Here is a 72,089-nt window from a genome sequence, read left to right as displayed (position 1 = left end):
GAACATGTCCCATCCTCAAAAGGGCGAACGTGCCCCTTGTGCACATTTTTGTATTTTCTTCAGGGTATGCACAATACAAATCGAATAAGGAGTTTATAACTGTATTAAATCTTTGACAAATCCCATATGTTCCCAATACAGATTTCCAGTAAACCATCTGTATTTATGTATCAATGATAATACAACATTATTAATGCAAGAAAAAATTACGTTTTGGTGTAATTTTTGTCTTTTGGCTGCAGTTTGATGAACCCGTCCCTATATGTCCCGTAGCTAATATCAGAAGTCTATAATGACCTATGTCACCTAATTTTACCATCACCAAATTCCCCGATAGCCGTAGTGCTGAGAAACAATTAAGGGGTGGGCGAACCTGCCCCTATGGCGAACACTCCCCCGCTCTCCCCTAACGTTAAAACGTTCTGTTTTTATCACACACTTTTTATCGTTATCCAATTTTAATATTGTCCACGACGAGACGTTTGTTTGTTGTTTACCTTTATTTTAAAGATGTTTATTCTCTATAAAAGAAGTAAACAAATTTGTGGGCGGGGGTTTCAAATGTCGAAAGGAAATGCGTGCAAATTGAAGTGGAGTGAATTACAAAATATCCAGTATTAGCTGGACATTATTGGAAATAGAAAAACTGGATTTGGAATATGGTGAGGTATGTAGAAAGTTTGTTTGAATCAAAAAAGGGGTTGAAAGAACGCAAAGAACCTAGTTTGCATGTAAATATTGGTTATTTGCTATATTGTACTTTTTTATGACTAACCCTGTATCCAGGGACACCGCACAAGAGCAAAAAGAACTATATAAAAATATCTAAGGACAATTGTAATGACTTATCCTTCACTTAAGGCAATTATTACACATTTTTTGATTTTTTTTAACACTTTCACTGTTTTCACTGAATACCCGATAAGCTTTTAATGTTTCTAATGCTCTTTGGTGGCTTACCTTTTCCAATTGAAGTTCCATTAGGTTCTAGGATAGGGAATACAAAGCTGCTACCGGTAAAATATTACTTTCACCGGAAAATTTAAACCTTGCTCATTGGATTCCTTACAAAATTTTACCCCTAGGTCATCTGTCGCCAAAAAGTGGTTTCCCGTTGCGAAAAAAAAAAGTTATGGAGCCATGAAGTTTTATTTAAGGTGTACTTAGGCCACAACTTCTCTAATTATGTGACTTAAGCTGAATTTATACTCGATCGCTTTTGCAGAAAAGCAATTTTCACGCATGCTCAATGTTTACTTACATTTACAGAGCGTCAAGCCGATCAATCGATTCAAATCGCGGAGGCAAAAACGACGTCGCTTTTGCAAGTTGAAGAAATCTCAACTTCCCAGTGATATCGCTTGACACATGAATGCGTCAACCAATCATATACAACCAACTGGATCTATTATTTTGCTAATTAATTTACCTTTCTCGTTTTTTAACTTTTGGTGATGAATTAATTCAAATCAATAATTATTGACAGCAACTGATGTTTTAAACATGATGCAGTCATGTCTACAGTAGAATTCATCTCGACCTTTGCAGGACTTAACCCCATTAAAAGCTATTAAACCAAGATAACACTCATTGAAACAGCTCAACTGATTAAATCGGATCTTCTCTGGTTGTGCACAAGTGACTGTTTTCATGTGCGATATCGCAATAAAGCTGGTATTCATAGCTTCAGTTGGGTAACCGATTATAAAGGAAACGAAAGGAAACAATGTTATGTGTGGCTTTGTTCACGAAATCAGACAATGTCGTGCTTTTTGTAAACCAGCATTCTTGAAAATTAGCAACATAATGATTTTTGACTTAACACGGTTTAGAACTAATTTCTTCATATTTTTGGTGTTATCTGTCGTTTACATGTCCTTCCTAAAACACAAAAGTACGACCCTCTCCAAACACCTAAATTAGCTACAAATTTAGGACATGTTACAAAACTTTATTTTCTAGAACCTATTTAGAATAATTTAAATGTAGCTTTTACCGGGTTTTTTGTGGCATCCTTCAGAAGTGAGCGGTCCGATACCAATATTTTCGGTCAAATCTCCATTCAAATAACACGGGGAGTTGGCTAGGTATGCCTTGCCCTCACTCATATTTTACAAAAGTGCGACCATTTCTGAACATCTAACCTAGCTGTAATTTTAGGTCATGTTAGAGAAATATATTTGCTAGAAGTTTTGGAGAATAAATAAAATATTGGCTGGTTATTTTTCACACAGTGATGTTAACTAGGCAAGTGTCCATTCTCCCAACATACATCATTTGTAGGGTCACGCGTCAATGGTGAGAGCACTGTGTATTGTGTATAGGAAAACGGACAGTAACTGCAGTATGAAATGTATTTTGTGGCATTTAGAATATTTTAATTGTCGTCTGCAATCGCTAGCGCCGTGATAAGTATACATGCGAAAGCGACGGGCGATGTATCGCAAAATTCGGCGATTGCCCATCGCTTTTCAAAAGCGTTTAATCGCAATCGCTCGGCGATCAAGTATAAATTCAGCTTTAGGCCTATACCATAATTTTGTAAATTTAATTAAGTTTATGATCTGGGTATTTATTAAATTACTACACCATGAGTCCACAATCATCATTGTCACCAAAGATTAGCAATAATAACAACAACTACTAGCAGCGCTCGAAATAAGGCGCGTCCTTGCGTCAAATACCCGTGAAAGTAGGCGCGGACCCGTCAATTTCCTACGGTACGGGTCCGGGTGACCCGTAAAAGTTGAACCAAGCAAAGAGCAGAAAATCACAGTTTTGTTGTTCCACTGGAAAATCTGGTTCACATAATAGGTCCAGCTCCCTGAGTACACTTTCATTTTAGATTCCCATCAAGTTTTCAATTTTCTACAATCTACATACCGTGATCGCCGTAGCTAATTCTCTCTCTTGAAATTTCAAAAGCATGGGTCCGGGGTCGGACCCTTGGAAATTGGCGAGGACCCTTGAAATTTCAAAGGCAAGGGTCCAGAGGACCCTTGGATTTTTCTTCTTATTTCGAGGCCTGACTACTAGAAGTACTGCCGACGACAACCTATAAAAATGTCATTTTACGTGATTTTTTAGGTGATATCCAACTTCAAGGGTCCATAACTTTTTTCCACACGGGAAACCCCTTTTTTGACACGGATGACCTAGGGGTAAAATTTTGTAAGGAATCCAATGAGCAAGGTTAAAATTTTCCCGCGAAAGTTATATTTTTCCGGTAGCTGGTTTGTCATACCCTACCCTAAAAAGCCAAAAATGACCCACGTGTTTCAATGCTTATACACCCCATAAGACAGTGTATAATGCTATTCGGGGTGTACATAGCGCCATCGCCCGTTCGGGGTATACATCCCGAAATGCATCATTTGCCGCACTGACTGTACTACCCAAAGAGCTTTTAAATAGAAATAGAGTCGCAATATATTATATAATCTTTTGTTCGTTTGATGCCGATTAGAAGTTGCGACAGGCTATTCATAAAAGTGGTACCATTGTTTCGAATAAAGGGGTTCCGCCATTAAATTGGTCACTGATCCGGCATCATATTAACGCTCTACACCACAGGCGAGTATCAATAAGTGACCACACTACAGTCATGTGTAAGGGCAGTCATGTGTAAAGTGGTACCATTGTACTCAATGTATCCCAAATGTGTGCTTGTGTGGGTCTGAAGACTATAAGGAGGATTTAGCTGTCGATGCAATCATCTTTACCACCCACCTGACGATAGGTGTTTCATTTAAATAAATTGATTGCTCTTGGTGATCGATTACACATTAGAATGTATGAAGGCTGCCATTTCCAGTCCATATATCTATATTACACTATAATGGTAATCGCTATACGTATACATGTAAGTATAAGTATAGGCCTATAAAGGTTGTTTTTAAGAAATTTCCATTTAATTTTATTTTAAGAAGGAGATTGGTATAGAAATAGTGCCGTACCCAAAGAGGGGAGGGGGTTGGGGAGGGACAGATTCACCTCTGTGAGAAGTCTTGGGAGGGGGGAGGGAGGAGGGGGATATGGAGAATGAGAGAGGGCTGGAGGAAGGGATAATAAAGACAAGTAGATAAATAGAAATATAAGGAAAATGATGGGAATGAGAGAGGGAGGGTGAGAGGGGACAATGAGAGCGAGGGAGTGATAAAATGTACGCCTAGGAAAGAATAAGTACAGAGAAGGGAAAAGAAAGGAATTTAAATAAATTGAATGCTCTTGGTGATCGATTACACATTAGAATGTATGAAGGCTGCCATTTCCAGTCCATATATCTATATTACACTATAATGGTAATCGCTATACGTATACATGTAAGTATAAGTATAGGCCTATAAAGGTTGTTTTTAAGAAATTTCCATTTAATTTTATTTTAAGAAGGAGATTGGTATAGAAATAGTGCCGTACCCAAAGAGGGGAGGGGGTTGGGGAGGGACAGATTCACCTCTGTGAGAAGTCTTGGGAGGGGGGGAGGGAGGAGGAGGGGATATGGAGAATGAGAGAGGGCTGGAGGAAGGGATAATAAAGACAAGTAGATAAATAGAAATATAAGGCAAAATGATGGGAATGAGAGAGGGAGGGGAGAGGGGACAATGAGAGCGAGGGAGTGATAAAATGTAGGCCTAGGAAAGAATAAGTACAGAGAAGGGAAAAGAAAGGAATGATGAATACATTTAATAATAATTATTAGGCCTATATAATAACTAAACACATAACAGCACTGGGCAGCCATTCGACGATGTCAATGCCTTTATTCGTTACGTAATTAAAACGCCCAGTCAGATGTATTTCACACCTACCAAACACAACTCACCCAATTTCGCAAACTGGACGTTGAATGTACGCTCTCATGAATATTGATTGGCAACATTTTCCAATATGTCAGCGCTCTAATCAGAAACAATAGAACAATAGACCCTGCAGAGCGTTGGTACTACCTGAATTCACAGTCGGTACTCGGGCAATCACAACTTAATTCCCTTGTTTAAGTCTCGCTGTTTCTCATTTTCATTGTCATTATTCCCATTAAAAATTCCACATAAAGAGGGCTGGAAGTGCACTGTTCTACTTCAAGCCAATTTGATCTGATTTGAGCGTCGAATCTTGTAATATAGCTTGGCAGACAAACATACGGGCTGAACAAAACGGTGTTTTGTATCGCTGATGCCGTTAAGTTGTGGCAATTAACAAATAAACTTTTCTCACAAGTCTCAATTTACACTTTAATGATGTTAAATTTTAACAATCCAATAAAATAGCCAAATATAAGTTGATTCTACCCCGATCGTGGCAATCGTGAACAATATCTATTCTTTTGTGTAATTCAGATGTCAATGTCAAAAGTTAATTGACAGTTATCGATATCGTCCGTGATACCGTAGAATGCATATGTAAAGTGAACACGTTATATTGGTAAATATTCGCACTCATCTTTCACATTGTATTTCATTTTCCCAAAATAGTTCACAATAAAACTGTGTGTTATTTTACTTAACTCCCGTTTGCCGAAAATGTATACCGTGTCATCCGCAAAATTGATGGGTTGAGTTATTTATAAGGAAAATACGGACAACGCATTCTTTCAATTTAAGAGCAAGCAATGATTAGGTTTATGTTAATCTATTTGATATAAATATTAGAATGTTACAAATCATTAACGACTCAAGGCCAAAACCACCTTTTACCTAAATTCACTTCAGAATGCACAACAAAACACACTTTTTGATTAAGTTAAGTATGTGTTTTAATGAAAAGGACAAAGCAATTTGTAACGACCTGATGCATAAACATAAATAAATAAACAGTATACTTTATCAAGACCTTCTCCGTCATGACTGAATAGTAGTACATTGACTGCATAAAACTGCATGTCTGGTTTTATACCTTTGCTTGAAGGCATGTGGACTGTAAGCACATTAACTAGCCAACAACAACACTGTAATAATATCTCCCAATGATCAGGTTTACATTTTCTGATATACTAAACACCAAAATGTCCCATTATATTAATAGCGCATAACTTCATTCACTCTTTCACAACATAATGTATGATGTAATCTGAAAAATCCCAAGCCTAATAAAACATTAATCGTTTACATTAAAACACTTGCTGGGGATTTCCAAAATGATGTCATATCCACTTTACATTCTAGGGAATACCCAATCCATAACCAGGGAATACCCAATCCATAACCGGTACTGACTTATTTTACGGTGATTACATGGCAAAGGTTATTCCCAACTTTCTTGAAATAGCATTCAATGTCAACAAAGTTAAATGATCAAACTAAATCACACATGACACAATTATTGTGAGGATAAAATTGTTGATTTAAAGTTACACATTTATATTGCCCTTCCGCAGCTGTATTAACCACAGCCCTTTTACAATTGATTTTTTTACTCTCCTGCGTAACGTAACACGATTAATAAGTACAGATGTAGGTCACCAGAGGTAGAAGTCAATGCGAAGAAGCATCAAAGTGGCCTTTATTATTGGAACAAAATATTGCTTCGGCTTCTGCTGTCCATCAACGTGGCGACGCTGTTCGTCATTTGGTATAGTGTGACAAGCAAAGGCATTGGTCAGTCTCAATTTGTAAATGCGTTACTCCTGTTGTAGATTTCTCTCGCTGTCATGATAGTGCCCCTACAGATCCAGAGGCTAAATATCGTAATGGTAGTATCGTATTACCATACGAAAACTATATGTTGCACGTTGAAGATGTTAGGTATAATGGTAATTGTGATTTTTAGTCACACCCGCGGTCACATCTTGTCTGATGATCCAATTAACCAGAACCCTATTAGGATGAGGATGACCAATAGGGTCAGTCCATGTCGAAACAGATTGAGTGTACACCCACCCTCTTGGATTTTATTTAGGACCTATAAGTGCACTGTGACATTATCATGGGTCCTTCAAAATCAAGATAATTTGATTGAACAGTACGAAGTGCTGATTTTGACCCCCTCTGAAATCCCAACGAAATTCCGAAATCTATCTTTTTTGGCATTAGGTATTTCAGACACAGCCAGTGAGTGACCACATTCAAAAAGAGGATCACAACTGATTCAATTAAGAAGAAAGTGCCCCTCAAAGAGAGCACTTTGTCATTTGGACCCCTTAAATTCACCATTTTGGTCGAGGTCGCCAAACTTTGATTGCCCGCCATTCGCAAACGAAATGGAATTTGAATTTTTTTCTTGTGACCTCACCTAGGGATCTATGAAAGGTACCCCTGAGCCAAAGGAGAGCATAATCCAAGAGGGTGGGTGTACACTCAGTCTGTTTTGACATGGACTGACCCAATATTGGGCTCCCCCAAGTACCTCGTTTTGTCACAGGATATTTATTGTCATTTTCTTGACCCTGCGTATAACCTCTGAAGCCATAAAAATGTATTAGTAATACTACGAGTAAAGCTACATATCGACTTACATTATGAGTGACAAGTGATGAGAGAATAACGTTTTCTTCTGACCATCCAACTTCTATGCAAAATGCGGAATGCGGGCAAAAGTACATGTTAATGTCGAAACGCATATATGTAAACAATATGCATTTGCATCTTGAATCTGATTTGATATCACCATACATATTAGTTGAATTAGGCTACAGCAAACAAAAACAAAACAAAAGCATAGGAGTGCTAAATTTTTACCAAATTTTATTTATACCAGAATTTAGATGACAGCCTACACTAAAGAATATCACCAGATTAAACTGCTCAAATAAAGAAAGTCCGCAGTCATGTAACCCGTCCTACACCAAAACCTGATCTTGTTATGAAAATTTGATTGATACGTTTGTGTGCAGAATCTTGTTAGCTCTAATTTGATACCAAATTTGATACCAAACACTCAAAAGTGACAAAGACTGATACCAGTTTATGGCATTTGGTGCATTTTCAAAAGTTGCAAATCAAAACGATAACGCGGTCGAAATTGCTTAGCGTGGCAATGTGGTCAAGCTTGCTTGCCCACGATGAACCCATGTCGACTATCCCAAGTGCGCGCTTTATTCAATTGTTAATTTAAAACGCATGGATTGCTACAGTGCTTTACTGATGAATACTAGGGCACGATGCGATCGATATGACCTAGCGGTTGTTTCAGGCTATGTCAATGGTCGCGCTGTGCCATTCACCTCTACAGCTCCGCGTTGTCCATTTTTAATTTGCAACTTTTGAAAATGCACCAAATTTCATATACTGGTCTCAATCTCTCTGAATTTAGAGTTTGTGGTGGCAAATTTGGTATCAAGTTGGAGCTAACAAGATTCTGCACACGACTTTATCAATTAAATGTTCATAACACGATCAGGATTTGGTGTAGGACGGGTTACATGACTGCGGACTTTCTTTATTTGAGCAGTTTATTAGTAAAAACCCTTCTCAACCGTTATAGTTCAATGGGTAATTCGACTAGACATATAGGCTATATCATATTTATAATATGTGACGTGTCATGTCAAAATCAGACACTTTTGGGCAGGTTGTAAATTTTGAGGTATTTACATAATTATCTTAAATATAGAGATATTTTGCTCCATAACGCCATTTTCCCCAATGAAATCGGACATTCCTAAGCAAAGATAATGAGTTCGTTATGGTATTAAAAACTTGAAAATTGAGATATCGGCCTTGAAAATGTTGAGAGTAGGAATTACCTTGAAAAATGTCTCAAAAAATGCAAGATGCCAGTTATATTCCGGTCTGAAACTATCAGACAATATTTTTAACATTAATAACATCACAAATTCGCAACAAACCCAAATTGTGAAAAAATCACCCCGGGCAGATTTTTGGCTATTTCTCCATTTACGATCCTGCCCAAAAGTGTCTGCTTTCGACATGACACGTCACATATTGTCAAAACTCAGCTTGTAGACATGAACTTGAACAAACAATAGTCTAAGTTCTAGCTTCCATTAATGTTGTTTATTATGTATATTTAACAAATGATAATACAATAAAATGCTTGGAAAGAATTATTTACAAAAGCCTTTGAATCATTGAACATAATGAACTACGGCGACAGGACATTAATACAAGCACCAAGTTCCGTCGATGTGTCATTGTGATTTACTCTCCCTGCTACGGTGATATACTTATCGGAGTGTCTGACTGTTTGAAATAATACCGGGATGTTTTGCACGTCATTTCTAAACCTGAAGAGTACGACGATTGATGTAAACATTAAGACTATTTTATACTCTTTTCTTTTCTTTCAATTTAATACGCCATTTCTACCATTCTAATAAATTTGAATGGCTACTAATATTTTGACTACATGAGGTTCAAACTACGTTATTGCTAAGATTGCTGGAGCTCTGAAAATGTTAAGTTAGTTATTAGTTAGTCAGAGCAGGTTAAGCTTTTGCACTCCCAGCAGCCTTAGCATTTAAATCTTGGTGTCCACGCAGTTCTTTTAATATGATAATTTCAAAGTCATTTTTGTTCAAACTTGAATTCTGAATTTAATTTGATCTATAATAACAAAATGTAATATAACAAGCTCTACTCTATCGGCATCTGATATGTTGAGAATTAATTTTGATTGTTATGAAATTAACTAAAAATGGCAGAGTGGGCATTTTCGCACGTGTGTAATCGGTTTTAGCATTTGCCTCATGTCAAGGAATATACTAATTTTGTCTAAATCTAAGCCATTCGTTTTGCATTATTGTCTCTGTTCTTGTTCGTTTATGGCATTGTGTTCCTATGTTTTCTCTTGCTTTTAAAAGACCCCAATGGAACTTGTGTTGATTTATAATCTAGTTTTACTTCATGACATGCTCTGAAATCTTGATTTACAATTTATTTTATTTTGTAATAATAGTACTGTAACTGTATTGTAGTTTGCATGTGATTCTTAACGTACAAAATAAAACCAAATATTAAAACACCCTTTCTGGACTCATGTTTAGCTTACAGGCAATACTCACGTAGTTAAGGTATACATTTAAGTTACCAATGACATGACAAAAATATTATTTTGTAGCCAATACTGTCAGATAACTGTGTTGCGTGCTCCAGTTAGCACACGATTTGGTACGTTAACGTCATCTTGAGAAAATATCATAAAACAACGCAATCTGTCGAAGGTAAGCTTATCAAAATATTGTTCTTGTTTAATCTAGTTAGTCTAATTTGATCTGGTTATGTCATATTCAAGGTTAAATACAATTCATCTACATTTATTCCTGTAATGTAACATTTCCTTTTACTGTTTTCAGTGCCATTCCATCAAATAGAGGTCTACTATAAAGCCTAAATTGTATTTATTTTATAATAAAGTATCTGTTTCTTTCAATCGTGATTGTGTGAAAAGACTGTATTACCGCAATGCGCTAAATATGAAAATCTTTATATGGGCCGGATTTGATGAAATCGGCGGTTTTTATTAACTTTTGATTACTGCAAGACGATATTTTAAAAATCAGATATTTTAAAATGAATCAAGAATAGGGACTGTCACAAACAAGTATTTAATTTGTTATTCGATCATGTTTATTCAGTCCGTGACATGAACGGTAGCAGCAAGCATTTGCGCATGGAATTGATCCCAGCGCGAAATTCAAACTCAATTACCCAAATATACCCAGCCAATTATGGCTGATTTTGTCAAAAATTTACGGAAAATTTATGTGTTGACAATAATTCTATTATTTCTAATATATGTGACCGTTCACGGAGAATGAGCCGTAAATTCCTCCCCGGTCAATTTTGTTTTATTTTGTGTTTAAAAAATAAACATCATAAACTTAAAAATAGTATATCATTTGACTTTAAACGATATCCAGAAGCGGGGTTATGGTTTGTTAAACTTTGCTCCTTCAACACAATTATAGCTTTTTACGTTTTTACATGTGTCTCTTTTTCCACATTGCTGGCAATATTGTGAAAATCTGACTTGCCGGTCAGCTTGCAAAGTACAGGGAGCAAGTCTTGTTTACATGTTTCCGAGTAGGATCACGTGACTGCGAACCCTGAGCTTACGTCACGAGTATTCCCAAGGTCATAGACGATTGATTTGGGTGCTTTTGGGGCGCCTTAAAAAGACCAAAAATTCATTCATTTTTTAATCAAGCAAAGTAATTGACATTTGCATAGTGCTATTGTTTTTCATTTAAATAAAAAACGAATGCACTGTACATGTTCATGGTACGATAGAAAATGCTATCGGTATTTAGTTGAATCATTTTCTTACGATCCGTGACCATTCATAGCATACCTTTGTTTCTCTGTGGATATGACTAGATGGACATATTCTAAGAAAAAATAGCTCCTATGTCCCTCCCCAAAATGGCGGGAAAATCTATTTATAACTCATTTTTCAAAATGGCCGCCGGTGACATTTTGAAAAACATGAATATCTATATACCATGTTCTGGATAGGCTATAATGACAAATAATATGCCGTTTTCCACTGTCGTTGGCATGCCCAACCTTTTAAGATAAAATTCAAAGTGTTGAGAGGTCATCTTGACCCCTAAATCCAAGATGCCCGCCAGTTCCATATTGAAAAACATGAAAATCGATATATCATGAAGTGGATAGGCTATAATAATAAACAACGTGCCGTTTTCAACTATATTTGGCATGCAAAACCGTTTAAGATCATATTCAAAGAGTTTGGGGTCACATTGACCCTAAATCCAAGATAGCCGCCAGCGCCATATTGACAAAAACATGAAAATCTATATACCATGAAGTGGATAGGCTTTACTGACAAACAATGTGTCGTTTTCAACTATTTTTGGCATGCCAACCCTTTTCAGTCATTATTAAAGTGTTTGGGGGTCATCTTGAACCCTAAATCCAAGATGGCCGCCAGCGCCATATTGAAAAACATCGATATATCATGAAGTGGATTGACTATAATAACCAACAATGTGTCGTTTTCAACTATTTTTGGCATGCAAAACTATTTAAGATCATATTCAAAGAGTTTGGGGTCACCTTGACTCCTAAATCCAAGATGGCCGCCAGCACCATATTGACAAAAACATGAAGTGGATAGGCTATACTGACAAATATTCAAATATTTTTATGCCAAGCCTTTTCATGTCGTATTCAAAGTGTTTGGGGGGCATCTTGACCCCTAAATCCAAGATGACTGTCTAAGCCATGTCGAAAAACATGATCATCGATATTTAAGATGTGACACACATGAGGCCAATACTTATTTTTACTCAATTACTTATTTTGAAAGTGTTACCTTTGTTCTTTCAGGAAAGTTGCACGTTAAGAGCATGTGATGGAGAACAGAACAGACACTGAAGAGCTACAGAGCAACCAAGAGACTGATAAACTAGAATGCATGCTGAAAGATCATTGCCATGTAAAAGACAGTTTAGAAAAAAGTAGAGAAATGGGAGAACATTAAGGACAATTTTTTACAATGGAAGGGCCTTGATAAATTTCAACATGTCAATACAACAGTGGAATGGGATAAAGGACCTAAGGGTTATCATACACATGCTACTTGTTGTACCACGATGTCTAACACACACGCTCACTGCCAAGCCACAAAACGCAAGCACAAATCTGAGAAAACAAAAAAATGGCTGGGATGTCCGGTCAGCATTCATATTTCTCAGGACCTCCTCCCAAGAAACTTCGTTCAAGTATAGGTGTTCTGCATGATAAGGCATTGTGCGTCCACAAAAGTCTGGTAACCGGGACAAAAACACTTTTGTTACTTTTGACACAAGATGCATGGAAAAGGTTCAAGGCACACACTATCTACATTGCAGATGAGGATACAAGAGAGCGGTAAAATATGTTAATACCGTCAATCCCAGACGGGCAAACAGCATTTGGCTTGGAAATCAGATACCACCGTCATTGCTGGCGTCAATATGTCAGCAATCAAGCGAGAGATAATCTCAGTGAAAACGCTTAATTCTTTCAACATATCCAACAAGTCGTATTTAAAGATCGTGAAATACGCACCCTTGAAGGACTGCTCCAAGATTACATTCGCATTACTTCAAACTACGGGCACTTTTAGTAAGGTCCAGCTACCTCAAGGAACTTCTGATCAAAGAATTTGGAAAAGACATATGATTTCACGTACGTATTCAGAAGAAAGTTGTGAGCTTGTGTATGATACAAGCACTTCCGATATATACATCGAGGCCGCGCTGGGAGTAACGGATGACCAGTTGGTCAAGAATGTCGCAACACGACTCAGAGAACAGGTCATCGAAACAACCACTGTTCCTTGGCCCCCGTATACATGAGGTGGAGCAAGCTGAAAACTTAAGTGAGCTCCTACTAAAGTTCATTACCTGGTTGAAAAAACACAGGTCTAACTGATGACAACCAAAAGTCCGATCAATTGCGTCAATCTTAGGGAGAGATCGTTATTTACGACAGGGGAATGAGCATTTTGAGGGGGGAACCCGAATTTTTTATTTGATCTTGAGGTGGAAACGCAAAATTGTTTGTTGAACCAGGAGCGGGATTGTTAAGTTTATAAGGGGGAATCTGACAATTTTGAGTGGACGCGCGGGAAAGCAAATTTTCAAATTCCGCCCTTGTTTTCACGAATTTCTCTATTTAAAACTTAACAATCCCCCTCCTGGTTCAACAACAAATTTCGACCCCCAAGATAAAAAAAAATCGGGCTCCCCCTTCAAAATGCCAACCCCTGTCGTAAATAACGATTGCTCTCTAAGATTGACGAAATTGATCAGACCTTTGGGTTGTCATCAGCTGAACCTGTGTTAGGTTTTTCAACCAGGTAATGAGCTTTAGTAGGAGCTCACTAAAGTTTTCATCTTGCTCCAACTCATGCATGTACGGGGGCCAAGGAATAGTGATTCTTTTGATGACCTGTTCTCTAAGTCGTGTTGCGACATTCTTGACCAACTGGTCATCCGTTACTCCTAGTGATAACATTAACCACGCGGCCTCGGTGTATGTACCGACAGCTCTTGTATCATACACAAGCTCACTAACATTCTTCTGAATGCGTTCGTGAAATCCTATGACTTTTCCAAATTCTTTGATCAGAGGTTCCTTGAGGTAGCTGGATCTTACTTGGGAAAAGTGCCTGTAGTTTGAAGTAATGCGAATGTAATCTTGGAGCAGTCCTTCAAGGGTGCGTATTTCACGATCTTTAAATACGACTTGTTGCTTGATTGCTGACATATTGACGCCAGCAATGACGGTGGTATCTGATTTCCAAGCCAAATGCCGTTTGCCTGTCTGGGATTGACGGTATTAACATATCTAACCGCTCTCTTGTATCCTCATCTGCAATGTAGATAATGTGTGCCTTGAACCTTTTCCATGCATCTTGTGTCAAAAGTAACAAAAGTGTTTTTGCCCCGGTTACCAGACTTTTGTCCCGGTTACCAGACTTTTATGGACGCACAATGCCTTATCATGCAGAACACCTATACTTGAACGAAGTTTCTTGGGAGGAGGTCCCGAGAAAGATGATTTCTGACCGGACATCCCAGCTTTTTTTATTTCTCAGATTTGTGCTTGCGTTTTGTGGCTTGGCAGTGGGCGTGTGTGTTAGACATCGAGGTACAACAAGTAGCATGCATATGATAACCCGTAGGTCCTTTATCCCATTCCACTGTTGTATTGACATGTTGAAATTTATCCAGGCCCTTCCATTGTAAAAAATTGTCCTTAATGTTCTCCCATTTCTCTACTTTTTCTAAACTGTCTTTTACAGGGCAATGATCTTTTAGCTTGCATACTAGTTTATCAGTCTCACTTTGAAAAGTAACACTTTCAAAATCTATAGCACAAGTAACTGAGTAAAAATAAGTATTGGCCTCATGTGTGTCATATCTTAAATATCGATGTTCATGTTTTTCGACATGGCTTAGACAGTCATCTTGGATTTAGAGGTCAAGATCCCCCCCCCAAACACTTTGAATACAACATGAAAAGGTTTGGCATGCCAAAAATAGTGGAATATTTGTCAGTATAGCCTATCCACTTCATGTTTTTGTCAATATGGTGCTGGCGGCCATCTTGGATTTAGGGGTCAAGGTGACCCCAAACTCTTTGAATATTATCTTAAATGGTTTTGCATGCCAAAAATAGTTGAAAACGGTATATTGTTGGTTATTATAGTCAATCCACTTCATGATATATCGATTGTCATGTTTTTCAATATGGCGCTGGCGGCCATCTTGGACTTAGGGTTCAAGATGACCCCCAAACACTTTGAATATGACAAAAAAAGAGTTGGCATGCCAAAAAATAGTGGAAAACGACACATTGTTTGTCAGTAAAGCCTATCCACTTCATGGTATATAGATTTTCATGTTTTTGTCAATATGGCGCTGGCGGCCATCTTGGATTTAGGGATCAATGTGACCCCAAACTCTTTGAATATGATCTTAAACGGTTTTGCATGCCAAGTATAGTTGAAAACGACACATTGTTTGTTATTATAGTCTATCCACTTCGATTTTCATGTTTTTCAATATGGAACTGGCGGCCATCTTGGATTTAGGGGTCAAGATAACCTCTCAACGCTTTGACTTTTATCTTAAAAGGTTGGGCATGCCAAAGATAGTGGACAACGGCATATTATTTGTCATTATAGACTATCCAGAACATGGTATATAGATATTCATGTTTTTCAAAATGTTACCGGCGGCCATTTTGAAAAATGAGCTATAAATAGATTTTCCCGCCATTTTTGGGAGGGACATAGGAGCTATTTTTTCTTAGAATATGTCCATCTAGTCAAATCCACAGAGAAACAAAGGTATGCTATGAATGGTCACGGATCGTAAGAAAATGATTCAACTATAATAATAGTATCTTTATTTATTCACGGTAAAACATGTTCAATATAAAAGTCATTGTTCTTCCACATGTCCGTAGCATATACACATTAAAGTAACAGAATTATAAATTAGTACGTACAATTATTAAAACATTATTAAAACAATAGTCAGTATATTACACAATTATGGAAGCATAAGAACATATAATATTTAAAAAAAATTTAAAACCCAGTAAAACTCATTTCAGTATGACATAAAAATCTAAGAAAACAGGCAAGAAGATAAATATAATCACCAGAATAAAATAAAAGTTCTAGATCTTTCTGGTTAACTGCAATGTGCTATATTGAGATGTGGCAGAGTAGAATTGTGCTATATCTGCAATATGAAGGTTGATTGGGTTAATGCTTTATGATTGAAAGATTCTGTGGGTGCTGGTGATTATTTTGGTACCCAAATCTCAAGATGGCCAAAAAGTGAGTTATTTCTGGTTCTAAACCTTTCCTCAGAAACCTCAGATTTTGACAGATGAACTCCTTTAAAGTGCCATGTAAACAATATACCATTAATCAAAAATAACATAACTTTAATTCTTGTTTTATTTTGTTTTATTTTGTTCATCTTGACTTTTTCCCCGCTAACAACAACTAATTACGTTGTTCGATCAATCTATATTTCGTGTGTTTGTTAAAACAAGAAATAGTAAGCATTTAGTATTTACTAATCGTGCAAATGCATGGGTGGTGATACCCATAACTTAATAAATGATATGTCAAATAATATCGATAAATTAAATCAAATCTGACAAGCAAGATTGCTAACGACAATAACGTTTATCAGTCCTTCACATCGAAATGCAAAAGTATTTCCTTATTATAGGTTTTCAGCATCCTTAATTCGTAAGAATGCAAATCTCGTAAATCTCTTTTGTTTAGTATTTTGATATACTGACCAATAACCTTTGATATTGATTGGAAAAACAAGTTGACTTTTAAAATTTACTAAACTTGGGTTCAGAATTAACTGACATTTAATGTGGTTTTGGGGATCTACGTATTTAACCGAGTTTATTAAAAAGGGCTTATTCTTTACAAAGCTAGCTGAACAAATAGACGTATCCAACCAATGTTAATTAGAACCATGTAAGTCAATCAGAACCCGCGATTTGATATTGCAATTTTTTTATAATGATGCACTTTATCGACTGCATCTTATGCCCTTTATTACGTAGTTTCGTTAGTGTTTCTGATTTTGCTTCTATAAACACTTTTGCTTAACCCCAGTACTACGAAAAGGTGGGTGGTGTTCCCTGCAAGATTTTTCACGCGGAACACTAAAACGCTTTTTTAAACCCATTTAAGGAAGCGAAAGGCAACGTTTGCACAGTATATTTATGAGATCTGAAAGTACATCAGACACACTTTCGGACACAGAATTTTTTTTTTAATTCGCGATCGTGATATAATACCAATTTTATGGCCAACTATTAAAAATTTATTTTTTTGATATTTTTGATATTTAACAGTCCCCGAAATAAACTTGATCTATCTAGGCTAAAGAGTTGCAAGTTAATGATACGGTTCGTTCCTAAAATTAAATATGTGATTCTCATGCTGTGCTAGTAACATTTTTTCAGAGGGATATAATGTTGAAACTTGGTAGATACTTGCAAATAGTAATTTCCTTTCACATTTAGCGAAACTCCGATACTGATACTGTATACTTTCCATCATTTTCGTTTTAATACCCAAAATAGCGACATGATATTAGCAACAATTGTAAAGAAGGTTTTGTGTCAATTTTAAGTCAAAGTAATGAAATAAATTCCTGCGATTATTTTCGCCATTTACGAAGGAGCTCAATAAGCTCTATAGATATTGACTCTACAAGCACAATAGGCGGACTCCAATACTATGTTCATTACATATTATATGCTAACAAATCAAGTACTCTGTCCGTATGTTAACCGTTTGGACCATGTTGAAAAGTTAATCAGATGTATGAAATATAATAAGTAATCGTTATTGCCACCCATCCCTTTCTTTTAGCTATTAAGAATGATGCTTGACAAAACTAAACTCTAAAAGCCTTGTGATCTATCTTTTGATTTTACAGATTTACTGATGCGAACCCACAACATGAAAAACATGCCAGGTATGGCTTCGTCTGAAAAAATCCAAAAAGCTGCCAAAAGTCTAATTTAAAATGTTCAATATTCGTCCTTGCCCTGCAAAGAGTGTCCAATGCATCACAAGATACGGTTACCTCTTTATTATTGAGATCGTGGTAAATAAAACATATAATAATTTCACGTAGACTTCGTGAACGAGAAATGCAATTTGATGGAGTGCTCTTATGTTTAAAATATTTATTAACCTGAACAGACAAACCAACAAGGTTTCATGTTTGAGTCATTTTCAATATTTTAGATGACCCTTTCGTTGCTAGTAAAAGTAGAGTTTTTGTTGTTTAATGTTCAGTCAGTCAATAATTTTAAAAATAAACAAAAAATGTGCATTAAAGAACAATCTATGGCACCGTGTAACCCCCTTGACTGCTTAAACGTGTTAAAAAACATGTTAAAAATACGATGGAATTAATGAGTTTTTGTAGAGTCATGGCAACACATTCGTATCGCTGTTACAATACCTTTTGCACGTTTACATATTTCAATATTAAATAGAGATTACGTTTTTAATATCTGTAAGGTAATGGATTCAAATTTGTTCGATCTTTTGTTCGACCAGCGATGCTTAGTCGATCATTTATTATTTATCAAATATCAGCTAATTATCAATGTTTAATTGTCTGATACTATTTTACCATTAATTCTGATCAATAAGTTGATATGTGACCCGGCAGCACAAATGAGCCGTAAATTCACTAAATTGTATTCGGAGTTACGGTGTAAAATGTGTACGAAGGTCATATTCATCGGTAACTTAAGCTGGCCCGACATCCGTCTCATTTCGTTAGTCAAAAACTAATCAATAATCCTATTGTTGAAGTGGATAATAAGCTTCTACCTTAGATGGCTATAGAACTTTCAATAGCTCTGGTCTTTGTTTGCTTATATTGCTAAATCCTGTTCAAGTGGTGGGTTACCAGGCATTGTATTTTGTACAGGTATGCATAACCAACAATTAACAATGAGAGAACTTTCTTAAACCTCGTTGACTTGGGGATGATTAGAAATGACCGCCAATTATGACTGTTTGATATTTATTGCCAACAATGTGGAAAAAGAGACACATGTAAAAACGTAAAAAGCTATTGTTTTATTGAAGGAGCAAAGTTTAACAAACCAGAGTTCTGCGCATGTCAAAGATGGCGTAAACATCAGCTGTCTTTTCCTGCCACCGAAATTGTTTTTATTTACACCATTATTAGAACCAGAGCAGCATAAACTATTGATATACCTGACAAGTTAAGTGATATCAACATGCCAAACAAAGGACAGAAAACTTCACAAGAAAAAGAAAGAAAACCAGGTGAGAAATATCGGCGTGTTTCGTCGACAGAAGGAGGTGCTGAATTCGACAACCCAGACACATCGGCGCCGTGCCGTAGTGGAACTAACGCTGACATTATAAATAGACCTATGAATCCCGCTATGAATACAATGAATATGATGGATAGCTCAGCGCAATTTGACATTATAATAAAGAGATTAGATGTGCTTGATTCGATAAATAATCGGTTGACAAATATAGAGAAAGAACTTATTGATATTAAAGCAGATGTTAGTCAAGTTGAAGAGCGACAGCAATCCCTAGAGGATGACATGGCATCTAAAGCCAGTGTAGAAGACTTCAACAGATTAGTCGACCATGTAGATTCTCTTGAAAACAGGCTACGTAGAAATAACCTCATAGTGTTCGGATTGCCAGAAGGTGTAGAGGGTAATCAAGAAGTAGGTAATCAAAACAAGAAATGCAGTGACTTTCTAAAAACCTTTTTGAAAGATCACCTAGAGCTGGAAGTCGAAGAAATAGAAAGGGCGCATCGCACACCAACGTTTACAAATAAGCAAAAACACAATAAGCCAAGACCAATTCATATCGCTTTTTTGCGATACGGAGACAGACAACGGGTGCTGAATGCTGCGGTTAAACTTAAAGACAATCCATTCCCTGACGCAACAGTGATAATAGCAGAAGACTTGAGTAAGAAGTTGCAAGCAGAAAGACAGAAGTTATGGAAGAAGCGGTATGAACTATTACAAGAAAATAAGAACAGGAAAGTGTTTGTGAACTTCCCAGCAGTCCTTCGTATTGTTGAACCGGATGGAACAAGCAGAAAGATAAAATCAAGTGAGATCTAAAAAATAAACTTTAGAAATGGCAAACTGCTGCACTCATTCATTTAGTGTTTTTTCGGTGGCATAGGAACTCTATGGACATGTGTTTTTTATTTTTACCAACTTACAGAACCACAATTATGACTATGGTTTTTTGCTTAAAACTTGGTCTACCCTATGTAGGCAAGTATTTCATTTTCATAGCCTACAAATGGAAGTTAATGTTCAAATTTCAATGTCTTTTTAATTTCTTCAATGTGGCAGCCAGCAATCGATACCCTTGTAAAAATTATACCATAAAGAACTTTACTAATGACTGACTTTAAAATATGTTCTTTAAATGTCAAAGGTCTACGAGACCGAAATAAAAGACATGAACTCTTTTTATGGTTAAGAGATAAAAAATTCTCAATGTATTTTCTTCAAGAAACCCATAGCACTTTAAATGATATTAAGTGTTGGACCAATGAATGGGGCTCAAAAGCCTTGTGGAGCCATGGTACTACGAACAGTAAAGGTACTGGTATTTTGTTTCACAGTAATTTTGCTTACACAATTGAACACAGTGTTATTGACAATGATGGACGGTATATTATTGTTGATGTTAAAATTGCAGATAAAATATTTACATGTGTTAATATATATGCTCCGAATGATGATTGCCCTCAATTTTTTCGTGAAATTGATACTAATCTAAATCATTTCCAATGTGATCGAATAATTTACGGTGGCGATTTTAATTTTGTTTTTAATTTGGCTCTTGACAAAAAAGGTGGTAGAAAGCAAACAAATTTTAAGGCAAGATCGGAGGTATTGAAATTTATGGAGAAAAGATGCCTTATTGATATTTGGCGTGATATGAATCCAAATACAAAATGTTTTACATGGACATCTAATGGTGACCCACCAATACTTTGTCGTTTGGATTATTTCATAATTACAAAGACACTAAAAGCATGTGTTGAGAATTGTACTATATCCCATGGTTATCGAACAGATCACTCATTAATTTCTACTGTGTTTAATGACAATTATGAAAAGCCAGGTAAAGGGTACTGGAAATTAAATGTTTCGTTATTGAATGATATTAATTATGTAAACATGGTAAAAGCAGACATTGACAATATTGTAAAGGAGAATAGTGAAGCCGATCCTAGTATTTTATGGGAGACTATAAAATGTGTTGTAAGAGGTAATACTATAAGATATTCTGTTAAAAAAGCTAAAGAGCGAAATAACTTGCAAAAATCTCTTGAGAATGAAATTACAAATTTGGAAATGTTGTATGCACAAAATTCTAACCCAGATGTACTGGCATCTATTGAAGTTAAACAAAGAGAATTGGAATCTATGTATAATTATAGGGCCAAAGGGGCCATGATACGCAGTAGAGCCAGGTGGGTCGAAGAAGGTGAAAAGAATTCCAAATACTTCTTAAATTTAGAAAAACGGCACTTCACAAAGAAGAGTGTTTGTAAGTTAAATGATAAGCATGGTAATGTTATTACTGGTAGTGCTGCAATTCTGGATGAAGAAGTTGATTTCTACTCTGCACTGTATACAAGTACAATTGATAATCAGGATAGTAAAAGTATTCTCAATAAACTAGGCATTACTTTAAATGATATTCCCAAGGTGTCAAATGAACAGGCCAACTCATGTGAGGGAATTATGACAATTGGTGAGTGTCTCAATGCTGTAAAATCTATGCCAAATGGCAAAAGTCCAGGGTCTGATGGCTATCCGTAGAATTCTTCAAAATTTTCTGGAACCAAATTGGGCCTATTTTGGTGAAATCTTTTAATTATTCTTTCAATAAAGGTTGTTTGTCAGTGAGTCAACGTAGAGGTGTTATTACATTGATTCCCAAAGAAGGGAAAGATGAAGAATTTTTAAAAACTGGAGGCCGATCTCCCTTTGAATGTTGACTACAAAATAGCTGCCAAAGTGATTGCCAATCGAATGAAAAAGAATTTGAATTCTATTATATCATGTGATCAAACAGGTTTTTTGCCAAATAGATATATTGGTGAAAATGCTAGGCTAGTACTTGATATCATTGAGTATACAGAAGAGTATAATGTACCGGGTACCCTTTTCTTTATTGACTTTGAAAAAGCATATGACAAACTTGAATGGGATTTTGTGCAAAAGAGTCTAGAATTATTTGGTTTTGGAAGAGATCTGAAAAAATGGGTCAAAGTATTTTATACAGAAATAAGTAGTTGTGTTGTAAATAATGGTTATATGTCAAATTTTTTAAATTATCTCGCGGCGTGCGTCAAGGCTGCCCTTTAAGTTGTTATATTTTCATATTATGTGCAGAACTTATGGGTATCTCTATTCGTAAAAATAAAAAGGTGAAAGGTATTGTAATTAATGATAACCATGTTAAAATCACTCAATTTGCAGATGATACCACACTTATTTTAGATGGATCCAGAGAATCAATTTTGAATGCAGTTGATATCATACAAAATTTTGGTACAGTTTCTGGTTTGAAGTTAAATATCGATAAATCCACTTTTCTCAAAATTGGCTCTTTAAAAGATAATGTTGATAATCCAATTCCAGAGGAAAATTATCAGTGGTCAAAGGGCCCGGTTAAATTTCTTGGGATAAATGTCTCTTTGGATAAGACTAAGCTGTTTGAGCTAAATTTTGATCCTCAATTAAAGAAGTTAAAAACTGTTTTAGACATCTGGTCGCAGAGGGACCTGACCCCAATAGGCAGAATTACAATTGTTAAATCACTGGCTCTTTCACAATTAACTTATTTATTTTCTGTTTTACCTCCCCCCTCCTCAAAATACATGAAACAAGTGGAGCAAATTATTTTCAAATTTATTTGGAATAGTAAACCAGATAAGGTTAAGAGAGATGTAATGTACTGTAACAAAGAAAATGGAGGTTTAAAAATGACAAATATTTCTCATTTTGTAATGCCTTAAAAGTGACATGGGTAAAGAGATATTTAGATGATGATAATAAAGGAAAATGGAAAAGCCTTTTCTACAAGGAACTTTCCAAAGTTGGTGGTGAATGGGTTTGGTATTGTAAACCAAGGTCAGTCAATGATTTTAAGTATAAGAATATTCATAACTCCTTTTTGTGTGAGGTTATGAAGTCATGGTTTAATTTGAGAAATATTTGTGTTGAAAATAATGATGATATTTTATGGCATAATTCTCATGTTAAGATAAACAGAGAAACAATTTATTATAAATCATGGTGTGAAAAAGGTGTGAACTTTGTTGGAGACTTAATTTTTGAAAATCATTTTATGACATATGAAGAATTTCAAGCAAAGTACAATATTAAGTGTAACTTTTAAAGTATTTCAGTGTAATTAATGCAGTCTCCAAACATTATAAACATCAGTTGACCCCTACTAGCATGCTAGACCGTGAGATACAGTTGATTAACCAACTCAGAGCTGCCAAAAAGGTTTGCTCATTTGCATATCAATTGCTGTGTCAGCAAAGCACAATCATCCCAACAGCTAACCATAAATGGGAGATTGAATTTAATTGTGAGAGGGGCATGATGGATGTTGATTGGAAGCAGGTGTTTTCAATGCCATACAGGTGTACAATTGAAACTAAAGATCACTATTTTCAATTTAGGTTCATCCATAGGATTCTTCCAACAAATGAATTCTTGTTTAAAATTGGAAAAATTGAAAGTGACAGATGCTCATTTTGTAAGAAAGCTAAGGAAACAATGAGACATTTAATGTGGGATTGTCACAGTGTATCAAGGTTTTGGGACAATATTATGAAATGGCTGAAAGATGTAAATATCAATGTGCAGCTAACATATTTTGACATTTGTCTTGGATGCTATAAAGATGATATAAATATGGTTTTCATAAATATGATTATACTTTTTGCAAAAAGATACATTTACAAGTGTAGAGTTCAAGAATTAAAACTGAATTTCTCTGATTTCAAGGTGTGGTTATACTTTATGGAAAAAGTTGAGAAAAATATTGCCTTCAGTAAAGATAAATATGGTGTTCATGTCAAGAAATGGGAACCAATGTATTGATAATACCATTTTAGAAAAGTTTTTGTCATATATTATGTAAAAATCATTGCTGGCTGATGTAATTTTTGTGTGTGTTTTTGTTAATATACATGTTTGTATATTGTTGTTTTTTGTGTCACTTTAATAAAGACCCTCACGGGCTAGAAAGATAAAAAAAAGTTTAACAAACCATAACCCCGCTTCTGGATATCGTTTGAAGTCAAATGATATACCATTTTAAGTTTATGATGTTTAATTTTAAACACGAAATAAAACAAAATTGACCGGGGAGGAATTTACGGCTCATTCGCCATGGACGGTCTCATATGTCTGAATAAATATGGGCTCCGGTGACTTAGAGTACACACAGAAAAATCGGACCTTCATTATGTAAAAAAAATACCAAGTATAATGATGTTGTGTATAATTTCGACAATTTTTTACACAGGTTAAGTAAAATTTCATCAAAATGTTTTACCAGTTGTTATGTAATTTTAAAATGCACCTATTCGAAAGGCAAAACATACATTGGCCAGATATTTTGCAGAGTTTATGTAGTTTTTACCTATTTCAGGTAAGAATATAGCGCCGACCGAAATCAATCATGGCGGACACGACGTGTATGTGATCGTGTAGCGCATGCCTCCTGAAACATCATTCAAATAGGTAGGTTTCGAAGTCATAAGTTGGAACCAAACTGGAGATTCGTTCCATAAGCTCATGTATGGATATCTTTGAGACATTAAAAATGGCTATTTATGGGTTCATTTACTAGATTTATCAACATTGGAATTGACATTGCAGCGTACGTATTGCCGCGATCATGATTACGTGCTACGACATTTATTACAGTACGATACTGTACGTACTGTATACTGCGCCCGGACACAGCGTGTATACATGGTATAGCAATATGTGTGTTGAGATATAGCGATGTAATACGGTGTAGACGTGATAATGCATTGAAATGACTTTGGTAGGTTGTCCTACAGTACCAAATATGGGAATTAGGCTTGAAGCATTTCAGTGGCTTAGTGTATTATTATAGCATTGCATCGTACATGTATAATACATGCGAGAGAGAATGCTTTACAAATTACATTGAACATTCACTAGATAGCGGGTTGAACTGATAAAAAGGAAAACAAAAACAAAATAAAATATTTCATGCATGAAATTGTATTGTTGAACGAATCTGACAGTTGACTAATATCTGATGACTTCAAATCTATCATGAATTATGTTTCAGCATAAAATAAAACAGAAAGAAAGAAAGAAAGAATGTGTGTATATTTTTTACATAACCTGTGTAAAATTGTTTCTGTGTGTAGGCTTCCTTTTTTTGTTTTCCACTATTAAATTCAAAATTAACGCATTATATTCACTCTACACATCACAGTCCTCTGGAACTAAAGTCATTATTAACTACATGTGAACATTGCTGGCGCTGTTTATGTTAAATCTTCTGTACAACGGGTAAACATTTGAATACGCCCAGGGAAATATTTCAATCAGAAAAATCAATAACAAAAGAGCAGGGGCATTTTCTAAAAACTTTTTATTATGAAAAGTAAGGAATAAGTCATATTATTCATGTTATTTGGCTAAATTAAGTCTTAGCTATAACTGAATACCGCCCGCAGTTTTCACACAAATATACATTTTATAGAATACAAATTGCCACAAAAAGCAGAAAATTATGAATAAATTAATAACGAAAGAAACAGATTAACAATATCACAAACGTTTCTGTGTATATTAGTTCAAAAGCAATTGGTACTACCCAGATCTAGAATTGAAATAAATAAATAATAACATCATACAAATCTGCATTCAAAATGGAATAAGGAAGCTTCACCTATCAAAGGTAAAACATTTCCATCGAGACGAATTCTTAGCATATGGAAAACGCTGCGGCGCTCGTTTTTAAATCACTGCTGTTGTTACCTGTGCCAGATACAACCTATATTTTGCGGTGTTACCTAAAATAAATGTGATCATGTCTAACCTTAAGCAGAACCGACGATCAATACTGCCAGATACATTCTAAAATCATCGTTTTAATATAATATCATCCAAAATCTCGACCACAGAAGGCGTTTCCATCTATCATTTATTGAACACTACCATTTTTAGAAAAGAACCAATATTTCCATCAAAACTTTCCTTTGCGAGGGAGAAATTCGTGGAAGAAACATCACCTAATAGGTCTCAGCAGTCCCAATGTGAGCTTGGCCCACTATGTCCCCACAGCTGTTATGTTGATTTAGAACTATTATGCCATCTACTATATTTTTTACCTTGGTGTACATCCATTCAGTATCTTTTTACTGGTGCTCTCGCGTTTTCAGTTTGCGCAAAAGAAAATGCACAGTGATGTCAATGACACGCCAGTAAATTAGTATATTTAATTTGAGGGAGTCCAAGGATTTCCCTCGCAAGGCCTTGGAAGCAATCCATATTAGAACTAAAAGACCCAGATTGAACGGTGAAAAGGGTTAGACATCGACCCTGTCTGGGACAACCTCCTGACCCCCCGGAACCAAGGGGCGGCCAAACATCTTCAAGTTTGACGTCATCAACATCTGTGACGCTGAAAACGCCGGTTGACCCGGTGAAAGCGTTCCGGTGAGTGTACCAAATTTGAGTAGCGTAGAAGTATAATTTTGCCTTCAACTTTTAACATTAACAAGTCAAACAGTGTCAATGAGTTTAATATGTATCAACCAAAACCCGTTCATTTAGTTACAATAGCTCGCCTTTATAGAGTACCCAGATGTAGGTCGCCAGAGTTGAAAGTCAATACGGTTGAGCATCAAAGTGAGTTTGATTTGGGACAAATGTTACTTTTGTTTCTATCATCTATCAAGGCGGCAACGACACACTCCGTTTTGACCGTAATGCCAACGGCACTTGCCAGTCTCAATTTCCAAAATGCGTTACTCCAATTCAAGAGCATTCTGTCGCACTATTCCGTAGGTTTGTGACATAATCACGATGTCTTTTTTTATATACAGAAACATTATGTTTCACGTAGAAATGATGCTTTAGATATAGCTTTAAAGTTTCAGATGTTAATTTTGAAGATGTGATGTCTTATACCGGAAACAACTATTACGTATACGCTCCTAAATTGCGATAGCAAAGTAAGGCGTTGTTATGTAATGTAGAAATTCGCGAAATGTGCTGACGTGTTTATACCGTTAAAGGTTATATGCACCCTGCCAGTGGCATAGGGTCACAAAGGGCATAATATGCCCCACGCTCTCCATCGATCGCAAAATTGAGAAAATCCCATATGAAAATTGCCGAAAACACCTTGCCTCCCTTCCACGCTACGTCACTGGCTCTGCCATCGAGAAATGAAATGCTCATTGTTAGGTATAATATGTGTACAATATTTTATAAACAACGGAGTCTTGTTAAAGTGAATGTTCCATATGCATTACGTCTGGTATTAACATTGCGACTTTTGATTCATACTCACACTGTATGTATCAACTTACATTAGGATGGACAAAGTGATGCACTGCCTTGACCTTCTAAACCTCTCAGAACTATAATGCAAAAGCCATTGCAAATTGACAGTTAAATGTGTGTTTGTCGCACGCAACATGATTCTGTCAGAAATATCTGCATCTAGACGTTGGACATTTGACTGTAAACCTTTTAGTCTCATTGATATAGCGTCGTCTGATCAGATATGGTTTCAAATTCAAAGAATGATTGCACGAACACTTGTTGTGACTTTATGTCAATTTAAAAGACAGTTCTCATGCGTGTCCCCCACCCGATTTAAAAAAAACTGTCTTATGTGGCGCTTGGAGGAATATCTATCTCAACCTTAATAGGATAATGCTTTAAGACTGGACATGCTGATCTTATTATTGTAGACACGGCAAACGTGTAGGCAATAACGTGCTTGTTTGTTTCGTTGTTTCTCGAGTATGTTTAACAATGGAAAATATATATAGCAAGAATGACACATTTTCCCAATACAGGTAAGCTTGAAAAGGATTGTTAACAAAAACCCTACGAATTGTTGTGGCATAAAACTACGCGATAGGGAATAATACAAGAGGCAAGTTTGGACGAGTTGTCATAATGAATTACGTTCCCTGCTAAGATGTTATACTAGTCGAAGTGAGTGACCGTTTGGAATAATACCGAGGTTTTTACACGTCACTTTAAATTTTGATAAGACGAAAATGACGATAGGGGCACAAAGAAGGAAAATATTTCTATGCTGTTTTGTTTTATTCAATAACTTATTCCTTGAGTATTCGGAAAGACATTGTTATAAGAAAACAAAACTTTCCAAATGGATGGTAATAATGTCTACCCAATTAAAAGGTAAAATTGAAAATATATAACAACCTGATTAATTTGATTTCTTGGAGATAAGTGTTTTTATTTTGGATTGTCGGTCATTTGCATTGAACGGATTTTTTTAGACCTGAATACCAAGAAGTGCAACAATAGTCTACATGGCATTGTAGAAGAGCAGAGTAGAGATTCCCGCATTAATTGAGGTATTGAAAATGTCTGTACAGAAGTTTGAGTTTGCCTTTAACTTTAGTTATAGAGTTAACCATAATGTCTCCAGAGAGGTATTGGTCAAGTGTCACTCCCAAGTATTTGATGGCAATTTTTGAGGAAATCTGAAAATCACTGACCTTGCTTAATTTTGATCTGGTCCCAAATAAAATACAATCAGTTTTTCCCACATGAAGAGACTTAATAGTATTGATCAACCAATCATTGCAAAATGATAAATCATAACTGACCTTTATATATTTATGAGAAGACATGATCACCCTATCATCGACGTACAGAAACAGCTTGTTATGCACCGATATTTACATGTCGTTGCTACATCAAAGATAGACCAATAGGCCCAGCAAATCTAGCCTACGGAATACCACACGAGAGTTGCCTAAGTCTAGAATCAATACTACCAAAGTTTTTTTTTAAGAGGGTGAGATTGCACGTCAAGCAATATCATCCAAATTGAGCCTAATAAAATCAGTAATATATATTAAGATGAATACACGGTATGTGCACCTGTTCATTTTATTCGTGCCATAAGAAGTCGCCATACGACATAGTTTTGAACCTGTTCCAACGAAGTTAGCGTTAAGTCGAAGTCGCAAGTTTGTGGTCTTGAGACTCTCCAATTGTTGAGTTACTGTTCTTTGTATTAAAACACCTGTATAGTCACTGGCATGACCTTTGTGAATGGCGCATGATTTGCTTTATTCAATCAATTATGTCCCCATTCACAAAGCACATACCACTGCAAAGAACATCAACTCAACAGTTGGAACGTCTCGAACCTTCCAACAGGACGCTGATTTCGTGGAAGCAAATCACATATTCCAAACGATTCCCAAGCGGTAATATCTTGATTATACTGTTATCACACTGGAATATTTTGACATATATAAATCATTTGCTTGGAAGATTGAGCAGCATCAAGTCATCACTATAAAAGTAAATTGAGAGCACCAAAAATACGGAATACCTCTAGCATTATATTAATTTATTTTGCATTAAGGTAAAAAGCAAGTCGAAGATAAGAACACCGGCTTTATCGGTCCTATTGAGATTTTTTTCTTTATTCACACATTGTAATAGACCATGATCTAACATTGCACATGACCTATCGACATCTACGTATTTTTTATATTATTAGTGCTGTCATGTAACTAACATATTGAGATTAAAATAACGTAAACATAATTTTTGTTAAATGTTGATAAAACTGGGCCATTTGGTATCGACCATCTTCTTTAATCTCATATTATAAAGGAAAGCCGAAATGCGCATTATTTTGACGTTTTGGTGTTTGGAAAGTGCGATGAGACACGTTCAGTCTATTTGGGAATAGTTGTGGCACACCTTGGTTAATTAGAGACATGATAAAAGCAATTCAAGAGTGAATGCCAAGGAGGAAAACATCAAAGGTAATATAAAACACAACGTAATAAAACCAGACCAGTGTTGTATTTTTTTTTTTTTGTATATTTGTTTTCTCTAGGTGACAAAAATTGAAGTGTGAAAATATGGATTGTGTTACACTCGCATAATGTAGACCATTTAGAATTTGCAATTTGGGTTTCCAAGAGGTAGGGAAGCAATTTTCTCTCGTTCTCTATGTTCTCTCGCTCATAAATATTATACAGCCCCTTGATGCTAGATAATTACAATTATGACAGTAGATTCATTGGTAGAAATCCACCTCAACATGTCGCATGCAGTGTTGCTAAATTCTTTTGGGAAACTCGTCTTTTTACTCCATGATTGTACCGAATAATACCGATATTGATATTGAATTTACGCCAGTCCTTCAAAGTAAGATTATTCTTCTCGAAAGAGAAAAAATGAACACAAACAACAACAAATTTCAAGAGCTATAATATGCAGTCATGTTGAAATATTTTAATGGAAGTTGCTTTATACCAGAACATTGAAATAATTCGTAAAAATATTATTTAATTTTAGACAACGAGCAAGTACATGTATATAGGACGATTTTAGAGCATAATGAAACGATTAGACTTCATCTACATGGCTGTATTAAAAGCTATATAGTTAGTGCACGGTTGTTCGATGGTGTGTAAAATTGAGTCATTTGAAAGTAAAGTTGAACAATGATGGCGCTATTTATCTTAAATCTTGTTTTCATCTTTACAAGGGGTAGATATTTCGTATTAGAACAGCAAAAAAAGACTAACAAATGGCAAGGGAATTTTCAAACAACTTTTAATCATAAACAGCATAATCATATAAAACAGGCGGCGAGTGGCATAATGGTCGGAGAGAGCCGACAAAAGCGCTTTTAGATTTTTTATATTATTTATTAACATAGATCTATTTGTTTGTGATATTTCAAGCGTTTTAAAATTTCAAAATAATCCCATTCAATTACACGATGGAAATTTACTGAATTTAGAGAATGCACGGCACATAAGTATAATTATGTAAATAACGCCCTCAATTTCCACAAATGTACAGTTTAAGGATAACAATTACCAAAAAAAGCAGAAAAAGATGAATAATTTGACATAGAAACTAAAGTTTATGTTAAAATAGCTAAAATAATATATGTTTATATTAGTGCGATAGCTCTTGGTATTGTCCCGGTCTAGAATCTTACCTCGGACCGAATTCTTATATTACAGATGTTTACCAGATGTTTACCAGATGTTTACCAGATGTTTCAAACATATCTACCAAAATTCTGGTTTGAGTTTATGGCGCTTTACACAAATACATGCATTAAAGTTAATATTATTTTGTATATTTATATTTTATTCATATGGATGAATGCAAGATTTATAATAAGAGACCAAACCATCTGCTAGCAACATCTGGTATAATGACTGTTGAACATGTAAAAGTGAAATGAATCAATTTTATATATCTACACTACATTTGGATACCGGAGCGCTTTGCTCCTTCAGTGATGTATTGCTTAGATGTTTTTTGGTTGTTTTTGTTTACTTACTCCGTGATCGGTTGAAAAATCGGAAAAAAAGCGGTCACAGATTTTTTTTTACACAAAAATGTCTCGCAGTGACTGCTAGTGATATTGAGACACCTCCGATACATATCAGTATGTAAAAAAGTGGTTGCGAATCCTTGCTTTTAAAATTTCAAGGGTCCTCACCAATTTTCAAGGGTCCTCACTAATTTTCAAGAAAATTGGGTTGAAAACTTGATGGGAAGCTACAATTAAAGTGTACTCAGGCAGCTGTACGTATTATGTATACCAGATTTTCCAGTGGAACAAAAAAAGTAGGATTTTCTGCTCTTTGCTTGGTTCAAATTTTACGGGTCAAGCGGACCCGTAACGTAGGAAATGTACGGGTCCGCGCCTATTTTCACGGGTATTTGACGCAAGGACGCGCCTTATTTCAAACGCTGCTCACATTGCATACTTACTTCATTCCAGTGATTATAATCATATAAACACCGCATACGAACGAAATCAAAATTAATATGAACCGTTTCTAATCGCTGAAGGTGCCCGTTTAAACAGAACAATACAACGGTGTGCTGACGCGGGCATAACTAGTATGGTAGCTCCGATATTCGAGGTGGTAGGAGCTAGAGTCTAACTATTAAAATATGATATCAAACGGGCTGATTGAACATGAATTTTATTCTCTCCTACTGAACCCATACGTATGTAGGTCTTTACGTCAAACCAAACAAAAGCAAACTTCCTAAATAGTATGGCAATAAATGCTTACATTGACCTGTCAATCAACGAGAAATCGTGGTAGGTAGCAATATTACCGGAACCAATTACTCCTTAATATGGTAAATAAACCAGAAAATCATATATTCCCTCTCGCTAACCGATGAAATATTCCACGGCAACTGCTTATATACTCATTATTAATTAGATTTTGTTAGCTTGACTAGGAGCTTAGGTTATTACGAACGCATTCCGATAATTACTTTCACTTTATTTGACCGAGCGGTGATATGGCTAGATATTACTACAGTGTATACGGACTCATAGGTTGATAGTTTGCAACGGTTGCCATTACGGTATCCCATTAAGCTATCTGAACTGTAAACGCACCCACTTCTATTAAAACAATATACACGATATATCAAAATCAAAACGAGACTCGTAACATACACGTAAGAGAGATAATAATATTGCTAGAGGTGATACCATCATAATACATATCGTAAATGTTTATCTTTGACAAAGATAAGTAAGACGGTTATTAAGTGGTTATTGACCTGAGCTGCTGCGCATCCACGTGATTAGATTCATGCTCTCACATCACGTCACATAAGAAAAATATCGGCAAAAACAGTTGTGGTACTGGGAATTACAATATTGGTACGATATTACACTTGGTGTTACTTTGAAGCACATATATATTCTGATCAGCAAGATCAAAACAAGTATTTTTACATACATTTGTTCAGATAAATCTGATACATTAAATGACGATTCGTATTTTCATTTCAATGATATATGCGGTAATAGAATTCATATATTTCCTTCACAATAAAAGCTGCAGGGTACTCGGGTAAATCGACGGATTATTGCCTCCTTTCATTTCATAGAGCATAATAGTTGTTATTTCAGATTGTATTAAAAAAGGTTTAGATGCTTTAAAGCAGTTTCTACACCAGTTAAACTCAAGTGTTTTTGCATTCAATGCAAATAACATTTTGACAAATACCTACACTTGAATGTTTTCCGAGGAAACCCTGCAAGGCTTGTGTTTTAAATACACACATTATTGAACTTCAACAATTTGTAAGGTGAAGGCTTTCCCCTTCAACAGTTGAAGGATGTGAAACCACGTTTTACCTAGCTCCATATTCGTGGTGTCTTATATTCGTGGTGTCTTATTTCCAAATAAATGGAACCAATTTAGTTAGAAGCTGTTATTTAAAACAACATGTTCAATCGTTGAGAGATAAAATGTCACTTTGCCAAACCAGGTTTTACCTTGCTCAGTTGAGATACTTTTGGCGTCTTATTTCCTAGTTATATATACATAATGGAATATATTATGAAGATTGCAGTTATTATTTGAAATAACATGTTCACATTAATGTTTCCAAATAAATAAAATTCAGTGCACTAGTATTTCAAATTTCAAGTGTGTTGCAAAATAAATCCCCTTGCTTTTAAATGTTTCAAAAATTGTAGACTACTGTCAGATAAAGCTTACCATAAAACATTACCAAATTACATTAAGGGATCTAAAATGAGCGTTTATTGCGTTTCGATAGTATTTTTTGTGGCACATGAGAGCACCTCAGACCTATCGAATTGTATTCTGAATACGAAGAATGTCTTTCTGATATCAAATAATTTTCATTTTTTGAAAATCACAATATAATGCAAATTTTATGACAAATTATAAAAAATGATATTTTTCGAATTTTTGATATATAACAGTCCTCGAAGAAAATTATATAAATCTAATGATATATTCTTAAAGTGTATGTAGCAGGGAGGAAAAGCCGACGGTCAATTGAAAATTTTGACCTTTCATATTGAAGATATGGATTTTATCCCAAAAGACCTAATTTTTTTTGGTGTTTTGGGAAAAAAATCCATATCTTCAATACGAAAGGTCAAAATTTTCAATTGATCGTCGGCTTTTCAACCCACCTACATACACTTTAAGTATAAATCATCAGATTTATAAAGTTTACCTCAAGTACTGTTAAATACCAAAATATCAATTTTAATGATTTGCCATAAAATGTGTATTAAATTGCGAATTTCAAAATTCAAAATTATTTGATATCAGAATGACATTCTTCGTATTCAGAATGCAATTCGATATGTCTGATGTGCTCTAATGTCCCAAAATAAATACTGTCCAAACGTTCATACCCCAGCCCTTAAGACACACTAGAGTAGGTGTTTTATTAGCCAACACTAGGATCCACAACATGCTCTTCTATCAGGGCACAGTTCTTTTAAAATCCAATACATTTGTACATTCATTGAATGACCTTTGAAAATTTGGGTACAAAATCTCATACTCTGCAACTTGAGGTCAAAGTTTGTACAACGATTGTTTCATTGAGGCTATTGAACTCTGTCATTGGGATGAGGCCATTGTGGTCCATAGTGCATTCAGCACAACTGAGCAAATTTTGCAATAGTTTTTTTTATTATTATTATAGAACACTTCAGGATTATGTTAACATTTTAGCAAACATCTTCCTTGACGTTTTTGATATTGACACTGATAAGTGTTAGTCTTGTGTATTAACTACTTGTTTAGCAATATTACATCATCAACCCAAAGCAATATTATGTTATGGCATCATAGAGATTTGCATAACATTTTATTCCTAATCTAATGTTAACCCAATGCTCATACATTTAAAATATTAACGTTATTTAGTCAGTTTCAAATGTGGTTGTTATTTTGGCTAGGTTTAATACAATGTTCATGCTCTTGATGTTGGATATACAAACCATAGGACTAATCAATCCCGTCATTTACGTCTAGCTGCAAGGTGGAATTAGGTGGACCGTGGTTACATTTTCAATTAACTGTAAATTCCAATTTATACTTAAGGTTACTTTTCTTGGGTAACATTGGAGGACACACTTACTTTGTTATCCATTCAGTACTAACAGTAGAATTCATGTGAATAAGCAAAATAACGCAATACGCACTTAATCTGGATAATGGTGTTCGTACGTAGTCAGAAACTGATAGTAAAAAAATTGTGTAACTTATGATCGTTTTAAACTATTGGGATTTGGTAGTTCAAAGCATCTTGCGAATGGTAGTGAGCTTTGTCAAAAATTACATTGATTATTTCATAGCGAGCGTCTAGAAGGATTCCAATATCACAGATATAATCTTGTAGGTCCTGTGTTCCTTGAGCTATGTTGTAAAGAGGGCTGAAACCACATCACTTTTGTAATACATACATAACTCATCAACAACAATTAATCAAGCAATAATCAAGTATACGATTTGTAGACTGAACTTCAATAATATATTTAGATAATGAAAATCGATCACTTTTGGCTCCTCGACCTATAGTACTTAGTCAACCCTTATTTCTGTGACAATATAAAGTGACAATTTGCCTACAAAGCTAGCAGTGTGATAAGTGCAGATGTAGGTCGCTAGCGTTAGAACTCAATGCGAAGTTACATCGAAGTGATTATATTGGGTCAAATGTTGCTTTTATTCCTGCCGTCTATCAAAGCGGCGACGACATAAGTCATTCCGTCCGTTGCGCCAAGGGCAGTTGTCAGTTTTAGTTTCAAAATGCTTTACTCCGGTTCAACAGCGCTTTTGCTGTCATGCTACTCTTATCGCCACTGATTCAGAGGTTTGTGACAGAATGCCTTGTGATTTCCAAACGCCGTTATCGTACGCCAGTTACCCTCGTATGTATCTATCTATTCAAAATCACTCTCCTGTATCGAGCTACAAAATGAATATGGAGACAGCTTTGAAAATGCACAAAAATTGACCACTTTACAATATAAATTATTAAAGACTGACTGTCAAGAAAAAGAAACGAAAAAAGAGAGTAAATGAAGATCCCCAGCATGTAGCCACACAGGTGACGTTGGCCCGGCCAACGATTCCCTGGGTATATATGACTTGGGCTGATTGCGTCATCAAGTCCCGTGGAATGCATGCACGCAGAGTGGTTTTAATAGTGAGCTTTAGTGAAACCTAGTTGGGTTAAGGTTAAGGAGGCCTAAGTCGAGGAAAAACGTGCATATTAACCCTAACCCTACCCGTGTTTTTTTTTTTGCTATCGGAAGGGAAAAACAGTGAGGTGTGAACATATGACTTCATTCACACGCGCTGCTCCTTCATACAGATTGTGGACTCAATCAAATGCACGGAAAACCTGCAAAAAGTATTAATAAACTACTCGGCTTTCTGAAACTTTAAATGTTTTAGGTCCAACAATGTTTGCAGCGCTGTTGAAATTCAATTTCAATTTCATAGATAAAAGTTGACAATTTATTTCTACTTCATGTATAGGTATCAACTTATATTAGTCTGACTTATGCAGGTGAAACATGTAAAATTAACCTGTCAGAACTCTGCAAGAGATATTTGCTGATAGAAAAAAAAATGAAATGTTGTTGTCAGAACAGATAATATCCATGTTTGAAGCCATAATGCTCCATCCGATATGAATCAAACGTAAATACAAGTCGTGTGGCGCTTAAAGAATTAGCCATACTTACTTTCAAATGACAATATATTTTCGGCCTAGTCATATCACGTCTGATCATACCTTTATATTGTTGGTTATGTGTGTACCTCATTGGAGAAATCATACAAATAATTTTGATGTTTCGACCTTCCTGGGATATAATAATCAAAGGCTGATTAAAGTTCAGTACACTTACTTATCACACTACTAAGACACATGAAATATAAATATTTCTGAAAATGCACATGGACACATGTGATGAATTCAGTTTACCTCTATGCGGAATTTCTTGGCGGAATTTTGGATATAATAATAATTTGATGTCGTGTCCGCAAATATTTGTGATACTCACACGCCTAACAAGTTAATCATCGTTTACACAATTTATTACGCATAACGTTATACAGGGTGTCCCAGAATGATCTATACCGGGAAAGGTGGAATTTTTTAGGTATGAAGGGCATGTTGAATGGTCATATTGTTTTGCATTTTAAGTTTTACATATATTTAGCTTTCTCAGATTTTTTAGATTTTAAAAATTGGACGTTTCTAGTAGAAGTTATAGAAGATTGCGTAAAAATGGTGAATTCTAAGTTTTGACAGCGCAACCTATTTTGAAAATCTGTAACATTACTAACCGTTCAGCACAAAGTTATTTGGAAAAAGTTATGCAGGTAGTTTAGTTGTGCCCTGTTCATATTTCCACTAAATAGCCGATATCTATCTATTATTTATGACGTTACGAAGCAATCATTATATGGAATTAAGGATTTGTGGCCTAATCCCATTCTCTCTTTGGCGGTAGTTTTAAATATGGTTATTGTGGTGTGAGGTCCATGTCATTTGAAATGCTTGCAGAGATCGAACTGGTTGTGGTACAGAAAAGACGGTTCCTCAATTTACTGTACAGCAGCGTGGATTTCTTTCAAAAACTTACTGGCAAACCGGCAGCTATGTTGAGACGCAAAGAAGATTCATTAGACGATAGTGTATAACGTAAAGAAGTTTGACGAGCACGGAATTGTCATGAATCGGCAGAGTGAAGCTTCAGGTGCTCGTAAGACTGTAAGAGCTAGAGCGAACATTACAACTGTCCGGCAAGCTTTAAGGCGCAACCCCAACAGTAGTTGTCGTCGAAATGCTGTCCCAAACATCCCACGTTCTTCATTTAATCGTATCGTGCCATTTTTCAAAGGTATGCAAGTCGTTTCTCATCGATTTTACATTATTGCATGCCACGCCATAACAAATAAAGGTAGCGTGCTGAAATTAACAGAATAAGTAGGAGACATGTCCAACATTATAATGCTGTTATCAAAAATAGATACACTGCCCGTCTTCTATTTTTAGTTATTTTTGCAAACACGGTACAAATCATTCTGGGACACCCTGTATGCTTCAAAAATCATGACAATTACAATTACTGTCTTTTCACGCTTGTACAAATATGCGCATAAAAGTGAAAAAAAAAATCAACTTCATAGTTCTATAATTATATTTAAATGTAGTGAATTTTGGTATTAGTTCTATAATTATATATCATGATATAGGTGAAAGTCCATCAAAGTATCTGGCGGTAAGCGTCTCTATGTTACTAAACATTCTAAATGAGATTATCATCCAGATTAGCATGAGAAATACTAAATGGCATGCGTTAAGAACGAAATAATCATTTCCCTGATTTTCACGGCGTATTGTGCCCTTCACTTAAGAAGCCAAACCAATAAGTTTTCGCCGCGAGACTTGTTTTACTCTGCCAAGCTGTGAACCATAGGTGACCGATTTGACGGTAAATGCTCCATTCTTTACCAGTCATATTACGTAGGAAGCAGTATGAGGTCATTTTAAGGTGTTATTCATTCAATTGGTAAGAAATGGTCCGCCAATGGCGTCTGCATCACGTCACCAAATAATGTGTTAGCTAATACGAATGTATGGTAAGCATGGTAAGTTTGAATATTAATCTTGAATATCGCTTGAATATTAATCTTTTCTAGATATTTGAAGTGTAATATACCATATATGGAACTACATTATCAAAGCATCATGCGACAGATTCAGATTTGATATTGGAACATATCAACATGATTGGAACAGGTGATTATTATCATTTTCAAAGATGTGTTCAGTATGGCTGTCATTTTCAATTGTTTTAGTACACAAAATTTGGGAAAATTAAAATGTTAGTTTCCTGCTGTTGGCTTCAAACTTAAATGCGAAATGTGTTTTTTTTTTATTCTTCCGTAATTTTAGTTAATTCTTCCGTAATTTTAGTTTTCAAAGTCATAAAATCACAAATATTTACTGTCAAATCAGTGCAGAAATACGTGAATTGGTTTCTCAAATATAATTTTTTTAAACGAAATGAGGTAAAACTGCTCCAATAAAGGAAGCAATTAAGACCCGGAGGTAACCGTTTCATTTTGACATTAAATATTTAACTTTAAAATTAAATAGGTATCATCAAATAAAAAAAAAAAGTTAATTAGGTACATAACCACGATAGTCTTTGTATGTTTATGACATTTTTTTCTAAATCTTTTCCATTGTCTACAATACCATTATTTTGTATACCCTTTAATGGCATCATATTTCCCCTAATTATTATATTTTATTACCATACACTTTTGCAATTATTATACAACCACTTTAATTAAATTAATGAGTGATATCCGATCTGGTTCTATTCCCGTTTCTATTTAAACGTATTGTTACAGAGTGTGGAATATAGCGTAATAGAACCGCTATAAATATTAAATCCATAAAATGGATATTATGTATGATCAAGGTATTCTCTTTAACCTAAATAACTGCTCCATTTAAAAATCAGAAATATCAATGGCAAGTTGACGCAATGTTATGTTTCTCTATCGATTGATACTGACAACCTCACTTTTTTTGTTATATTTTTTGTTATTTTATGTTTTAAGCTTAGTCAGAGATACCTTCATTCTGCAGATCTGTCAAATTTAAATCGAATCTGGATTTAAGATTCGAAACTGGTTCACTCCTTGGGCAGCTAGAGAGGAAAATAGCTATCATTGCATGTGCGTCTCGAACGCGTTTTCAAGTTGTACTAATTAAGGTTATTAATTATTATTATAAACTGTTGTGATTTGGTAGTTCACTGCATCTTACGAATGGTAGTGAGCTTTGGCAAAAATTGCATTTCTCAATTCATAGCGAGCGTGTAGAAGAATTAAAATATCACAGATATACTTTTATAGGTGCTGCGGTTCTTGAGTTACGTTGTGAAGAGGGCTGAAACAACAACACTTTTGTAAAACGTACATAACTAATTAACAACAATAAATTAAGCAAGTTTGCAGAGTATACGATTTGTAGAATGAACGTTTGCAAAACATCAAGGTGTTAATTTTCAATAATATATTGATCTAGATACTGAAAATCGATTTTTAGGTTGCTTCGACCAACAATACTTCGTCTACCCTTAAAGACACGTAAGTATGGCAACTTTGGATTGGAACAAAAACTGATCATTTAAAGAATATTGACAACAAAAAAATACATTAATACATTAGCCAGCAGACGTCTTGGCGGTATAAGCATGCAAGAACGGGACGAATGTCGCTAGATCTGATGTTGGTCTAGTCACAAGAATTCTATTTTGTTCTTAGCATGCTCGACAAGTGACTCATTCTTTGCCATCATATAATCACATTTTATAGACACCACAACATAGTTAGCGTAAAAAATATCAGTTAATACAGATTGTTGCCAGCAGCAATGTGCTACATTTTTCGCTAGTTATCGTCAAAGTTCTGTTACCTAATTTATTTAAGTAGGTAAAGATTCATGTTGAGTGTTGCTATGTTTTGTTATTTGCAAAACGAGTGTTACTTAATAGAATTTTGGATGTGTTAAATGGATTCTTATTGTAACAGTGCCATCGGGACTAGTTATGACGTGTCTAATGTACTATGACATGGCTTATGTGCAATAGATATGTGCTTGTGCTAATAAAAACTTGTCTCCTGAAGGCCGAACGCATTACGTTTGAGGGAGCCATTTTACCGCATTTTTTTAATTCCATATATTTCTAGCAAAACGATTGATTTCTCAATTTTTTTTAAACAAGAAAATGGAATAATTTTCCTAGAACTTGTAATGGTCATAATTAACCTACTCTGCACAGAATTGACCAAGCATATATATGATTTGAGGCATAATTTAAAATAAATCCTAATTTGAAAATTAAAGTAAATGTTTAGCTTTATCAAAGATTAACTTCTTAATACATGTACTCGCGAGTTGAAATGTCTTTCCGCAAAATGCCAAAAATTACCAATCACCAGAAGGGAATGATAGAAGCATATCATAGTGAAGGAAAATCTAACCGTGAAATTGCAAGATTAATGAACATTGACGAGGGATCTGTTCGATATAAGTTGAGAAAAAAACTCTGGACGACCGAAAAACACACACCAAATAGTGTTTGTATCCAACATTGTTGAAAAAGACAAGCATTGCAGTCGGGATAACTGCAAGTCGACTATAATAACTTTTTGATAGCAACAGGGTATTGACGTCATAATGAGCTTCATTAAATAGCGCCGCCACTTTTTTCAAATTTACCGAAAAATAAGGATATTTTTCTTTATTTATTTTTGTAATAAATGATGGTTCCCGGTTCCTGCAATTATGACTATTATTGATTAAAGGGTTTATATTTGAGTGACAGTTAGGTTTGATATGTTTTCCATTTGTAGTATCATTACAATTTATCATTTTTTGTGGTAATAGGGGTTGCGGAAAGACATTACAACGCGGGAGTATATAACATTACTCGTGTGTTTCTATTTCACGTAGTAACTTACGTTTTAAAAACAATAAACAAAATGTTTTTCGTTTGTAGGTTCATGTCACATGAGCGTTTCTCTACACCATGTTTTCTGGCTATCAAGTTCATTGTGTGACTTTTCGAAAACACGGTACCGTTGCAGTTCTTTTTGCCCGAAATGTTATGATGAGTCATTGACTTTCTTTTAGAAATCTGCATTAATATAAATTCTGTATGATTAGTATAATGCTTTTTTAGCATTCGACAAACTCTATAATTATAACGATGATATTAAATGGTGAGTGTGGCTAATTACAGCAATCATTATGAATAGACCTTGCGGTAGATGACATATCTCAACAATAACAATGATGGCAATCGATGAATCGAGGAAGGAATTAGGTCATTAAAGCCCTAAATACCAAGACACAGAGTTTAAATATGTATTGTATTCTTTGAATTGACATTATGCTAACATGTCGTTATATTCTATTGTCTTGTTTGTTTTTCATTGTATTGTAACAAACAGCTGCAGGTCATTATTACAAGTATTGGTTCAACAATGCTTTGACATATATCTTTAGAAAAGTTAGAAGAAAGACCACGGTAACGTTTAATTAAGATTTAATATACAGGGTGTATCAAAATAAAATATACAGTTTGAAAATTAAAGAGTATGATGGGTTTTGTCAAAATAATTGATAGATGAATCAACATCTTGTCCTCCCACAACTGTAAAATCACTAGAGTGTGAATAAGGAATCAGTGGTTATTTATGTGAGCCTTGTAAAAATGCAGTTGAGCGAAGTCACTTAAAAAATAAAAATCACAGTCTCACCACTCTATTTACTTTATTTTACGCCGTTCTGAATTGTTTGGCAATCGCGTGGTTGCTTTAAAGCACCAAGTAGAATGGCCCCGAAGATCTTACACCTCTGGATTTCATCTTGTAGAGCAAGTGTGAATACGGACTCGGTGGCTATTTTTAAAATATAAAAATCACAGTCTCACCACTCTCTTTACTTTATTTTACGCCGTTCTGAATTGTTTGGCAATCGCATGATTGCTTTAAAGCACGAAGATGAATGGCCCCTAAGATCTTACACCTCTGGATTTCTTCTTGTAGAGCAATCTAAAATATAAATCTAAAGGTTTTCACAAGTCCTTCTGCAGACCGTTATGAACTACATACATAGACACATAACTGCACAAATTGCCATCCCGGCCCCCACCCAACACAAAAGTTGACAACCATGAGAGTTACCAAATTGCGGGGAAAAGGGGTTATTTTTTACCAGTAGCAAGGACCACGAAATTGGCAAAATATGGGGTATTTAATTTGAACTGTCCGTGAAATTTGACAGTGAAATCAGCAAAATAGGAGTATTTAATTTGCACAGTCCACGAAATTTGGATACAAGGGGTACTTGCGAAAATCCAGATATTTTATGTCAATATTAAGTTCCATTGATATGGCATGTTTGAAATTCTAATCATTGTAAAGGGGTGTTTGAAATTCTGGTCATTGAAAACCACAAAAAGGGGTTGTTTTGTGAAAAAATATTTTATGAAAAAGGGGGTAAATTTGATGAAAAAATATTGCAAAGGGGGCCTTTGAAAGATTTGGTAACTCTCATGGTTGTCAACTTTTGTATTGAGTTGGGGGCCGGGATTACCATCACCAGGCAGAACGTCTCTTATCGACCCACTTCTTTAATCTCACATTAGAAAGGTAAGAGCCGAAAGGTAAACCGAAACGCGCATCATTTTGATGTGTTGGTGTTTGCAAAAGTGCAATGAGACACGTGCGATATATTCGGTAATGGTTATAGCACACCTTGAGTAATTAGGGGCAGATACCTGGTGACAAAAGTAATTAAAGGGTGAACGCAAAGGGGAAAAACATCAACGGTAAAACACAACGTAAATAACAACAGGTCAATGGGTTTTTGTTTGTTTATTTTCTGTGATATATACTCTAATTGAAGACCGAATTAAAAAGACTAGTTTGAGTCTGAAGTCATGTCAACCACACCAAAAATGCCGTACTGTACAGGTCAGGAACCAATCACATCGCGCCGTTGCCCTGACGTCAGACGCAAACTAGTCTGCTGAATTCGGTGTTCAATTATAATTGAAATGTGAAAATATAGCAATTAATAAAGTGATTTCGAATCTCATCAAAATTTGTGAATACCATCCTATTTAGGGCATGTCTGCTAACCTGCCTTCAAATAGTACTCTGTAGCCCGCATATTTCTTTGGTGAGACTAAATGGAGATATTTAGGTTAATAAAGCTATCCTGATCATACCCAAAGTCACGTAGCATCTATATCGGGGTTATTGTGCCAATATCCATACCAACCTGCGAAAAATGTCGCCCTTATTCAGAAACTAGGGAAGAAACATACACCCACTATCACGTACAACTTTCATTAAATCGGGTGTAAATAGACCAAGTAATAATAATAATAATAATAATAAGCCGCACTTATTAAGCGCCTTTAACCCAACAGGGTCTCAAGGCGCTTTACAAACCATGAAAAATACAATCTTAAAGCTACAAATTACTACCGGTACTTAAAATACAGTCTTAAAAGTATATAGTGATATATATCGTTCTGAGAAATATAACGCATTTCAAAGGTATCACAATGGTGGATCGGTATACTTATGTTTTTGAACTAGTGTAGGGAAGCAATGTTTGGTGTGGCGGAGATTACAGGAAGTAAGAAGCTAGGAAGTAACTTCTTAGATAGATTTGTTTCGTGATTTATTATGGATTTAACAAAATACATAGTTATACAATTATCTGCGATATTTGAATACGCTATGCAAAGAGCAGAGACCCAGCACCATAGTAATTTAATTTTAACACGTGTCCATGATGATCTGGAAGACAGATGAGAGCATTTAACAAGAGTCGGCTAAAAACAGAAAAAAAAAAGCTTTTAGACCCGCATTAAATATTACGCAATTGGAGCACTTTGTTGCAAAAAAATGCATTAGTTTCACATTATTAAAGTACCAAAATTCATCGGTGCATTTTAGGGAGGCAATTCCATGCATAGTTTAAAAGAGCAGTTGTAGTAGTATAAGAAAAAAACAAGAATTTCTCTTTCCTGTGGTGTTTACCCATCCAAAACGAATAAATATTTAAACGAAACTTGTCGCCGATCTCATGGTTAAGACTGCCGACTAAAGTTAACACTTGATTGTAGCGTGTATTTATACATTTGATTACTTCAAAAAGTATACGGCATTTAAAACGGATTTAGGACGAAATAACCAGCATGATGACCTACTTATTGGCCATATTGTAAATCGTTTAACTCCATAGTTATTAAGGAATTTGAAGAATCTTCCTGTGGATTAATATGTCGGTCTGTGCACCGCGGCTTTTCACTACGACAGGTAACCAATTATAAATTAATTAGTAAATTGTCGTAATATCGTGAACCATGATCCACCATATCTTGTGCAATGACCAATAGTTGGACATCATCTGGTATGATCATTTAAACCTCGTACTACATGTACGAAGTACTAGAAACGCATTTAAGCTTTTAAAATGCTTTTAAAAGGACTTGGTCCAAAATCTCGCCGACTAACTCGTCGGCGTGCCCGGAACCCAAGACGCTGATCCGAGACGATGCAACTACGCTGAGAAATACTGTAGCATTATGCACTAACAAAAGATGTGTCTGGCGACAACGTCATGTTCAGTCCCCTGTTCATCGGCTTCATCGGCCCAACTACTGCATTTCACGCAACCGGATTATAACACTGGACAATAATTCCCTAAAAAAAGTAGTGGCCGTAAGTGCGTTGGTAAATTATGATCAATGTTCATTCTTTGCCGGATTTAATTCACAAATTGCTTACAGTGATAAACTCAAATAAATACTACAATAAACACTAAATTAAGTTTTCGTACATTAAATGACAAACCAGGGAATAAGACGATGACAAAATGTTGCAAAGTCGATTCATATAATCACACGCAAAGACGTAACCCGGTGATAACATTTAATTCTAACCAGGCTGGCATCTTTGTCCACAACTGATGTGCGGGACTATATGTGGGACTATATGCGACCATCAACATTGTAAAATGTTTTAATAAAAAAAAAAGATATTTATGCGGTACTTGGGAAGTTTGTGTAAATACATATTGTTATTTGTTACAAAGTTACATTCTCATGTGATTTTTTGCCGAAAAGCAAATCTGTATGACGTCATAGTGACATTACATGAAAAAATGTTTATACTTCATTTGATGTCACTGGATAGTAAACACCCATAGCTATACATTGATACCAAATAAACAGTACATGACGTATAGGAATAGAGGAATTATGGGGTGCAACAAACCCCCTGTCGTAGTTTATGTTTCACAAAATTGCTTAATAGGATGAGGGTGGTATTACGTCAACGTCAATGGCATTAAGTCAATGACAATGAAACCAAGTATTATAGTGTATTGGTTTTCCATGTGTAGTTTAAAAGAAAGTTCTCATTTGTTATTATTCTGTTTTTTCTTATTGGAATATTTGTTGTTAATATAATTGTTTATTGTTGGTTTTGTGTGTGGGCCATAATTTGTTTGAAAGAATATGACTCCCAAGCATGAGTAGACTTAAAAAGTACATACGTTCATTAATATAAAGATGTACTGCCATATTTCTATATAGTCTATAAATATAAAATAAGTTTAGTAAATTCCACAACGTGTTTATTTCACTTTCAGACACATACATCCCAGTCCACACATAAACACGGTAGATTGACTATCTAAAAAGTCAGTATCACTGAGAAACTTAATAAAATGAATAAAAATGTTGTGGTCGAAAAATCTAATGATATTGCTTTTAAATTATGATATACAACTTTAGAACGTAGCTGGCAGGTACGGTATTGATTACGCGCTGCACTTTAGGTTAGAGATGATCACATTAGTAGAAAGCGTCGGAGAATAGCTTGTACCTGGCACAGGTTACAGCACTAGTAATTTGAAATTGAGCGCTTATTTGTATTTCATGTGCGATATGAACGTGGAAAATACTGGCTTGATTAATGTAAATGTTCGTGAATATTATATTTAATTGTTTAGCTATTTATTTTTGTCCACCGCGATCACTACATTTTAGGGTCGACTTTATCTGATATGTAAAAGCACTTTGTTTGTATTGTTGATATAATCGCCTAAACCATGCGGTGTTTGAACAGCATGATATTGGCTATTTTCTAAACCCACCATACCAGAGGGGTAAAGAGGCTAGTCTACCTCCGGCCGAATAAGCTTGGTCCCGGGCTTGGTCAATCCGGAATCTTTCGAAGTTTGCTCATGATTCATCACCCGAGTATTTAATTTAAGTGAAGAGTTTCTTACATCAATATCAATGATAAGTAATGGGCAGATCAAAGTACTAAACAAATCAAACGATTTACATTCTTAGAAATTATGTACATTCAAATCGCAGGCAGGGTGCTCCAAACTGAATAAGATTGATTAAGTAAAGTATTTGCAATACCTTGAACCAACCGCGCATTTGAAATTAATCTCAGCGGAGGTAATATAATTGCTTTTATTGATCAAGAAATATATAATATTAAAATTTTTGGAAGCATATTATTCAATATGATCATGCAGAATATTGATTAAAATTTTGTGCTAGATTTAATTTGATTTACCAGCATGGTTTTGAGCATAATTTTATTATTTGGACGAACGAGTTTCAACAATTTGCCCTTTTTACAATGAAATCGTAATAGCCAACTGTTTAGATTGTGTAGCTGTATCTGAACAGTCTTACCATCAATGTAATCTTATATTCCAACTCGAACAATATCAGCAATAAAACAATACCAAACTAACACAATTGTGAATGCATTCAAGCTAAATGAGTCACTGGTCGTAAAAAACTACTTTAAGGAGAAAATTTTATTTTTGTATACTTCCGTATTATGAAATGTGCGCATACATTTTCCAGGCAATTAATTTTGGTTCAAAACGAAAAGAAATACTAGTATTTTCATGGTTAATATAACAGGGACGCACTGCAACGCGCCCGTAGACCAACCCAGGACATCAATGTTCAGCAACACTGCATAAAACAGGTGCCGTGTTGAGGAAAGCATACCTTAAGCCTCGTAAATCCACATCTTGCTGCAAGCTCCTACATGACAGTCATAGATTAAGTATTTCTTATTATTTTATGTAATATGCGATACAGCGTACTCGGGTAATCCTGAGCTTATAGGATTGGGAGAAGTACTTGATGTCTATCAGTGTATTGTAACTAAATCTACCGTCATGCATGTAATTATCCAGCAAAAATAAAGAGTAATGGCATTTTTGAAGTCAATGTTAACTGATATGTTGATATGCTGTCTTTTAAAAATGAGATAGGAATTCCCTTTATCATATCATAATTCTTTAGCTCATTTTCATTCATTTTTACCATGTTTAGAAAATATCTAAATACACACCCGTAAAGTCAAAAGTAAAATAACCTCTAACTGTATTAGTGATATATGTGGGGTTATTTTGTAATCTGCTGGTTTTGTGGTGTCAAACAGGTTTGGGGATCAAGTCACTAAAGGTACTCAGAATTGAGCGGAATCCTAGGGATACATCACGAACTTACGTGGGCAGCTTAAAATATTTTTTGGAATTGCGTAAATATTTGCTACATGGAATATCTGCACCAAACGTTCAGTTATTCCCAATGGTAGTTTGCAATTGAGTTTGACCTAAATGAAGTTCTTCCTATTGCCCATGGATGGGGTTGACTGCTGGTAGGATACATTGTGTATTATTGTGATGTGCCCTTAGTAATTTAAATTTGATGAGTAATGACATGTGTGGGGAATCCCTTCTCATTCATCAAGTTGATCAAAACAAATTGAATCACATCTAATTTTGAATTAGGGGAATCCCCGATAATGTAATGTGAATATGACAGCATACGTTTGTGAAGATTATCATTCATCCAGGTAGTAAATAATAAATTATTTTGAACTACAATCTAGGCAACTGGACTTACGTTTTTGAGTGGGAAATTTTCACGGGGCCGGGGCCTACAGTTCAGCGATTAGGAAGATCCCTCTCAGGTTGAACTCGAAGGTGACCTGTGACACTACAACATCCGTTTCACAGGTCAATGAACTTTTACCGCCAGATCATCAGTCGGGCTGATGATGCGTTCAGGATAGAACGTGAACATTTCCCACTCAAAAACGTAAGTCCAGTTGCCTAGATTGTAGTTCAAAATAATTTATTATTTACTACCTGGATGAATGATAATCTTCACAAACGTATTCTCAACCAATTTGGCCAGGATAGCCTGAATTTGGTTCGAAAATTTGAGAAAACCTCGAGGAAATTAGCGGACTTTAGAAACCATCTCCGTTTCAATCTACGGTGTCTGCACTCCAAAACAACACCACGGAGCTTGTGGATTAAACCGCTTGTGAAAGGACATAATGCTAATAAAATCATAGTCAGAGCTCAAAAAGATCTGCTCAACGAACGTGTTCGTCAGAACAATTTTACCATCGATGTTTTGAGGAGTGAAATAAATAGTATTTCTGAGGATTTACGTGCGAAATTACCAGCTGTTGTTTATGATGAGGTGTCACAGTTCACCGCGCAGTCGCAGTTGACTCAGCACCGCAAGTCAAAATCGAGACAACAAGAAATGTTTGCAAGGTTGCAGAATTCGACGCGTGCATCGCGAGCCGATTCGGATATAAATTGGAGACAAAGTGAAGGATTACAACCGGATACGGAGTTGAAAGATAAATGGGTCAAGAATTTATCAAGTCGTCCTTTGACTGAGATCGAAAGGGATGTTTTATCGAAAGGATTGAACTTTTCTGTGGCACCGAATCGTATTCCGCATGTAGAGCTTATTACTGCTACTGAATCTGCTATCAAATACAACAACTTGTGCACATCGGACGCGGAGGAATTAAGGTCAAAAGTTTCATCTTGCCTTGTGAACGCGAAGACTCCGAACTCTAATCTTAACAAACACGAAAGAGAAGCCATTAAAACGCTTGGTGGAGATAATGACATCACTATTTTACCAGCGGACAAGGGTAGGTGCACTGTTGTGTTAGATAAGACTGAATACCATAGCAAGGTGTGTGCACTGTTGAACGACGATAAGACATACGAACCACTGAAACGTGACCCCACTAGTGGTTATCGCAAGAAGGTAATTGACTGTCTCCAAAACCTTGAAAAATCAGAGGTTATCGATCGCAATTTGTATCATAAACTGTACCCGGGTGAGTCGATACCCAAGTTCTACGGTCTCCCCAAGATACACAAACCACATGCTCCTTTAAGACCCATAGTAAGCTGTGTGGACTCTGTTACTTATAATATAGCAAAACACATCGCCTATATTATTGGACCGTTAGTTGGAAAATCTAAACATCATATTGTCAACTCCCAGGATTTTGTCAACAAAGTTTGTGATGTACAGTTGGATAATAATGAGACCATAACTTCGTATGACGTTTCAGCGCTGTTTACTTGTGTACCACCCAAGGAAGCGGTTGATTGTGTTCGTGATTTTCTAAGGAAGGATGTTACCCTGAAGGAGCGCACAGACCTCAGTCCCGACCAAGTTTGTGAAATTCTTGAACTGTGTCTGAATACAACATATTTCGTCTACGATGGCAACGCCATGGTTGTGCGATGGGTTCACCAGTATCACCGATTGTCGTAAACTTGTTTATGGAACAGTTTGAACAGTTGGCACTTACATCGTATACTGGTACCCCCCCCCCCCCTACCCACTGGTTTCGTTATGTTGATGACACGTGGGTGAAGCTACGCAAAGATCAACTTGCTCCGTTCTTCGACCATATCAACAGTGTCAATGAACATATTAAGTTCACCCAGGAAGAACTGAAAGACGACAAACTTGCTTTCTTAGACTGTTTGGTCACCGTGCAAAGTGATGGCAGTCTAGAAACATCCGTATATCGCAAGGACACTCACACAGATCAGTATCTGTTGTTCGACTCGCACCACCCATTGATCCATAAATTGGGTGTAATACGGACTTTATTTCACAGAGCGAACACTATTCCCTCTACCGCCAGAAGATCAGTCGGGCTGATGATGCGTTCAGGATAGAACGTGAGAATTTCCCACTCAAAAACGTAAGTCCAGTTGCCTAGATTGTAGTTCAAAATAATTTAATATGACAGCATGATTGTAAAACCCCAGAAAGTGATGTAATGAGAAGTTAATGTTTATGAATTCGTCGGACGCATCACATACTGGTCTATCTCGAAAAACACGCATTTCGAGAAAATCGCAATTGAAAATCTTCGTATTAAGTTAACCTTTCTATAATTTAATTAGACTATGGATTTTAATGAAAGTGGTTTTAAATTAAAGTATATACTTAACAGATTTATTTAAGTGGAATCTTGAATTATATTTACCTTTGCAATATTACTTAAAACTACACTAAAGTTGTAGTTCTGTATGTGAAATAGTTAATTTCCTGATATCGTATTTAAAGTGCATTTCATACTGGTCTATCTTGGGGCTATCTCGATTTCGCGAACAATGACGTGATTTTAGACGCATCACATACTGGTCTATCTCGAGATAGACCAGTATGTAATGCACTTTCAATACGATATCGGGAAATTAACGATTTCACATACAGAACTACAACTTTAGTATAGTTTTAAGCAATATTACATACGTAAATATAATAACAGATTCCACTTAAATAAATCTGTTAAGTATATGCTTTAATTTAAAACCACTTTCATGAAAATCCATAGTCTAATTAAATTATAGAAAGGTTAACTTAATACGAAGATTTTCAATTGCGATTTTCTCGAAATGCGTGTTTTTCGAGATAGACCAGTATGTGATGCGTCCGACGAATTCATAAACATTAACTGTTCTCATTACATCACTTTCTGGGGTTTTACAAACATGCTGTCATATTAAATTATTTTGAACTACAATCTAGGCAACTGGACTTACGTTTTTGAGTGGGAAATTCTCACGTTCTATCCTGAACGCATCATCAGCCCGACTGATCTTCTGGCGGTAAAAGTTCATTGACCTGTGAAACTTAATACGAAGATTTTCAATTGAGATTGTCTATAAATGCGTGTTTTTTTCGAGATAGATCAGTATGTGAAAAACGTATTTTGAAAAAATCAGAGATAGTTTAAATTTAACATTTTATTACTAATTATCTAGGAAAAATTGAGGTCTGTAATTTGTTGTATTGGAAGAGCTTCGTAAAAAAGAACTATATACCAATTTTCTCAAAAAAGTCAAAAAATCAAGATAGACCAGTATGTGATGCACCCGACGAATTAATTTTAGGAATTCCCAGATTACTTATCAAAGTACATTGCATAATTATGATTATTTATTATCTTTACCCAGGGTATGCCCGAATCAGCTAATTGGAAATTACCATTTCTCAAATAAGCTCAATGTGACAGAGTGGTCTATTAACAGATTGTTAGTATACAAGGTGAAAGCAATTAAGTTTGCTCTTGGTAGAATATGGAGAGAGATTGTAGACTCTCTATAATGTGTCAGTCGTCGTTGTGCTTCAAGAGGAGGTACATTTGAGCAGTTTGCATCGCCAATAATGTGCTATTTTGAGTATACGAAGGTACTCCTTCTCCGTAATGGATTAAAATTCTCATGTCGACTTGCTAGAGTCTGGTTTATAAAACAACTCATCTGTCAAAAAAAAAAAAAGGATCAGTTCAGAAAGAAGCCTGTTTCATGGAGAGAGAGTGATTGGCGAAAGAAGCATCTTACCTGGGAAAAGTGTCTACTGTGCAAGGATATGAGGTTCTGTAAAGTGTGCTGAGGCTTGTGAATCAACGTCTAGGCGTTGTGCCTGTGCGTAGCGCACTATAAATCACTGCGCTTTTTTTTTTTTTGGAGAAAGCAGCATCATTTCTGTGCGAGGGTTTTACGCAAAGGATACATCAATGCAAGTTTACGATGGACTTTGCTGAACAGTACTTTTCGCCGGATAAGCGAACAAGGATATATACATCAACAAGCCAGAACATTGTACCAGAACTGCTGATTAAGTAGTAATTAATATGAAAATTGTGATTGTGTGATTATATTGTATGTGCATTTATCGTCCATGTAGCATTCAAATGTTACTTTTAATTATAGACCAGATATGTGACCGTACAGCACGAATGAGCCGTAAATGTCCTCAATTGTATTCCGAGTTACAGTGTAAAATGGGCATGAAGGTCGTATTCATTGGTACCTCAATTTGGTGCTACGTGTACCTCATTTAATGAGATACACGTAGCACCAAATTGAAATACCTATGAATATGACCTTCATGCCCATTTTACACTGTAACTCGGAATACAATTGAGGACATTTACGGCTCATTCGTGCTGTACGGTCACATATTGTTAACTTAATCAAACAGTGTATTACTGTTGTGCATTCGTGTGAACATGGGTAAAAGGTGATTTTGGCAATGAGTCATTACGGCTTGTAACAATATATAAAGCAACACTTTGCTTGTCATAATTATCACTTTGTCTTAATTAAGGTAGGAGCATCAGATAATAGGCCCATGCGGGAAAATACCCACTATATCAAATCAAAATTATGTATCTATATCCAATATACAACCAATTTAAGATAAGTCTTTACTCCACTTATGTTTAATGTAATGGTGGAGTTTGACCTTTTTTTTTCTTCTATTTTTATAACGTTTGCGCAGTCATGTTAGCAGTTTTTCAGAGTAGTTGTTTACCAGAACAATATTGAAAACAATTCGTAAAACATCTGTCATTTTATACAACGATCATATGAGATATTCTTAAAACGGATATTAAAACGATGCGGCTTCGTGTACATAGCTGTATTAAGATCAGATTATTAGTGGAATATGTCTGGTGTATATCGGTCTAGGCTCTCTTTTATTCATAGAACCATCTAGCAAATGTTTACCACTTTTCAATGCAAACATATTCTAGCAACATTTAAATTTAAATCTATATCCCAATTTCATTGGGCGATGCCTCAATTCGCTAGCGTTTGTTCAAAGCACTGGTGTACGAACTTAATGACGCCACATAGATGCGTGTGCCAAACAGTTGCTTCAACGCGTTGACGTCACTGTCACATCAGAGTGAAAAATAGTATAGTACAATAATTTTATAATTGTCGCTAATACCGCATACAGACGAATCCAAAATTGAAATGAACCGTCTCTAATCGCTAATGGCGGCATTTTTTAATAAGAACAAAACAATGGTATTCGTGAAAGCGGTTGGTTTATACTTTTCCGTCCTTCGTCCCGATCTTCAACCCAGATTTGTTTCCGCAAGCAGTTGAAAAAATCATTTCAGTGAAATGCTCTACATCTACTGCTGAACCCGCTTGTATATGTGCGGGTTTTTTTTGGGAACCGTTTATCAACCAAGTATCATGACAATTCAACTATCTATTAACAGTAACCATTAACCATTCATGCTTGCTTCCAGATCGAGGTTCTCCTCGCACATGGCGGAACCATGTAATGGCTGAAAAAGGTTGAATGTGAATATTTTCACCACGCACAAGCGGTATTTAAGAGAAACTGGTACTGGACAAATTTCTATAATAGCCATGAAGTTTTAAAGTTAAGCTTACGTCCGGCTTAAAATTCCTCATGAATATGAAGCATCCGATTATCCAATTAAAGGCCTTCTGTGAAATCGTGCTGGATGATGTCATGGAGAAAATGTTTGCAAATCAAAATCAACTCGTTTGGTATCATTGGCAGACATGACTAATACGGTCGCGGATAAATCGACTTGTCAGTCAACGCAACGAGAAATCGCGGTTGCAATATGTGACCGTCCACCACGAATGAGCCGTAAATGTCCTCAATTGTATTCTGAGTTACAGTGTAAAATGGGCATGAAGGTCGTATTCATAGGTACCTCAATTTGGTGCTACGTGTACCTCATTTAATGAGATACACGTAGCACCAAATTGAAATACCTATGAATATGACCTTCATGCCCATTTTACACTGTAACTCAGAATACAATTGAGGACATTTACGGCTCATTCGTGGTGGACGGTCACATATATACGAAGCAATTACTCCTTAATATGGTAAGTAAACCAGAAAATTATATTCCCTTTTCCCCAATCATTCCACTCTAACTGCTCATACCTTTATTATAAATTAGATTTGATCGCTTGACTAGGAGTTTCGGTTATTAGGAACACATTACGATTACTTCTACGTTATTTGACCGAGCGGTGATATGGCTAGATGTTATTGCATTGCATGCGGACTACTTTTCATACATTTCTCAAAATCCTAAACTAAAAAAAGTTTGTTAGCACGTTTGAAATGATGGCACGATATACTGTGTCCTATTATACAACACGTATATGCAAGAAATGTGCTATACTCAAAATATCTTAACTGCTAACACAACCAATTCTATTAATAATATGCATGATGCAAAATCAAAATCAAAATATGACACGGCCTCCTAACATACGTGAGAGAGTTAAAGACTATTGGATGTAATCTCGGCTAGCGGCGATACCATCATAATACATACTATAAATGTTTATGTTGGAGATCATAACTAAGACTGTTATGAGGTTATTGACCTAAGCAGTTTCAAATCAAAACATGCCAGATGGATTTATGATCTGAAGCCAAGTAACATATCGGCAGAATCAGGAATTATATAACATCACTCTTATCAGCAATGTAAAAACAAAATTCATACATGTTTTCGCGCATGCTGTATTCCGTCCGTCCGACGGACGCCCTGTAATGTTACCACTATTATATCGTAGTGAAGTAGTGGCGTACCGACCGCCGAAATACTATAAGTTGACTTAATTATGATGTTCATATTTCTATAGACTTTTTAGGCCACAGTCATCTTTATTTACGGTTATTTGATGTGATCATATCTTTATTCACTGTTATTTTATTTGATCATGTTATATCAACTTTTCTAACAAAACAATATCAACTATGTGTAGAAGTAATCCATTGATAGAGCACCAGCGCAGTCACCTTCGGAGCCTTATTTCAGACACCATTATACAGACGAGCACTCCATTACAATGCCTTTTTTCTTGAACTGCATATCTCCATGTCTTGGGTAGGCATCAATCAATTCTCTGAGGTCTCTGGACATAGGACCAGACTCTGGTGGGATAAACCGGTTCTAGGGGGCCCCAACCGTCCCGCTTCCCTCAGAGATAGATTTAATTAAATGATCATCAGAGATTGGGCACTCCATCCTACTTTCAGGCTATGAACAGCTGGTATGAGTGGCGTAAACCAGCGTGCTAAGTCAATGCCCCTATATTGCCCAGCAGACCCTTGAGCTAGAGTCAGCTGAGCAGAGCTTGCACTGCTGGAACTGGGATGTGCAATGTCATTACGGACAATGACTGGTCAAAGGAACCTAGTCTTACTATCAGTTGGAGGAGTAGTTCATTGGTAGATCACCAGCGCGGTCATCTTCGGAGTCTAATTTCACCCTTCTTAAGATGAGCACTCCTGGTGTAGTTCTCTCTTGGAAGATGACAAAATTGGAAACATCACCTGGTTGCAGTTTAACTAACAAACAAACAAATCAGCTTGTTACACTAGCAAGTGCCACACCGTTGCAACGGTCCACCCGGGTTGATGTAAGGCAGCAGGCAGGACTAGTGTATAGCTATCGTTATATCAAAGTGTCGTTGAGGAATATTTATAAGTGTCACTTGGCATATTTAGGTCTGAGTGTCTTGTGCTGGTTCGTCTTCTTTATCTTCACATGGAGACGGTTTCCAGCTTTGAATCAGGTCTATCTGTCCGAATGCTTTGCTTTGACGGCATAACCATATCAAATAGCTGGTTTTGAGTGCGGTTTTAGAAGCCAAGTCCATGATGTTACGTCTCTTTCCACTTGGTACTCCGAGGGCAGCGATGTATTTTGTCAGCGATGTGTTGTTAATACCTCTGCTTCCAATTTCAATTGGGAAGCAGTGTGTACACCATCCCCTATTTTCGCAGTCGGCTACAAGATCTTGGTATTTGCTTTTCTTTCTTGCATTGGCATTTGATAGGTTTTCTTCCATTGGGACTGTAAGCTCAATGATGATAACTGTTTTGGTCCTTTCAGAATAGATTGTAATATCAGGACGTTTTGCAGTCTCTGTGATTATGGAAGGAAATACTACTTGCTTATGTTCCTCATCCATCAGAAATTCCCAGTCATTGGCCTTCTGTAAGAAGTTTGTTGGATCTCTATTTGGAAGAGACAGTGCTGGATTCCGATACTTTTTAAGGATGCATGCCTGAGAAAATATATAATAATTAAAGAAACGGAGCTCAGACAAACTGGCATTATAATAAAGGAGAGAAAAATCAGAACCGTTCGGATTCGAAGTGAGCGTGTGCATAATGAGACATTAAATATTAAATACGAGGATCCGTTTCTTTAATTATTATATATTTTCTCAGACATGCATCCTCTGGATCCTCGCATTTAATATTTAATGTCTCATATTGACTGGTGTTCTGCAATTCTCACATTGGCCGTGAGACATTTTCGAGAGAATAAAATCATTACATGTTCAATTCGCCAGTAGATCCGACATGAGCTGTTGTGGCGTGTGGTGGTGAGCTATACGACCTGTAATCGTTAGTGCACGCTGGTTCGAATCCGAACGGTTCTGATTTTTTCTCTCCTTTATTTGAATGCCAGTTTGTCTAAGCTCCGTTTCTTTAATTCTTTTAATTTATTCTATAAACTGTATATTTGTGTGCAAATTGGGGGCGCTATTTACATATACTTTTAATTTAATTAACCCAAATAATATAGTGATAACATACTGAAGATGATTTTTTTGCATTTCTGCATAACTTTACCCTGGCCTGTTTAACTTTGTTAGAACTCTTATCCAAATAATTTATATAAGTTATTCCTTACATTTCATGATAAAATTTTATTTGCTATTATTTTGTTACTCTTTTGCGGATGCTATCAAACAGCCGTTGTCCCATTTGCCGCATACGTCACGGTAAAATCAATTTGGTAGCGGGTCAGCTGCTTTTTGCCCACCTTGGAAATGTTGTCCACTGATAACTAGACACTAATACAGAGCCCGAGCACCGTTACATCAAGACCAAAGTGCCGCTTCGTTATTCCGAAGGACTTTATTCAGAAGGTTCGTTATTCTGAAGGGTCAAATATTGCGACTTAAGAACATGGTTCGTTATTCCGAGTCCGAAGGGTCCCTCCGAATTTCGGAGTAATGACAATTCAGAGTAACACGACTTTAGCGTATTGACCCTTCGGAATAAAGAACCTTGCTATAATGTGGGAGAAAAATAAAGCAGCATAAGAAAAGTAACAGACACACGGTTTCGAACAAGCGACGCTCAAAACCTTTCGGATTAATAGACCTTCTATCTAGTTACTTTCTTGTTTAATTACGTTAACTACGTAGATTAGTTTTGCAAAATCTAATACCACACAGTGCGACTCATATCTTGTTTTGAAATGCAACAATTAATTTGTTTTTAGAACTTTCGTATTTATAGCGATAATTTGTAATGAGCTCTTTTGATCTTTCACAGAGACCAAAGATTCTGGCATTTGTATACAAAGAAAATACATTACAATGCACAAACAAGCTCAAATTAAGCTCAAGGGAGTTTCTCAAAAGATAAACTTGAACTTGATTCCAAAAAGTAGTTATCTAAAAATGATTAAAAAATTGAGAGAGCAATTTATTCACAGCTATAGATTCATTAATTGGAACTATCTTAATTTGGTATACAGGGGTGATTGAAAAGGAATGGAATAAATGTTCCTTATAATTCAAAGCCCGCTTCATTCACAATCTAAAACTTTCAAGGTAAAATCCTCCTTATGAAGCTATATTATCCATTTCTTCCCTGTCCAATATCTTAGCATCCCCCTTCCATTTTTACGGAAGAGCGCAAACCAAAGAAGAAGAATTTAAAAAGTTAGTATTCAAAGTGGGTATAACGCTAATAATTTAAATTAAACCCAAGTTAACCTAAACAAGGACAAGGGGCGACACGACCTAGCACCTGTCTACCGCAACATCCTGTCACATGACGTTGTTGACAACAACTCGTCATGTGACACTCATCAAGATCAATAACACCAGTTTGAAAAAGGCTTAGCGACCGCAAGCCGAAAGCTCACGTAAGTGAACCTTTTTGTTGCTAGAACAGTCGTAAATTCATCAATAAATCCAAGTTGTAACGAGCTCGGTTAAAATGACGGAATTCCGTTTCCACAAATCTTTCCCATTGTAACTTCAGCGAGGATATAATTATTAGTACATTTTCCTATGAACGTTTTCCCAGGAAAGACTTGTACAATTATATTCAAGTACGCAAATCATTGAGGGAAACTTCACCTTTTTCAATTTCAAGCCGCGTTTTACCCCGGGGGGGGGGGGGGCACTCAACACAAATGACCATACGGATATGCTCCCCCGGAAAGATCCACCATTTTGGGTTTCACAGCTCCGAAAGACCCACTATATTTGACCAAAATACAGCTCCGAAAGACCCTTGATTTTGATAATTTCAGCTCTAAAAGACCCAAAAATTGCTCATTCCTCATATTTCTTGTTTTTTCAGGCGATTTTCAACCAAAAAGCCAAGAAAGACCCTTGACCCAAAAGACCCCATTTTACTTGTTCACAGCCCCGTTTGCAGCTCCGAAAGACCCTTTTACCGGTACGCCATCAGCTCCCAAAGACCCACCACCTCAAAATTCCGGGGAGCATACCCACCAAAATTGTTGATGTGACCCCCCCCCCGGGGTTTTACCTTGCTCGGAAATGATATTTGAGGTGTCTTAATTCTTAATTTAAAAAGTATATATAATCTGAAGATAATTTAATTAAAATAATAGCATGTTTACATTAATATATTATTTATTATTATGTGCTATAATTTCAAGTTTCATTTTTGTCACATTATAAGTCACCTTGCTGTTAATTTCAGTAAAAATGAGAGCTATCGTTAGATAGATACGATAGGCTAAAAGACGAAGAATAAGAATGTTGATCATTTAATACAACTGTAATTTATTAAAGCGGAAAATTGCTACCTGAAATACCATGCGTCAGGATTATGTAGACCTTTTTAGCAAAAATCTTCCCTGCCTGTTTTGATTAACGCTGCTAAGTGTGGATCGTCTGCATTACCTATTTATTTAGGATTAACAACACACCTGAAACATAATTAAGCCATAGCAATATTTTATTAAGGTGTTTTTTCGACGTTTACTAATGCTGTGATTCTGATAATAGGATTAGTGGATATGTTCTGAACCAAGTCTATTGATAACCCAATGCTCATAAAAGTTGTACTACTAACTCATTTTCAAATATGGCTGTTATTGTCTTGTTAGGTTGTATAATGCTTGTGCCCTTGACATTCGGTATAAACAAATAACGTCTTATGTCAAGCTGCAGGGTGGAATTAGGTAGAGGCATTTTCATTCAATTGGAGGTTTCAATTCTATATCCTCACTGCTTTTTGTGGGTAATGAGGTAGCGCACTTTTCTCAGCGAAATAGATAAGGCTCTATCTAGTTAGCTAAAACCCAGTCGCTACCACTCAGTGAAGCTAAAACCCAGTCGCTACCACTCAGTGATGTAATATAAATTTCGTTTGACAGGGGCATCAATGTGTTATCTGTCCAAGACAAACTATGGCAATCGTGTAGATAAGGAAATTCACACAATTACGCAGGATTATTGACCCGTGCATTCGATGGCGAGATGATACGCTATTCGGTATACCCAAATATACAAATTGAGAGTTTGCGAAATGTGTTTATATCTGTCTCCGAGAAATAAAATATAAATTTTACATATTAACGAATCGATATCTGGGGACTTTTCTTTTGCTAGTCAATAGTCAGTACTCAATTATCTTACAAAATATTCCATAGATAAAATCATCTTCATTTCTGATATTAAACTTGTGAGTGTTGATGTCTCTCGATGCACTGCTTATTGACCATCCATGTGTCAGAACTATGCATAAGCCAGTTGGAAATGTTGTCGTATTCTTTTATGTCACAGGTTTTTAGTTTGTTTTTCTAAACAAATTATGTTAAAGTAAATGATAAAAAATAATTCAAATCTCAATTTTAATGAACATCTTATTCAATCACATATATTTAAATATTGACTTAGACAAATTCCATTGAATTACTTTGCAGCCTTTACACGCGTTTGGTATGTCGCATGACACTAGCGAATCCGACGTTATGTGATTACAAGCATTGCTGTAGATTCAGTTACATTACATTGGTAGATATCAGGTACTACGTTATATCCTATAAGCCTAGTATTACGCAAGTACACTTCTTCTCATGTTACACACTATAATAGGAATACATAAGCTATGGTTGTCATGTGTGAGTTAGCAGGAACACGTGGATTACGAGACCAAGGTACGCTTTCCTCAATTTGGCACCTAGCACCTGTCTCTTAGCGTTGCTAAATTTAAATTGCTTGGGCTCGATATCAGGTCTTTGTTAGATACTATAAATGTGATTGAATGCAAAAAAATGCCAGAAGTCGTAATTTATGACGGCAGTAATAAGTTCCGCCTTAATCTTCATGACTTTAATGGGGTTTAAATTTCCCTAATAGCAGAAAAAGGCGTTATCGGTGGCTTAGTTACATCCTTTAATTTTAGGTGAATTTTCAGTCACGTTGATTTGCACATTATTTTAGGGAGATTGAGCTCGTGTTAAACTCGATCGCATATGCTAAGCTCTGTATCAAGTGTCTATAATAAATTAATTTCTTACTTTTTCACACTTCAAGGTTACCAGGTTTTAAGGCATAATATCCTTTATTGCTGAGTACTGTTTTATTTTTGAATTGGAAGTAGAGGAGCAGATTCGATTAATCATGTGTTTTACAACACCTTTCGAAGAGATTTCTAGAATATTGTTCTCCCAAAACGAATACAAGTGGCATCATATTTAAGATACGCACGTCCTTGAACTTAGGAATGCTATTCTTGTTAGGGAAATATAAACATAAACAGCAAACTTTTTTCTGTCAAGACCACGAAACGGCTGCGCTTAAATGAATGTGTTATTGCAGGAAATAAGTGCACAACTGAGTACATTTTCAATAAAAGATATGTCTGGATTACAAGGTTTGCTTCCTGAAAACGACTGGAATTCAAGTTACCAATGTAACCGGAGAAAGCTTGAAAATAAAATAAAATGTGTATAAAATAAGAAAAATATCGGCAAAAACATTTGTGGTACTGGGGATTATAATATTGGTACGATATTAGACTTGTTGTTACTTTGAAGCACATTTACATTCTGATCAGCAAGATCAAAACAAGTATTTTTACATACATTTGTTCAGATAAATCTGATACATTAAATGGCGATTCACATTTTCATTTCAATGATATATGCGGTAAATGTATTACATAATAGAGTTCATATATTTCCTTCACAATCAAAGCTGCAGGGAACTCGGGTAGATCGACGGATTTTTTAAGCCAAAATATTGCCTCTTTTCATTTTATTGAGCATAATAGTTGTTATTTCAGATTGGATTGAAAAAGGTATAGACGCTTTAAAGCAGTATCTACACCAGTTAAACTCAAGTGTTTTTGCATTGAATGCAAATAAAATTTTGACAAATACCTACACTCGAACGTTTTTCTAGGAAACCCTGCAAGGCTTGTGTTTTAAATACACACATTATTGAACTTCAACAATTTGTAAGGTGAAGGCTTTACCCTTCAACAGTTGAAGGATGTGAAACCACGTTTTACCTAGCGCCATATTCGTGGTGTCTTATTTCCAAATAAATGGAACCAATTTAGTTAGAAGCTGTTATTTAAAATAACATGTTCAATCGTTGAGAGAAAAAATGTCACTTTGCCAAACCAGGTTTTACCTTGCTCAGTTGAGATACTTTTGGCGTCTTATTTTCTAGTTATATATATACATAATGGAATATATTATGAAGATTACAGTTATTATTTGAAATAACATGTTCACATTAATGTTTCCAAATAAATGTAATTCAGTGCACTAGTATTTCAAATTTCAAGTGTGTTGCAAAATAAGTCCCCTTGCTTTTAAATGTTTCAAAAATTGTAGACTACTGTCAGATAAAGCTTACCATAAAACATTACCAAATTACATTAAGACACACTAGAGTAGGTGTTTTATTAGCCATCACTAGGATCCACAACATGCTCTTCTATCAGGGCACAGTTCTTTTAAAATCCAATACATTTGTACATTCATTGAATGACCTTTGAAAATGTGGGTACAAAATCTCATACTCTGCAACTTGAGGTCAAATTTTGTATAAAGATTGTTTCATTGAGGCTATTGAACTCTGTCATTGGGATGAGGCCATTGTGGTCCATATTGCATTCAGCACAACTGAGCAAATATTGCAATAGTTTTGTTTATTATTATTATAGAACACTTCAGGATTATGTTAACATTTTAGCAAACATCTTCCTTGACGTTTTTGATATTGACACTGATAAGTGTTAGTCTTTTGTATTAACTACTTGTTTAGCAATATTACATCATAAATGTTATTCAACCCAAAGCAATATCATATTATGGCATCATAGAGATTTGCATAACATTTTATTCCTAATCTAATGTTAACCCAATGCTTATACATTTAAAATATTAAAGTTATTTAGTCAGTTTCAAATGTGGTTGTTATTTTTGGCTATGTTTAATACAATTTTCATGCTTTTGATGTTGGATATACAAACCATAGGACTAATCAATCCCGTCATTTACGTCTAGCTACAAGGTGGAATTAGGTGGACCGTGGTTACATTTTCAATTAACTGTAAATTCCAATTTATACTTAAGGTTACTTTTCTTGGGTGACAGTGGAGGACACACTTACTTTGTTATTCATTCAGTACTAACAGTAGAATTCATGTGAATAAGCAAAATAACGCAATACGCAATTAATCTAGATAATGGTGTTCGTACGTAGTCAGAAACTGATAGTAGATAAATTGTGTAACTTATTGTGATTTGGTAGTTCACAGCATATTGTGAATGGTAGTGAGCTTTGTCAAAAATTGCATTGATTATTTCATAGCGAGCGTCTAGAAGGATTTCAACATTACAGATATAATCTTGTAGGTCCTGGGGTTCTTGAGCTATGTTGTAAAGAGTGCTGAAACGACATCACTTTTGTAATACGTACGTAACTCATTAACAACAATTAATCAAGCAATTTTTCAAAGTATACGATTTGTAGACTGAACTTCAATAATATATTGATTTAAATAATGAAAATCGATATTTTTTGGCTCCCTCGACCTGTGACAATATAAAGTGACACAAATTTGTCTACAAAGCTAGCAGTGTAATAAGTACAGATGTAGGTCGATAGCGTTAGAACTCAATGCGAAGTAGCATCGAAGTGATTATATTGGGTCAAATGTTGCTTTTATTTCCGCCGTCTATCAAAGCGGCGACGACATAAGTCATTTCGTTCGTTGCGCCAAAGGCAGCTGTCAGTCTTAGTTTCAAAATGCGTTACTCCGGTTCAACAGCGCTTTTGCTGTCATGCTACTCTTATCGCCACTGATTCAGAGGTTTGTGTCAGAATGCCTTGTGATTTCCAAACGCCGTTATTGTACGCCAGTTAACCCCGTACGTATCTATTTATTCAAATTCACTCTCCTGTATCGAGGCGAGGTCGCGTATTTAGCTACAAAATGAATGTGGAGACAGCTTTGACAATGCACAGAAATTGACCACTTAACAATATATTAAAGACAGTCAAGGATAATTAACATACGTACGAAGTGTTGCTGTAAGGTGTAAACATATGACTTCATTCACACGCGCTGCTATACATACAGATTGTGGACTCAATCAAATGCACGGAAAACCTGCAAAAAGGTATTAATAAACTACTCGGCTTTCTGAAACTTTAAATGTTCTAGGTCCAACAATGCAGATGCAGATCTGTTGAAATTCACTTTCAATTTCATAGATAAAAGTGGACAATTTATTTCTACTTCATGTATAGGTATCAACTTATATTAGTCTGACTTATGCAGGTAAAACATGTAAAATTAACCTGTCAGAACTCTGCAAGAGATATTTGCTGATTGGAAAAAAAAATGAAATGCTGTTGTCAGAACAGATAATATCCATGTTTGAAGCCATAATGCTCCATGCGATATGAATCAAACGTAAATACAAGTCGTGTGGCACTTAAAGAATTAGCCATACTTACTTTCAAATGACAATATATTTTCGGCCTAGTCATATCACGTCTGATCATACCTTTATATTTTTAGTTATGTGTGTACCTCACTTTTACGTTAAAGGCACTAATTGGAGAAATCATACAAATAATTTTGATGTTTCGACCTTCCTGGGATATAATAATCAAAGGCTGATTAAAGTTCAGTACACTTACTTATCACACTACTAAGACACATGAAATATAAATATTTCTGAAAATGCATATGGACACATGTGATTAATTCAGTTTACCACTATGCGGAATTTCTTGGCGGAATTTTGGATATAATAATTATTTGATGTCGTGTCCGCAAATATTTGTGATACTCACACGCCTAACAAGTTAATCATCGTTTACACAATTTATTACGCATAACGTTATATGCTTCAAAAATCATGACACTTACGATTACTGTCTTTTCAAAATTGTCACGCTTGTACAAATATGCGCATAAAAGTGAACAAAAATCAACTTCATAGTTCTATAATTATATTTAAATGTAGTGAATCTTGGTATTAGTTCTATAATTATATATCATGATATAGGTGAAAGTCCATCAAAGTATCTGGCGGTGAGCGTCTCTGTGTTACTAAACATTCTAAATGAGATTATCATCCAGATTGGCATGAGAAATACTAAATGGCATGCGTTAAGATCGAAATAATCATTTCCCCTGATTTTCACGGCGTATTGTGCCCCGCCACTTAAGAAGCCAAACCAATAAGTTTTCGCCGCGAGACTTGTTTTACTCTGCCAAGCTGTGAACCATAGGTGACCGATTTGACGGTAAATGCTCCTTTCTTTACCAGTCATATTACGTAGGAAGCAGTATGAGGTCATTTTAAGGTGTTATTCATTCAATTGGTAAGAAATGGTCCGCCAATGGCGTCTGCATCACGTCACCAAATAATGTGTTAGCTGATACGAATGTATGGTAAGCATGGTAAGTTTGAATATTAATCTTGAATATCGCTTGAATATTAATCTTTTCTAGATATTTGAAGTGTAATATACCATATATGGAACTACATTATCAAAGCATCATCCGACAGATTGGATTCAGATTTGATATTGGAACATATCAACATGATTGTTACAGGTTCAGTATGGCTGTCATTTTCAATTGTTTTAGTACACAAAATTTGGGAAAATTAAAAATGTTAGTTTCCTGCTGTTGGCTTCAAACTTAAATGCGAAATGTGTTTTTTTTAATTCTTCCGTAATTTTAGTTTTCAAAGTCATAAAATCACAAATATTTACTGTCAAATCAGTGCAGAGATACGTAAATTGGTTTCTCAACTTTAATTTTTAAAACGAAATGAGGTAAAACTGCTCCAATAAAGGAAGCAATTAAGACCCGGAGGTATTCGTTTCATTTTGACATTAAATATTTAACTTTAAAATTAAATAGGTATCATCAAATAAAATTTTTTAGTTAATTAGGTACATAACCACGATAGTCTTTGTATGTTTATGACATTTTTTTCTAAATATATTCCATTGTCTACAATACCATTATTTTTTATACCCTTTAATGGCATCATATTTCCCCTAAGTATTACATTTTATTACCATACACTTTTGCAATTATTATACAACCACTTTAATTAAATTACTGCGTGATATCCGATCTGGTTCTATTCCCGTTTATATTTAAACGTATTGTTACAGAGTGTGGAATATAGCGTAATAGAACCGATATAAATACTAAATCCAAAAAATTGATATTATGTATGATCAAGGTATTCTCTTTAACCTAAATAGCTGCTCCATTTTAAAATTTCAGAAATATCAATGGCAAGTTGACGCAAAGTTATGTTTCTCTATCGATTGATACTGACAACCTCACTTTTTTTTTTTTTTATATTTTTTGTTATTTTATGTTTTAAGCTTAGTCAGAGATACCTTCATTCTGCAGAGCTGTCAAATTTAAATCGAATCTGGATTTAAGATTCGAAACTGGTTCACTCCTTGGGCAGCTAGAGAGGAAAATAGCTATCATTGCATTTGTGTCTCATACCTTGGTCTGGGGCGGACATTTTATAAATGAATTTAGAGGAGCAGCAACAACACTACTTGCATTACATTCCAGATGTTAAATCTAGATCATATGCAAACTTTAAGGAAAAATTAACGAGTCCGTTTTATTTTAGGGCCATTTGTCTATAACTGGTCTTCACATGTAGCCCTATGGAGAGAGTGTCCGTTGAGGGCGCTATAACTCCCATTTTAGGAACAAAAATGTGATTTAAAGTATGGAGTATGTAGTATGAACATGTAAAAATATAATCAAGTAGTTGGCCTACCTGCTCTTCTCCGAAAAAATAAAAAGTCCTATACCTCAATAATAATGAAACCTAGGTGCTCACGTAAGTATGGCTGGCAACTTTGGATTTCGATAACAAAAACTGCTCATTTATAGAATACTAACAAAAAATGCATTAATACATTAGCCAGCAGACGTCTTGGCGGTATAATCATGCAAGAACGTTGCGAATGTCGCTAGATCTGATGTTGTTCTAGTCACAAGAATTCTATTATGTTCTTAGCATGCTCGACAAGTGACTCATTCTTTGCCATCATATAATCACATTTTATAGACACCACAACATAGTTAGTGTGAAAAGATATCAGTTAATACAGATTGTTGCCAGCAGCAAATGTGCTACATTTTTCGCTAGTTATCGTCAAAGTTCTGTTACCTAATTTATTTAAGTAGGTAAAGATTCATGTTGAGTGTTGCTATGTTTTGTTATTTGCAAAACAAGTGTTACTTAATAGAATTTTGGATGTGTTAAATGGATTCTTACTGTAACAGTGCCATCGGGACTAGTTATGACGTGTCTAATGTACCATGTCATGGCTTATGTGCAATAGATATGTGCTTGTGCTAATAAAAACTTGTCTCCTGAAGGCCGAACGCATTTCGTTTGCCATTTTACCGCATTTTGTTTAATTCCATATATTTCTAGCAAAACGATTCTTTTTTCTCAATTTTTTTTTACAAGAAAATGGAATAATTTTCCTAGAACTTGTAATGTTCATAAATAACCTACTCTGCACAGAATTGACAAAACAAATAAACAAATATATGATTTGAGGCATAATTTAAAGTAAATCCTAATTAAATTAAACTTTTAGCTTTATCACAGGTTAACTTCTTAATAAATTAACGCGTTGAAATATCTTTCCGCAAAATGCCAAAAATTACCGATCACCAGAAGGGAATGATAGATGCATATCATAGTGAAGGAAAATCTAACCGTGAAATTGCAAGATTATTGAACATTGACGAGGGATCTGTTCGATATAAGTTGAGAAAAAAAGGAGAGTCATGGCTCAATGGACGATCGCCCGAACTCTGGACGGCCGAAAAAAACAACAACACCAAGATAATAATAACACCCGAACCCAAATAGCGTTTGTATCAAACATTGTTGAAAATGACCAGCAGTGCAGTCGGGATAACTGCAAGTCGACTATAATAACTTTTTGATAGCAACAGGGTATTGACGTCATAATGAGCCTCATTAAACAGCGCCGCCACTTTTTTCAAAGGAATTTTACTGTGTAATTTACCGAAAAATAAGGATTGTTTTTTTTCTTTATTTTTGTAATAAATGATGGTTCCAGGTTCCTGCAATTATGACTATTATTGATTAAAGAGTTTATATTTTAGTGACAGTGAGGTTTGATACGTTTTCCATTTGTAGTATCATTACAATTTATCATTTTCTGTGGTTATAGGGGTTGCGGAAAGACATTACAGCGCTGGAGTATATAACATTACTTGTGTGTTTCTATTTCACGTAGTAACTTACGTTTTAAAAACAATAAACAAAATGTTTTTCGTTTGTAGGTTCATGTCACATGAGCGTTTCTCTACACCATGTTTTCTGGCTATCAAGTTCATTATGTGACTTTTTCAAAAACACGGTACCGTTGCAGTTCTTTTTGCCCGAAATGTTATGATGAGTCATTGACTTTCTTTTAGAAATCTGCATTAATATAAATTCTGTATGATTAGTATAATGCTTTTTTAGCATTCGACAAACTGTATAATTATAACGATGATATTAAATGGTGAGTGTGGCTAATTACAGCAATCATTATGAATAGACCTTGCGGTAGATGACATATCTCAACAATAACAATGATGGCAATCGATGAATCGAGGAAGGAATTAGGTCATTAAAGCCCTAAATACCAAGACACAGAGTTTAAATATGTATTGTATTCTTTGAATTGACATTATGCTAACATGTCGTTATATTATATTGTCTTGTTTGTTTTTCATTGTATTGTAACAAACAGCTGCAGGTCATTATTACAAGTATTGGTTCAACAATGCTTTGACATATATCTTTAGAAAAGTTAGAAGAAAGACCACGGTAACGTTTAATTAAGATTTAATATACAGGGTGTATCAAAATAAAATATACAGTTTGAAAATTAAAGAGTATGATGGGTTTTGTCAAAATAATTGATAGATGAATCAACATCTTGTCCTCCCACAACTGTAAAATCACTAGAGTGTGAATAAGGACTCAGTGGTTATTTATGTGAGCCTTGTAAACATGCAGTTGCGCGAAGTCACTTAAAATATAAAAATCACAGTCTCACCACTCTCTTTACTTTATTTTACGCCGTTCTGAATTGTTTGGCAATCGCGTGATTGCTTTAAAGCACCAAGTAGAATGGCCCCGAAGATCTTACACCTCTGGATTTCATCTTGTAGAGCAAGTGTGAATACGGACTCGGTGGCTATTTTTAAAATATAAAAATCACAGTCTCACCACTCTCTTTACTTTATTTTACGCCGTTCTGAATTGTTTGGCAATCGCATGCTTACTTTAAAGCACGAAGTGGAATGGCCTCTAAGATCTTACACCTCTGGATTTCTTCTTGTAGAGCAATCTAAAATATAAATCTAAAGGTTTTCACAAGTCCTTCTGCAGACCGTTATGAACTACATACATAGACACATAACTGCACAAATTGCCATCCCGGCCCCACCCAACACAAAAGTTGACAACCATGAGAGTTACCAAATTGCGGGGAAAAGGGGTTATTTTTTACCAGTAGCAAGGACCACGAAATTGGCAAAATATGGGGTATTTAATTTGAACTGTCCGTGAAATTTGACAGTGAAATCAGCAAAATAGGAGTATTTAATTTGCACAGTCCACGAAATTTGGATAAAAGGGGTACTTGTGAAAATCCAGATATTTTATGTCAATATTAAGTGCCATTGATAAGGCATGTTTGAAATTCTAATCATTGAAAAGGGGTGTTTGAAATTCTCGTCATTGAAAACCACAAAAAGGGGTTGTTTTGTGAAAAAATATTTTATGAAAAAGGGGGTAAATTTGATGAAAAATCATTGCAAAGGGGGCCTTTGAAAGATTTGGTAACTCTCATGGTTGTCAACTTTTGTATTGAGTTGGGGGCCGGGATTACCATCACCAGGCAGGACGTCTCTCATCGACCCACTTCTTTAATCTCACATTAGAAAGGTAAGAGCCGAAAGGTAAACCGAAATGCGCATCATTTTGATGTGTTGGTGTTTGCAAAGTGCAATGAGACACGTGCGATATATTCGGTAATGGTTATAGCACACCTTGAGTAATTAGGGGCATATACCTGGTGACAAAAGTAATTAAAGGGTGAACGCAAAGGGGAAAAACATCAACGGTAAAACACAACGTAAATAACAACAGGTCAATGGGTTTTTGTTTGTTTATTTTCTGTGATATATACTCTAATTGAAGACCGAATTAAAAAGACTAGTTTGAGTCTGAAGTCATGTCAACCACACCAAAAATGCCGTACTACACAGGTCAGGAACCAATCACATCGCGCCGTTGCCCTGACGTCAGACGCAAACTAGTCTGCTGAATTCAGTGTTCAATTATAATTGAAGTGTGAAAATATAGCAATTAATAAAGTGATTTCGAATCTCATCCAAATTTGTGAATACCAACCTATTAAGGGCATGTCTGCTAACCTGCCTTCAAATAATTCTAGTACTCTGTAGCCCGCATATTTCTTTGGTGAGACTAAATGGAGATATTTAGGTTAATAAAGCTATCCTGATCATACCCAAAGTCACGTAGCATCTATATCGGGGTTATTGTGCCAATATCTATACCAACCTGCGAAAAATATCGCCCTTATTCAGAAACTAGGGAAGATAAAAACACCCACAATCACGTACAACTTTCATTAAATCGGGTGTAAATAGACCAAGTATATAGTGATATATATCGTTCTGAGAAATATAACGCATTTCAAAGGTATCACAATGGTGGATCGGTATACTTATGTTTATGAACTAGTGTAGGAAAGCAATGTTTGGTGTGGCGGAGATTACAGGAAGTAAGAAGCTAGGAAGTAACTTCTTAGATAGATTTGTTTCGTGATTTATTATGGATTTAACAAAATACATAGTTATACAATTATCTGCGATATTTGAATACGCTATGCAAAGAGCAGAGACCCAACACCATAGTAATTTAATTTTAAAACGTGTCCATGATGCTCTGGAAGACAGATGAGAGCATTTAACAAGAGTCGGCTAAAAACAGAAAAAAAAACAGCTTTTAGACCCGCAGTAAATATTACGCAATTGGAGCACTTTGTTGCAAAAAATGCATTAGTTTCACATTATTAAAGTACCAAAATTCATCGGTGCATTTTAGGGGATGCAATTCCATGCATAGTTTAAAAAGAGCAGTTGTAGTAGTATAAGAAAAAAACAAGAATTTATCTTTCCTGTGGTGTTTACCCATCCAAAACGAATAAATATTTATACGAAACTTGTCACCGATCTCATGGTTAAGACTGCCGACTAAAGTTAACACTTTATTGTAGCGTGTATAAGTTTTTATACATTTGATTACTTCAAATAGTATACGGCATTTAAAACGGATTTAGGACATTTCTCAGGACGAAATAACCAGCATGATGCCCTACTTATTGGCCATATTGTAAATCGTTTAACTCCATAGTTATTAAGGAATTTGAAGAATCTTGTGGAATAATATGTCGGTCTGTGCACCGCAGCTTTTCACTACGACAGGTAACCAATTATAATTTAATTAGGAAATTGGT

This window comes from Amphiura filiformis, chromosome 10 (genome assembly GCF_039555335.1).
Source record: "Amphiura filiformis chromosome 10, Afil_fr2py, whole genome shotgun sequence".
NCBI classification, from domain to species: Eukaryota; Metazoa; Echinodermata; class Ophiuroidea; order Amphilepidida; family Amphiuridae; genus Amphiura; species Amphiura filiformis.
The sequence above is the reverse complement of the archived record's forward strand: the minus strand, read 5'-3'. Positions refer to the sequence as shown.